General features: G+C 49.8%; 1 protein-coding gene across 1 annotated transcript; it reads right to left on the bottom strand.

The window, feature by feature from the left end:
• Window positions 1-35,309: 35,309 nt before the first annotated feature.
• MAP7D1 (MAP7 domain containing 1) lies at window positions 35,310-63,164 on the bottom strand (the record flags this gene model as incomplete). Its single annotated transcript, XM_080691382.1, has 18 exons — window positions 35,310-35,341; window positions 35,413-35,606; window positions 35,703-35,793; window positions 35,887-35,929; window positions 36,120-36,173; window positions 36,379-36,483; window positions 36,568-36,706; window positions 36,790-36,967; window positions 37,187-37,512; window positions 38,046-38,194; window positions 38,300-38,454; window positions 38,551-38,673; window positions 39,758-39,868; window positions 41,263-41,377; window positions 42,042-42,205; window positions 44,521-44,589; window positions 44,756-45,106; window positions 63,119-63,164. 18 exons carry the CDS (start codon window positions 63,162-63,164, stop codon window positions 35,310-35,312), a joined length of 2,445 nt encoding a protein of 814 aa, XP_080547508.1.
• Window positions 63,165-71,311: the final 8,147 nt, after the last annotated feature.

Genomic DNA, 71,311 nt, shown 5'->3' with positions numbered 1-71,311 from the left:
AAATAAAGAAAAAAGCCGGGCGTGGTGGCACACGCTTGTAATCCCTGCGCTTGGGAGGCAGAGACAGGAGGATTGCGCAGGTTCGAAGCCAGCCGCACGCGCTGGCTTAGGAGACCCTGTTTCCAAGTAAAAATAGGTCTGGGAGTGTAGCCCGGAGCTAGAAGGGCTTCCAGGAAACCCAGTACCACCAAAAAAAAAAAAAAAAAAAAGAAGAAGAAAGAAAAAATAGGGCTGGGGTGCAGCTCAGAGATAGAATGCCCCTGGATTCCATCCCCAGTACCGAAAAAAAAAAAGAATAAGAATGAGGATGTAGCTCAGCGGTGGAATGCCCTGGGTTCAAGCCCCAGTACCACACACACACAAACCACAGTGGCTACTACCTTAATTTTTTTTTTGGGGGGGTGGTACTGGGGCTTGAACCCAAGGGCATGTCTACCTTAGAGCTATAATCCCAGCCTAATTTTATTTATTTATTTTTAATAATTCAGTACTGGGGATTGAACCCAGGGGTATTCTACCTTCAAGCTATGCCTTCAGCCCGATTTTTTATTCTTTTTTTGAAACAGGGTCTAAGTTGTAAAGAACATCACTAAGAAGCTGAGGTTGGCCAAGAACCTGCAATTCTCCTGTCTCAACCTCCCAAGTACAAAATTACAAGCATACACCACCATGCATAGCTCCATTTTATTTTTTTATTTTGAAACAGAGTGTCACAAAATTGCCCAGGCTAGCCTTGAACCTGCAACCTCCTGTCTCAGCCTACCAAGTACTGGGATCACAGGTATGCATCACCATACCTAACCTGGTATCCTTACCATATGTTCAGTAGAACTCCCTAAGGTGTGTTCCTAAACATTATTGAGGACAACAGTCCTCTATAAATAACTGCAGATAATTTATATTGCAACTGAAAATGTTTAAGAACATGTATTTCCCATACCCTCAACAATAGCAATTGCCATTCTTATGATAGAGATTTCAGAGGGAAAAACAGTAAAAACTTTTTGGGAGGCTGAGACCGGAGGATCGCGGTTCTCGGACAGCCTCAGCTACCTAGTGAGTCCCTCTGCAACTCAGTGAGAACCGGTTTCAAAATAAAGAATAAAAAATAAGGCAGGGGGTATAGCTCAGAGGTCAAATGCCCCTGGGTTCCACCCCCAGACCCGCAAAAAAATAAAAAGAATAAAGAATAAAAAACCGGGCGTGGTGGCGCACTCTTGAAATCCCAGCATTCGGGAAGCTGAGACTGGAGGATCGTGGTTCGTGGACAGCCTCAGCTACTTAGTGAGGCCCTCTGCAACTCAGTGAGACCCGGTTTCAAAATAAAGAATAAAAAAAAATAAGGCAGGAACTGTAGCTTGGAGGTTGAATGCCCCTGGGTCCCATCCCCAGTACCAAAAAATAAATAAAAAACTTAATTTCCGCCAGGCGTGGTGACGCACACTAGTAATCCCCACACTTGGGAGGGGGAGACAGGAGGATCACACAGGTTCAAAGCCAGCCTCGCTGGCTTAAGAGACCATGTTTCCAAATAAAAATATAAAAATAGATCTGGGAAGGTAGCCCAGAGGTAGAAGAGTTTCCAGGAACCCCAGTACCACACACACAAAAAAAACCACCTAATTTTCCATTTAAAAAAAAAAACTTATCTCAGGCAGGTTTAGTGGTGCAGACTTGTAATCCTAGTACTTGAGTGCTGAGACAGGAGTATTGAAGTTTTGTGGTCAGCCTTAGCAACTGAGATCCTGTTTCAAAATAAAAAAATTTAAAATAGGGCTAGGGGACCAGGCGTAGCACGCTTATAATCCCTGTATTTGGGAGGCTGAGACAGGAGGATGGAGGTTCATGGACAATCTTGGCTACTAGTGAGGCCCTTTGCAACTCAGTGAGACCCTTTTTCAAAAAATAAAATAAAGAATAAAAAATAGGGTTGGGGTGTAGCTCAAGAGTAGACTGCCCCTGGGTTCCATCCTCAGTACTGGAAAAAAAAAAGGGGGGCTAGGGGTGTAGCTCAAAGGCAGAATGTCCCCCTGGGTTTAATCCCTGGTACCACAAAAGGGAAGGGGGGGAGAAAATCAGAATGAAACTAGAACTCGACACTAGGAGCACTTCCAGAGACTGCCACCTAGGTAGGCATCTATTTATTGTCACATTAACTCATCGTTCTTTCAATTATTTTCCAAGCCTCTTCTTCATGACAGAACATCCTAGGTAGGGGTTCTTAGGGGTTCAATAGTGAACCAAACAAATCCCTGCTTACTCTCTAAAGAGATAAGGGTGGTGCCAGGCGTGGTGTAGCAGATTTGTAATCCCAGCATTCAGGAGGCGGAGACCAGGAGGATTGAGATTCACTGGACAGCCTCAGCTACTTAGCAAGGCCCTTGCAACTCAGTGAGACCCTTTTTCAAAAAATAAAATGACTAAGAAAAAAGGCTGGGGGTGTAGCGAGGTATAATGCCACTGGGTTCCATCTCTGGTACCGCAAAAAAAAATAAAATAAAGAGGTAAGGGTGGAACAGAATTGATTAAAGATTATTATAATGTCCTACAATAACGCAGGGGCAAAGGGGGAAGGAACATTATCACCTAATATGGGAATACTATTACAGAATACTCAAGGCTTCCTTCAGAACATTTTCCAATATGACACACATTGCATACAAAGATACATCAAAACTGCCCAAAAACAACTCATGACAGCCCACATACACCTGTAATGGCAGTACTTGGGAGGCTAAAACAAGAGCATCCTGGATTGTAGACCAGCCTCAGCTAACTTCACAAGATCCTCCACAACCTAATGAGACCCAGTTCAAAAAGGACTGGGTATAGCTCAGAGGTTCAATGTCTCTGGGTTCAATCCCCAATACCACATACACACAGAAAACCCTGCCCAAAGCTCTTGCCTAGGGAAGTAGAAAGCCTTGGGTTCTATCCCCAGAACTACCACCATCACACACACACACAAAAAAGCCAAAGACCAGAAAGTGACATAACCACTCTCTGACAATTAAGCAGTAGAAACAAAGAAAGCCAGGCGTGGTTGTGCACGCTTGTAATCCCAGCATTGGGAGGCTGAGACAGGAGGAATGTGCAGGTTCAAAGCCAGCCTCAGCTACTTAGTGAGGCCCTTTGCAACTCAGTGAGACCCCATTCCAAATAAAGGATAAAAAAATAGGGCTGGGGGTATAGCTTGGAGGTAGAATGCCCCTGGGTTCCATCCCCAGTACCGCCAAAAAATAAATAAAAAACAAACAAACAAAAAGAAATAAAGAACACAGGAAGCCAGGTGTATAATCTCAGTGCTTGGGAGGCTGAAACAGAAGGACTGTAGGTTTGAGGACAGCCTCAGAAAGTAGTGAGACTCCCACTAACCGAGTGAGATCCTGTTTCTAAATAAAAATAAAATAGCCGGGCAAGGTGGCGCACGCTTGTAATCCCCACTGAGACCGGAGGATCGTGGTTCATGGACAGCCTCACCTACTTAGTGAGGCCCTCTGTAACTTAGTGAGACCCTGTTTCAAAATAAAGAATAAAAAATAGGGCAGGGGTAGCATAGCTCAGAAGTCAAACGCCCCTGGGTTCCATCCCCAGACCCGCAAAATATAATAAAAAATAAATAAAAATAAAGTAGGACTGAGGGTATAGCTAGGAGGTAGAATGTCCTTGGATTCAATCCTCAGTAACACACACACACTTTTAGATAAAGCAACAAAATGACTTGGAATGGGGGCTTATAATATATTCAGAAAAGGGACACGACTATGCCTAAAACAAAAAGACAGGTGTGGTGGCTCATACTCGTAATCCCAGTACTTGGCTGAGACAGGAAGATAGCAGGTTCGAGGACAGCCTCACCAAGTAGTGAGATTCTCATCAACCCAGCAAGACCCTGTTTCAAAATAAAATAGGGCTGGGGGTATAGCTCAAAGGTAGACTGTCCCTGGGTTTAATCCCCAATACCAAAATAGTAACAATAATCAAAATGTATATACCAGTAGACACACTGTTTGATGTCTGATATCCCTGTCAGGCTGTGGTGGGGTCTTTGGCAAATTGAGGACATGCTCAAAACAAGAACAGCTTCTGCAAAGCAGAAACACTGATCCATGACTGCCAGATCTTTTTTTTTTTTTTTTTTGGGTAGAGGTACTGAGGATGGAACCAAGGGGTGTTCCACCACTATACTCCCAGACCTATTTTATTCTTTTATTTGGAAACAGGGTCTCACTAAGTAGCGAATAGCCTAAATCACTGAGGCTGGCCACAAAACCATAATTCTCCTGTTTTAGCCTCCAAGAAACTGGGATTACAAGAATGGCATGGTGGCCCACGCTTGTAATCCCAGCATTCGGAAGGCTGAAAACAGAGGATCGTGGTTCGCGGACAGCCTCAGCTACTTAGTGAGGCACTCCGCAACTTAGAGAGACCCTGTTTCAAATTAAACAATAAAAACTAGGGCAGGGGGTGTAGCTTAGAGGTCGAATGCCCTCAGGTTCCATCCCCAGACCCGCCAAAAAAAATGTGCTACCACGCCCAGATCTATCTTTTAAGAGCAGCCTGAATCCAAATTTTTATATGAAATCTCCCTGTGTTTAGATGTCAACATCTAACTTAAATTTACAGCCCTCTGTGAGCCAAACAAAACACATCTGCAGACTGGATTTAGTCCATGAGCCTTCAGTTTTCAAATCTACCATAAAAAGAAAAATTTATGGTTCTTTCAGTGGCAGAACTGTACCTTTGAGCCAGAAAACACAACCTATTATTCCAATAAAACACTATCATCTGAAAACACTCTAAAAAGACATGAATATACATCTAAGACTTCCTAATTGTTGAAGAAAATTACCTTACTCATTCCACTGTAAGGTGTGCCATTTTTCCACTGAATAAGGACCCATAAACAAAACCCAATGACAAAAAACATTAGGAAGTAGGTATTTTGTGAACCTAGATTCTCTAAATTCAGCTTCCTCACTATGAACATAATCACTATCATCCCTATCTTACAGACAAAAAGAATCTAAAAGATGACTTTTTTTTGTGGCATTGTACATTGAACCCAGGGGCATTCTATCTCCAAGCCACATACATCCCCAGCCCTATTTTTAATTTTTTACTTTGAAACAGGATCTGAGTTGCAAAGGGTCTCAGTAAGTAGCTGAGGCTGGCCTGGAACTGCAATCCTCCAGTCTCAGTCTCCAGAATGCTGGGACTATAAGCATGTGCCACCCTGCCTGGCTTCGAGTTTTATTTTTAATTTAAAACAAGATTTGGCCTAGAACCTGCAGTCCTCCTGTCTCAGCCTCCTAAGAACTGAGATTACAGGCATGTGCCACCACGCCCACCACAAATTCATTTTGAAAGTAATCTCTGGAGCTGGGTGTGGTGGAGCATGATTGTAATAGTACTTGGGAGGCTGAGACAGGAGGATCACAGATTTGAAGACAGCCTCAGCAAATAATGAGAATTTCATCAATCTAGTGAAACCCTGCTTCAAAATAAAAATAGGGCTGGGATGTAGCTCAGAGGTAGAATGCCCCTGGGTTCAATCTCCAGTACCATCAAAAAAAAAAAAAAAAAGTATTTCCTAGATTAGCATAGTGCCACACCCCAGTAATTCCAGTACTTGGGAGGCTAAGCAACCAGTCTCAGCAACTTAACAAGACTCTCAGCAACCTAGGGAGATCCTGTTTCAAAACAAATTAATTAGTAAAGGGACTAGGGGTATAGTTCAATGGTAAAAAGTTCAATCCCCAGTGCCACTCCCCCACCCCAAAAAAAAGAAAAAGAAAAAAAAGGGAGAGAGATGGATGGGAGATACACTGGGTATAAACTTCAAAAGGCTTTCTCAAAATCTAATCAAGAAGAACGGGCCCATTACAACTTGTTTTTGATATCTCTAATATATAAACATTAGTTTACAAAATACATGTCCCAACAAACCGAGCCCAGTTTGCTCCACAAGTTTTTCAAGGCAGCAACCACTCTGACTTCTATTGGATAATGTCCACATCAGGCTATCTACACCAGGACTACCAGACAGTATTCTCATAAACAAATTACGAAGGATCATCTGAGAGGGAAGAAAAATGATGGTATGATACATGCCTTTCCAACCTGGACGGACAAGCTAGAAATACTGAACCACCTAGGAGATCCATGCAGAACCCTACATGGCGTTGTTAACTGTGGCTTAAGTAGCCTTTATTTCACTTATTATTCACTGCTTTCTTAGAAATTTAAAAAACGGACATTTGGAAGTGAAGCCTCGACCTAAAAACAACAGCTGGAAAATATGGACCCAAGCAGACTGGCAATAAGATCCTTCAGTTACACCGCTGCCAGAAGCATTACTGTCTGTGTCCTACCAGGCCCTACTATACTCTGAGGTTTTCCCTTCAAGCCAATTAACAACCTCCCCGTAAACACTGCACTACCACTGATGGCTTCCAACTTCTGGGCACCAGTGTTGCTCGCCAGCTTCCGCCGCCACGCTCCACCCCTAAGATTTAGAAGGGCACAAAAAATAGCTGGTTAAAGTTGCTTAGGTGCTAAGCGAAAACCACCGCTTCACATAAGCAGGAAACACGCCAATTACCCCTGGAATGCAAGTCGGCCTCACTTCCAGCTCAGAAAATAAGTGGAAACACTATTTTTTTTTTTTCGGAAGAAAATAAATGTGGATTATACCTCTTTTGGCCACCAGGCAGAACAGAACGAAAGAAGTACGGGCATTTACTGAATGCCAGCCACATGCGCCCTAGAAGCAGACAGAACCAGGCCAATGGAGTCTAGGTGGGGGGAAGGGCAGTCAAGAGTTCCGGGAAAAGGGAAATCCAAATAGTGGGGTTCCTACGGTCGGCGATGTGGGAGAGGGGAGGCCTCCCCTCGCCTCCCGGGAGACTGCAATGCCAAAAGAGAAGTGCAGGAATTGCCCCGCAGAGAAGGCGGCCCGGAGCCTCGGGAGCTAGGCCCAAACGCAGGGAAACCCTGAAGGGCGGGGAGGGGGAGGAGCCGGAGGGAGCGGGCCCGCTCAGAAGAGGCCGGGGTGTAAGCGCGGGGGAGCGGCTCCGCGCCAGGCCTCCCCCGACCCGGACCAGGCCGCCACGGAGAAATCATAAAAGACGCGACGCCGGGGGCTGGTGGAGCCATCCTAACTCTCATCCGAGGCGCTTACTCACCAGGGCCCGCCGCAGCGACCGCAGCTGCAGCCTCGCAACGGCACAACCGGCCCGAACCTCGCCCCCGCCCGACAGCGCGCCCCGCGTCCCCGCTCTCCGACGACGGTGGCGGCGGCGTCGCCCCGCTGCCTGCTGGGAAGTGTAGTCCTAGACCCACCTCCTTCCGCCCACTGAGCGCCCGGCTGAACTACATGTCCCACGAGGCAAAGCGAGCATTGAGCCCGCCGCCTTGCGTCACGCGCCGTCCTGTCGGCGGTCACGTGGGGGCTTCGTTCCGTCCCCTCCCCCCGCCTGGGTGGCCTGGGGAAGAGGTAGGAAGGTGGACGGAAGGGGCGGAGGCGTTGCTGACGCCACTGCCCCCTCCATTTTGGAGCCATCATTCCGGGAGGGCTTGAGTCCCACCCACTTGCTGGCTGGCCAACGTCGTCAAAAAGAGTACAGCTGAGAATTGGGTCGCTTGCTTTTCTTACCCCGCCCGGCCACCTCTTGCTTTGTGACCTTGAACAAATCCTCTCCCCACCCTGAACTCATTACCTCCCCTATAAAATGAAACTCATAATTTATACCCCTCAGAGTTGATGCGAGACTCCGACGAAGTAAGGCACGTGAGCATCCAGTACACCCAAGCGCAATGCAAAATGGAGGGTTCTGTTTTAATTGTAATAGTGTGCCCTCCTTGGGAGACTCTGGTGCCGTGCCAGGATGAGCAAGGCTGTCTTCCGCCTCATCTCCAGCCGCTGCCGCTTTGATAAGAGGAACTCCCAGGGAGGATTTTCCCGAGAGTAGTCCTGGAAAGTTTGTTACAATGGTGCCACTCACCTGTTGGACACCATGTCTCCCGGACAGTGTAGCCCTGACATCTGCGTCTTAAACAGTTTATTTTAGGCACACACGGTGCACACAATAAATGTACACCAGAGAACCACTGCATTCATCTGGGTTTTGCACAAGTTGGTTTCCTCTGCAGTTGCTGCCCTAATAAACTCAGCCCTGCCGAGCATGGTGGCACACGCTTGTAATCCCAGCATTTGGGAGGCTGAAACAGGAGGATTGCGGTTCACGACCGGCCTCAGATACCTAGTGAGGCCCTCTGCAATTCAGTGAGACTCTGTTTCAAAATAAAGAATAAAAAATAGTATGGCCGGGCGTGGTAGCGCACGCTTGTAATCCCCGTGCTTGGGAGGCGGAGATAGGAGAATCGCACAGGTTCGAAGCCAGCCGCACTGGGTTAAGAGACCCTGTTTCTAATTTTTTTTTTTTTAAGTATAAAATAGGTCTGGGAGTGTAGCCCGGAGGTAGAAGGGTTTTCAGGGTTTCCAGGAACCCCAGTACCACAAAAAAAAAAAAAAAAAAAAAAAAGGAGCCGAGTGTGGTGGCACGCGCTTGTAATCCCCGCGCTTGGGAAGTGGAGACAGGAGGATTGCACAGGTTCGAAGCCAGCCTCAGCTACTTAGTGAGGCTCTCAGCAATTAAGTGAGACCCTGTTTCCAAATAAAATATAAAATAGGTCTTGGAGTGTAACCTGGAGGTAGAAAGCCCCTGGGTTCTATCCCCTGTACCCCCCCCCACACACACACACCAAAAAAAAAAAAAAAATAGGGCTGGGGGTGTAGCTCATAGGTTGAAGGCCTCTGGGTTCCATTCTCAGTAACACACACACACACACACACACACACACACACACACACACCCCTCAGACCTGTAGGACTCAGCTCAAATGTCACCTATTTTGAGATGCCTTCCAAGTTGCCTAGCTCCTCCCCATCTCTCCTCCAGCAGTAGGCTTGCACCTTACACTATAATTTTCAGGGCCAGTGTTTTGGTCTTCCCACCAGATTGAGCTCTTTGAGACAAAGGATGCGTTTTGATGGATTTCTGCATCCTCCAGGTCAAAGTAAAGTTCATGTAAAAAAAAAAATTTTTTTTTACTAGAAATTGAATTGAGCATTCTACTTCTGAGACACATACCCAACTCTGTTTTTGTAGTTTTTGTTTGTTTTTGTGGTACTGGGATTGAACCCAGGGGCATTTTATCTCTGAGCTACACACTCAGACCTATCTTATTTTTTTATTTTGAAACAGGGTCTAAGTTGCTGAGGCTGGCCATGAACCTTCCATCGACCTGTCTCAGCCTCCCAATTACTGGGATTACAGGCATACACCACCATGCCCTGCTTTGAGGGTTTTCTTATTTTAAGACAAGCTATAAGTTGCCCAAGCAGGCCTCAAACTGAGGTAGGATAGGAGAAATAAAATGTTAGGTAAAAGATGAACTGGGAAAGAAAAGCAAAATAGGGTTTTAAAAATCTAGAAGCTGGGCATGGTAGCGCACGGTTGTAATCCAAGTATTTGGGAGGCTGAGACAGAAGGATGACGGTTAGAGGACAGCCTCAGCCCCTAGTGAGGCCCTTTGCAACTCAGTGAGACCCTGTTTCAAAATAAAGAATAAGTAGCCGGGCATGGTGGCACACGCTTGTAATCCCCGGGCTTGGGAGGCTGAGACAGGAGGATCGCACAGGTTCGAAGCCAGCCTCAGCTACTTAGTGAGGCTCTCAGCAACTTAGTGAGACCTGTAAGGTGTGAGTCGCCCCCACCTGGCCCACAGGGGGCAGGACCGGAAGCTAGGAGGTGGAGCTCTGCAATTCCGGAGGGGACCAGGCCTCCCGGTCCGGAAGAAGAAGGGAGTGCAGAGTTCAAAGAGGAGCCCGAGAGGGAGGGACGCACGCTCTCCCCTGCCACCGGCCCCGCGGCCACGCGGGGGCTGGAGGCCGCTCTCCCACGAATAAAGATATCCGTAAGACCGATTATAGATCTCGGCGTGTCTCTATGCGACTGGGGACACATACGCACATTCAATCTTACAAGACCCTGTTTCCAAATAAAATATAAAATATGTCTGGGAGTATAGCCTGGAGGTAGAAAGCCTCTGGGTTCCACCTCCAGTACCACCAAAAAAAATACAAAATAAATAAATAAATACAAAATAAAGCCAGGCATGGTGGCGCACACTTGTAATCCCAGCATTTGGGAGGCTGAGACCAGAGGATTGCTGTTCACGGACAGCCTCAGCTACCTAGTGAGGCCCTCTGCAACTCAGTGAGACCCTGTTCCAAAATAAAAAATAAAAAATAGGGCAGGGGGTGTAGCTCGGAGGTAGAATAAAAAATAAAAATCTAAAAACTTTATAATCATTAACTTCACATTACAGAGTCTGCTCTTTCTTAGGCAAAAAATTAAAATGCACTCAATAGGCCACAGTTTTAATTATAATGGCCTATCTTGCCTGTCTTTTTTTCTTAGGCAAAGTCCTCAACAGACCTACGTTGTTTTTTTTGGTTTTGGGTTTTTTTTTTTTTTTTTTTTTCTGGCACTGAAGATGGAACCCAAGGGCATTCGACCTTAAAGCTACACCCCCTGCCCTATTTTTTATTCTTTATTTTGAAACAGGGCCTCACTGAGTTGCGGAAGGCCTAAGTAGCCGAGGCTGTTTGCGAACTGCAATCCTCCTGTCTCAGCCTCCTAAAAGCTGGGATTACAAGCATGTGCCACCATGCCCGGCTATTTTTTTTTTCCTTAGTGTATATGTGTAGAACTGGGGATGGAACCCAGAGGCATTCTACCTGCAAGCTACATCCCCAGCCTGATTTTATTTCTTATTTGGAAATAGGGTCTCGCTAGACTGATAGAGTCTCAGTACTTGCTGAAGTTGTCCTGTGATTCTCCTGTATCAGCCTCCCAAGTACAAGGATTGCAGGCATGTGCCACCATGCCCTGTCGAGGCTACACATTTTTTTCTGTTTTTCTCTTTCTTTCTTTTTGCCTTTCTTTCTTTCTTCTTCTTCTTTTTTTTTTTTTTTTTTTTTTTTTTTTTTTTTTTTTTGTGGTACTGGGGTTCCTGGAAACCCTTCTACCTCTGAGCTACACTCCCAGACCTATTTTTTTTTTTATCCGTTTTTATTTGGAAACAGGGTCTCTTAAATCAGCGCACGCGAGACTGGCTTCGAACCTTCGCGATCCTCCTGTCTCCACCTCCCAAGCACGGGGATTAAAAGCATGTGCCACCAGGCCCAGCTTTTTTTTTTTTTTTTTTTTTTGGGGGGGGCACTGGGAATGAAACCCAGGGGGATTCTACCTCCAACTATATCCCCAGCCCTATTTTTTATTCTTTATTTTGTAACAGGGTCTCACTACGTTGTGGAGGGTCTCACTAAGTAGCTGAGGGTGTCATCAAACCGTGATTCTCCTGTCTCAGCCTCCCAAATGCTGGGATTACAAGCGTGCGCCACCATACCCAGCTAGGCCTGTGTGTGTGTGTGTGTGTGTGTGTGTGTGTGTGTGTGTGTGTGTGTATTACTGGGAGTGAAACCCAAGGGCTTTTCTACCTCCGGGCTATACTCCCAGACCTATTTTATACTTTATTTGGAAACAGGGTCTCACTAAATTGCTAAGAGTCTCACTAACTAGCTGAGGCTGGCTTCGAACCTGTGCGATCCTCCTGTCTGCAGTTTTTAATGGCCTCTCTTCACACCTGAACTTCCTGAAATGCTTGACAAACAAATCCCCAAAGGAAGTCCTTTGCAACTCAGTGAGAGTCTGTTTCAAAATAAAGAATAAGACTAAAAACAACAGGGCTGAGGGTATAGCTGGGAGGTAGAATACCCCTGGGTTCCATCTCCAGTACCACAAAAAAAAAAAAAAAAAAAAAGAATAAGGATTGTAGAGCTGGACATGGTGGCACACGCCTGTAATCCCAGCACTTGGGAGGCTGAAACAGAAGGATCCAGGGTTTTTTTGTTTTGTTTTGTTTTTTGGTGGTACTGGGGTTCCTGGAAACCCTTCTACCTCCGGGCTACACTCCCAGACCTATTTTATATATATTTTTGGAAACCGGGTCTCTTAAACCAGCGAGGCTGGCTTCAAACAAGTGTGATCCTCCTGTCTCCACCTCCCACTCTGCCTCCCAAGCTTGGTGGAGGATGGAGGTTTGAGGCCAGCATCAGCTGATGCTACTAAGTAGCTGATTTGCAAATCAGTAGTGAGACCCTGTTTCAAAATAAAGAATAAGGCGGGGTGTGGTGGGCAAGCTTGTTGGCGGGGTGTGGTGGGCAAGCTTGTAATCCCCGGGCTTGGGAGGCTGAGACAGAAGGATCACACAGGTTCAAAGCCAGCCTCAGCTACTGAGTGAGGCTCTCAGCAACTTAGTGAGACCCTGTTTCCAAATAAAATATAAAATAGGTCTGGGAGTGTAGCCCAGAGGTAGAAGGCCTCTGGGTTCCATCCCCAGTACCATAAAATAAATAAATAAATTAATTAAATTAATAAGTAAATAAATATTTAAAAAAGAATAAAAACTAGGGCTGGTGGTGTAGCTCAGAGGTAGAATGCCCCTGGCTTCCATCCTCCATACCCACCCTCAAAAAAAAAAAAAGGATTGTAAATACCCCAAGGGCTTCAAATGGAACCCGGATCCTCTTATCTCAGCCTCCCAAGTACTGGGATTACAAACCTGAGCCACCACGCTGGGCTCCCATCCACCAACCTTGCATCGGAAGCAGGAGCCTGAGTCTCACTGATCCATTTCCCCCAAACTACTCCAGAACCGGGGACTTATTCCAGCTGGCCCATTTCACTTACTCCTGCTAAGTGAGGATATAGTGTGTGTCTGTCCTTCAAAGGTTCATGTGCTGGAAGCTTGGTCCCAGTGTGGTGAGGTTTACAAGGTGCAGCCTTTAGGGAGTGGGGCTGGTGGGATGTGGTTAGGTCACGCGAAGGTAACATTCTCAGAAGGGATTAATGTAGTTCTTCAGGGACCTCTGTTAGTTCCTGGGAGAGCAAGTCATTATTTTTAAAAAGAATAAGCCTAATCTCTAAATCCCTTTGCACCTAGTTTCACTCTTTTTTTTTTTTTTTTTTTTTTTTTTTTTTTTTTTTGTGGTGCTTGGGATTGAAGCCAGGGGCATTCTCCCTCTGAGGTACACTCCCAGAAGCCTGATTTTTAAAATCTTTTATCCTTTTTTTGTGTGTGTGGCACTGGAGATGGAACCCAGGGGCATTCTACCTCCGAGCTACACCCCCAGCCCTATTTTTATTCTTTATTTTGAAACAGAGTCTCACTGAGTTGCAAAAGGCCTCACAAGTAGTTGAGGCTGTCCAAAATTGCTATCCTCCTGTCTCAGACTCCCAAATGCTGGGATTACACGTGTGGACCACGCCTGGCTTTTTTTTTTTTTTTTTTTGTACTAGGATTGGAAACTGGGGGCATTCTACCTCTGAGCTACACCCCCAGCCCTATTTTTTTATTCTTTATTTTGAAACAGGGAAGGTCTCACTGAGTGCAAAGGGCCTCCCTAAGGAACCAGAATCCACCTGTCTCAGCCTCCCAAATGCTGGGATTACAAGGGTGCATCGCCACACCCAGCCTGATGTCAGATTTTTGTCTTTTATTTTGAAACAGGGTGCACTAACTTACAGAGGGCCTCACTAAGTAGCTGAAGCTGGCCATGAACCCAGATCCTCCTGTCTCAGCCTCTCATATACTAGAATTACAAGCATGTACCACCATGCCCAGCTAAACCTCTTTTCTTATTTTTTTATTTATTTTTTTTTGCGGGTCTGGAGATGGAACCCAGGGGCATTGGACCTCCAAGCTACACCCCTTGCCCAATTTTTTATTCTTTATTTTGAAACAGGGTCTCACTGAGTTGCGGAAGGCCTCACTAAGTAGCTGAGGCTGTCCGCAAACTGTGATCCTCCAGTCTCAGCATCCCAAATGCTGGGATTACAGGCATGCGCCACCACGCCTGGCTTCTCTTTTCTTTATACAATATTCAGCCTCAAGTATTCTATTATAGAATCAAAAAATAGACTAATACATTTCTAAGATCTGCTTTGCTGAAGCATATTTTTGTTTGTGGGTGTTTTTTTTGTTACGTTGTATTCATACATCATATTGGGGTGAAACAACTTGTGTGGACATACACACATATCACCCAGTTAGCCCCTACCCAATCGCCACCCCACTCCCTCCCCACCCCTCCTTCCCATGCAAGGCTTAGTGGTTGACTTCGATATGTTTAAGTACATCGTGTGCCTTAGAGAGCTTCCTTCTTTCCCCCTCCCATCCCCTCAGTCAGGTTGTCTTATTTGCTCCTCTATAGGATTTCTTTTTTCATCTAGAGTTCCTCCTATGACCCATTTCTCCTTAGCTTTTGCATATTAGGGAAAGCATCGTTTTCTTATTTTTTGTGACTAGTCTCACTTAACATAATGTCCTCCAGTTCCATTTATTTCCCTGTAAACGATGTTTTTTGTGTGTTATTTATTTATTTATTTATTTATTTGGTGGTACTGGGGGTGGAAACCAGAGGCTTTCTACCTCTGGGCCATACTCCCAGACCATTTTTATATTTTATTTGGAAACAGGGTCTCACTAAGTTGCTGAGAGCCTCACTAAGTAGCTGAGGCTGGCTTTGAACCTGTGCGATCCTCCTGTCTCAGCCTCCCAAGCGGGGAGATTACAAGCGTGTGCCACCACGCCCAGCTTTTGTGTTTTTTTTTTTATTGCTGAGTAAAATTACACTGTGTGTTGCCAGGTGTGGTGGCGCACGCTTGTAATCCCCGCGCTTGGGAGGCAGAGACAGGAGGATCGCGCAGGTTCGAAGCCAGCCGCACACACGCTGGCTTAGGAGACCCTGTTTCCAAATAAAAATGTAAAAATAGGTCTGGGAGTGTAGTCCGGAGATAGAAGGGCTTCCAGGAACCCCAGTACCACAAAAAAAAAAAAAAAATTACACTGTGTACATATCCTACAGTTTTGTAATCCATTCATCTGTTGTGTGTGGGGTTTTGTTTTTCTTTTTTGGTTGTGGTACTAGGGTTTAAATGCAGGGGTATTCTCAAAGCTACACCGAATCCCCCACATTGTGTGTGTGTATGTGTGTGTATGTTAATGAGGATGGAACCCAGGAGCATTCTACCTCTAAGCTACACTCCCAGCCCTATTTTATTCTTTTTTTTTTTTTTTTTTTTTTTTTTTTTTGGGACAGGGGCATTCTACTTCTGAGCTACACCCTCAGCCCTTTTTATTATATATATATATTTTTTTTTTTCAGGTTTGGAGATGGAACTCAGGGTCATTTGACCTCTGAGCTATACCCCCTGCCCTATTTTTTATTCTCTATTTTGAAACCAAGTCTCACTGAGTTGCAGAGGGCCTCACTAAGTAGCTGAGGCTGTCCGCGAACTGCGATCCTCTGGTCTCAGCCTCCTGAATGCTGGGATTACAAGCGTGTGCCACCACGCCCAGCTCTTATTTTATATTTTGAAACAGGGTCTTACTAGGTTGTGATACTCTCTCTGTTGCCCAGGCAAGCCCCAAAACTGCAATTCTCCTGTCTTAGCTTTCCAATTACCAGAATTACAGGCATGAGCCACCATGCGTAACTATCCTTTTTGGAGTTCTACCTCTGAGCTACACCTCCATCCCTATTTTTTTACTTTATTTATTTATTTATTTATTTTGCAGACTGGGAATGGAACCCAGGGGCATCCTACCTCTGAGTTACACCCCTGGCCCTATTTTATTTATATCTATTTTGAAACAAGGTCTCACTAGTTTGATGAGAGTCTCACTACTTGCTGAGGCTGAACTCAAACCTGCGACCCTCCTGTCTCAGTACTGGAATTACAAGTGTGCACCATCACACCTGGCATTATTTTATTTATTTATTTATTTATTTTTTTGCGGTACTGGGGATGGAACTCAGAGGCATTCTACCTTTAAGCTACACCCCCAGTTCTTTTTTTTTTTTTTTTTTTGCAGGTCTACAGATGGAACCCAGGGGCATTCGGCCTCTGAGCCACACCCCCTGCCCTATTTTTATTCATTATTTATTTATTTATTATTTAAGTTTTTGGTGGTACTGGGGTCCCTGGAAACCCATCTACCTCTGGGCTACACTCCCAGACCTATTTCATATTTTTATTTGGAAACAGGTTCTCTTAAACCAGTGAGGCTGGCTTTGAACCTGCACGATCTTCCTGTCTCCGCCTCCCAAGCACAGGGATTACAAGTGTGCACCACCATGCCCGGCTTATTCTTTTTTTTTAATCTTTTTTATTTTATTTTATTTTATTTTATTTTATTTTTGCAGGTCTGGGGATGGAACCCAGGGGCATTCGACCTCCAAGCTATAACCCCTGCCTTATTTTTTATTCTTTATTTTGAAACCAGGTCTCACTGAGTTGCAGAAGGCCTCACTAAGTAGCTGAGGCTGTCCACGAACCATGATCCTCCAGTCTCAGCCTCTCAAATGCTGGGATTACAAGCATGCGCCACCATGCACGGTTTAGTCTTTATTTTGAAACAGGGTTTTACTAAGTTGTGGAGGGCCTCACTAAGTAGCTGAGGCTGTCCATGAACCACGATCCTCCAGTCTCAGCCTCCCAAATGCTGGGATTACAAATATGTGCCACCATGCCCGGTTACAATTGGCATTTTATTTATTTATTTGTTTATTTGTTTATTTATTTATTTTGCGGGTCTGGGGATGAAACCCAGGGTCATTCAACAGCTTCAATAAGTAGCTGAGGCTGGCTGGCTTCAAACCTGTGCAATCCTCCTGTCTCCACCTCCGAAGCACGGGGATTACAAGCGTGCGCCACCAAAACCCGGCTAAGGCAGTGTTTTTCAACTGGGGGAAATTCTGTCTCCCAGGGGCTATTTGTCAATGTCTAGAGACATTTTTGGTTGTCACCACCACCCCTCTCAGAGGGTGTATTATTAACATCTAGTGGGAGGCAGGGAATCCACTAAACACCACACAATGCACAACATAGACCCTGACAACAGAGAATAATCCTGCTCAAAATACCAGGATTGAAGCCAGGCGTGGTGGCGCACGCTTGTAATCCCAGTACTTGGGAGGCTGAGACAGGAGGATCACACAGGTTTGAAGCCAGCCTCAGCTTTTTTTTTTTTTTTTTTTTTTTTGGTGGTACTGGGGTTCCTGGAAACCCTTCTACCTCCGGGCTACACTCCCCGACCTATTTTTATACTTTTTTAAAATTTGAAAACAGGGTCTCTTAAGCCAGCACGGCTGGCTTCGAACCTGTGCTATCCTCCTGTCTCTGCCTCCCAAGCGCGGGGATTACAAGCGTGCGCCACCACGCCCAGCCAGCCTCAGCTACTTAGTGAGACCCTGTTTCCAAATAAAACATAAAATAAGCCTGGGACTGTAGCCCTGAGGTATAAGGCCCCTAGGTTCTACCCCCAGTACCACAAAAATTTTTTTAAATAAATAAATAAATAAATAAATAAATAAATAAATAAAAGGACTGGGGGTGTAGCTCAAAGACAGAATGCCCCTGGGTTCACTCCCCATTACAAAAGCAAACACACACAAAATATACATTTAAAAAAATGACCATGAATCTACTTAGGGGACAGGGGAGGTCCTGAGCCAGGGATGATCCCTTCCCAGGGCACACTGGTAACACCTGTAGGCTGTTTTGGTTGTCAGGGTAGCGAGAAGGTGGAACATGGAGAGGTACCCTATTTGCATCTGGTAGGAAGAGGCCAAGGATACAGCTGTACATCCTACAGTGCGCAGGGCAGCCCCTCCACATCCAAGAATTATCTTGCCCAAAATGTCAGTGGTGCTGAGTGGAAAACCCTCGGGACAGGGACACTGGAGAGAAACACGGACAGGCCAGGGCCTGGGGAGAGATAAAGCAGAAGGCTATTCACCGCGGCTGCTGCGCTCTCCTCCCCAGCAACACCCGCCTCTCTCCAGGGCCCTTAGCCTCTCCTTCTGGTCCTCTCTGGTGTTTCCCTGCTGGCCTCTCTGCTTATCGCTCCCTGCCCTGCCATCGCTCTGGCAGGAGCCTCGTGTTCTGAGACATGAGACATGCCTCTGGCATGCTGACTCCTCGCCCACACGCATCACTCCCTCGGGCTGGGAGCAGGGCCAGAAGGCAGGCAGAGGGCCACTGCAAAGACAGGGCCCATCAGCCTCCTGATCTCCCGCCTCCCACCTGGCCTTAGCTACCTACCGAGTCCTCCTGTCTGCCTCTAGAGGCCCAGAGCTCCAGCCACGTCTGTCCTCCAAGCCAGCCTTCCCCGTGGCCCTTTCTCTCCACCCAATACCTAGCTCCTTAAATTCCTCCTCCGGGCCAGTCCAACAGCTGTTACCAAACAACTGGGGACTGGGCAGCCCTTCAACCCTGCCCTGATGGGGCAGCAAGTGGCACCAGGCTCTTGAGGGCCCCTGAGCCCAGTCCCCACGGCCCAGAGACCAGGAGCCTGTGGCCTCGGCCTGCCCACAGTGCAAGGCCCAGAGCCAGGACATGCTTCCAAGTTTCAGAACCCAGCACTCAGTGTCCAGATTAATTGCCAGTGCCTGTATATAGCCTGGGGCCCAGCCCTCAGGGCTGCCTGGCCTGTCCCTCCACACACTGTACCTGGAAGCCACCAGTGTGCCAGGCCAGTGTGGTCACTGGAGAAAAGTCTACTGGCAATTTGTTTTCATGGTGCTGGGGACTGAACCCAGTACCTCTGAAGTATACCCCCCAGCCCTTTTTATTTTTTGTTTTGAAACGGGATCTCACCAGGTTGCTGAGGCTGTCCTCAAAGCAAGATCCTGAGATCTCCTCTCAGGAGATTCTCTTATCTCAGCCTTCTAAGTACTAGGATTACAGGTATATTCCACCATGCTTGGCCCAGTCCTGTTTTATTTATTTGTTTGTTTATTTGTTTTTGTGGTGCTGAGGATTGAACCCAGGGGCATTATACCTCTGAGCTACACCCCAGCACTATTTTTTATTTGATTCTTTTTTTTCAGTACCAAAAATTGAACCCAGAGGCATTCTACCTCTGAGGTACACCCCAGCCCTGTTTTTTATTCTTTTTTCTTTTTTTTTTTTTTTTTGGTGGTACTGGGGTTCCTGGAAGCCCTTCTACCTCTGGGCCACACTCCCAGACCTATTTTATATTTTTTGAAACAGGGTCTCTTAAACCAGCCGGCTGGCTACGAACCTGCGCGATCCTCCTGTCTCTGCCTCCCAAGCATGGGGATTACAAGTGTGCGCCACCATGCCTGGCTTTATTCTTTATTTTGAAACAGGGACACACCAGATTGCTGAGAGTCTCATGTTGCTGAGGCTGTTCTTGAACCTGAGATCCTTTTGTCCCAGCCTCCCAAGAACTGGAATTACAGGTGTGTGCCACCATGCCTGGCCCCAGTACTATTTTATTATTATTATTATTATTATTATTTTTTTTTTTTTTTTTTTGTGATGCTGGGGATTTAACCCAAGGGCACCTCCGAGCTACACTCCCAGTTCTATTTTTTTATTCTTTTTTTTTTTTTTTTTTTTTTTTTGTGTGTGTGTGTGTGGCAGTACTAGGGGTTGAACCCAGGGGCATTCTACCTCTGAGCTACACCCAGGCCTATTTTTTAGTCTTTTCTTGAAACAGGGTTTCACTCAGTTGCAGAGGGCCTCACTAAGTAGCTGAGGTTAGCTACAAACCTGTGATTCTCCTCTCAGCCTCCCAAATGCTGGGATTACAAGTGTGTGCCACCACGCCCAGTTATGGCTTTATTTATTTATTTATTTATTTATTTATTTATTTTTGTGGTACTGGGGATGGAACCCAGGGGCATTCTACCTCTGAGCTACACTCCCAGCCCTATTTTTTATCTTTTAATTATTATTATTATTATTAATTTTTGGTGGTACTGGGGTTCCTGGAAGCCCTTCTACCTCCGGGCTACACTCCCAGACCTATTTTATATTTTTTTATTTGGAAACAGGGTCTCTTAAGCCAGCGAGGCTGGCTCCGAACCAGCGCGATCCTCCTGTCTCTGCCTCCCAAGTTCGGGGATTCCAAGCGTGCGCCACCACGCCCGGCGGTTTATTCTTTATTTTGAAACAGGGTCTCACTAAGTTGCAAAGAGCCTCATTAAGTAGCTGAGGCTGTCTAAGTACCGCGATCCTCTGGTCGCAGGCTCCTGAAAGCTGGGATTACAAGAGTGCACCACCACGCCTGGCTCTGTCATATTTATCTGTTTTATGTATTTATGCATTTATTTATGTATATTATTTATTTACTTTGTAGTACAAGGGATTGAACCCAGAAATAGTCTACCTTCATGCTCTACCTCCTCAGCTCGATTTTATTTCTTATTTGAAACAGGGTCTTGCTAGTTTGATGAGAGTCTCACTACTTGGCTGCGGTTGTCCTTGAACCTGCCGTTCTCCTGTCTTAGCCTCCCAAGTACTGGGATTACAGGCATGTGCAACTTTGCCTGTCTTTCTTACATTAAAAAAAAAAATTTTTTTAATGGGCGTGGTTGAGGCTGGGTGTGGTGCCGCACAGTTGTAATCCCAGCATTCGGGAGGTGGAGAGCAGAGTATCACAGTTAATGGACAGCCTCAAAGATGGCCTTAGCAACTTAGAGATGCCCTTAGCAACTCAGTGAGACATTGCTTCAAAAATAAAAAGACTAAAATATAGGGCTGGGGGTGTAGATTGGAGGTACAATGCGCCTGGGTTCCATCCCAGGTACTACACACACACACACACACACACACACACACACACACACACAGATTGGTGTGGTGGCCCATGCTTATAATCTCAGTATTTGGGAGGGTGAGACAGGAGGATCACAGGTTTGAGGACAGTCTCAGCAAGCAGTGAGACTCTCATCAACCCAGTGAGATCCTGTTTCCAAACAAAAATAAAATAAGGCTGGGTGTAGCTCAGAGGAAGAAAGTCTTGGGTTCAATCCCCAGTTCCATAAAAAAAAAAAAAAATGTTTTCAAGACAGAAGCAGTAGCACATGCCTGTAATCTCAGTACTTGGGAGGCTGAGATAGGGAGGATCTCCGTTTTGAGGCCAGTCTCAACAATTTAGTGAGATCCCGGTTCAAAGTAAAAAAAAAATAAAAAGATCTGGGAGGCAGGCGTGGTGGTGCATTCCTGTTATCTCAGTTTGGGGAGGCTGAGACAGAAAGATGATGGATTTGAAGCCACTTCAGCAGCTGAGTGAGGCTGTTTGCAATTTAGCAAGACCTTGCTTCAAAGTTAAAAAGCAATAGGGCTGGGCGTGGTGGCGCACGTTTGTAATCCCAGCATTCAGGAGGCTGAGACTGGAGGATCGCGTTTCGCGGACAGCCTCAGCTACTTAGTGAGGCCCTCTGCAACTCAGTGAGACCTGGTTTCAAAATAAAGAATAACAAATAGGGCAGGGGGTGTAGCTCGGAGGTAGAATGCCCTTGGATTCCACCCCCAGACCCGCAAAAAAAAAAAAAAAAAAAAAGCAACAGGGCTGGGGGTCCAGCTCAGAGGTAGAATACATCTGGGTTCAATCCCCAGCACCACAAAAAGAAAGGAGAGGGGGGGGGGTATAGCTCAGAGATAGAATATAATGCTCCTTGGCTCAATCCCAGTACAAAAAAAAAAAAAAAAAAGTAGAAGTGTTTTCAAGGATATGGAGAAATTGGACCCTTGTGCATTGATGGTGGGACTGTAAAATGGAACAGCTGCTACGGAGTATGGCAGTTCCCCAATAAATTAAAAATAGAATTACCATATGATCCGGTAATTTGTTTGGATGAATGCCCAAAAGAACTGAAGCAAGGACTCGAACAGAACAGGTCTTTGCACATAGTAGCATTATTATTATTATTATTTTTCTTTTGCGGTACTAGGGATGGAACCCAGCAGCACTGTACCTCCGAGCTACACCCAAGCCCTATTTTTAGTCTTTTTTATTTTTATATTTGTTTATTTTTGCGGTACTGGGGGTGGAACCCAGGGAGGGACATTCTACCTTCGAACTACACCCTCAGCCCGATTTTTTAGTCTTTTTTTTCTTTCTTTTTCTTTTTTTTTTTTTTTAGTACTGAGGATTGAACCCAGATGCATTCTATCTCCAAGCCACACCCCCAACCCTATTTTTTATTCTTTATTTTGAAACAGGGTCTTACTGAGTTGCAAAGAGCCTCACTAAATAGTAGCTGAGGCTGTCCTGCAACTGTAATCCTCCTGTCTCAGCCTCCCAAATGCTGGGATTACAAGCGTGAGTCACCATGCCTGGCTCTTTTATTTTTGAAACCCTGTCTCACTGAGTTGTGAAGACCCTTGCTAAGTAGCTGAATTTGTCTGCAAACTGCGATCCTCGGATCTCAGCCTCCCAAATGCTGGGATTACAAGTGTGTGCCACCAAACCTGGCCTAGTCTTTTTTATTTTTGAAATAGGGTCTCACTGAGTTGTGAAGGGCCTCCCTAAGTAGCTGAGGCAGTCTGCGAATTGTGATTCTCTGGTCTCAGCCTCCTGAATGCTGGGATAATAATCCCAGCATTATTCACAGTAGCCAAAAGGTAAAAACAAAGCTGGGTACAGTGGCACACACCTGTAATCCTAGTATTTAGGAGGCTGAGATAGGAGAATTACAGACCCTGTTTCAAAATAAAAGCCAACCTTGGTGGCACATGCTGGTAATCCTAGTACTTGGGAGGTTAAGACAGGAGGATTACGGTTCATGGCCAGCCTCAGCTACTTAATAAGGCCCTCTGTAACTTAGTGAGATCCTGTTTCAAAAATAAAAAATAAGCCGGGTGTGGTGGCACATGCTTGTAACCCCAGCATTTGGGAGGCTGAGACAGGAGGATCGCAGTTTGCGGATAGCCTCAGCTACTTAGTGAGGCTCTTTGCAACTCAACGAGACCCTGTTTCAAAATAAAGAATAAAAAACAGGACCGGGGGGTGTATCTCGGAGGTAAAATGCCCCTGGGTTTCATCCCCACTACTGCAAAAGAAATAATAATAAAAATAAAAAATAAAAAACAGAGCTTGAGGTATAGCTTAGAGGTAGAAGGCCCCCGGGCACAATTCCTAGTATCACAAAATAAAATCTTTTAAATTAAAAAAAATTTTTTGGTGGTCCTGAGGATGGAACCCAGAGGCATTCTACCTCCAAGCTACATCCGCAGCCCTATATAAATTTTTTTATTCTTTATTTTGAAACAGGGTCTCACTGAGTTGCAGAGGACCTCACTAAATAGCTGAGGCTGGCCTGGAACTGCGATCCTCTTGTCTCAGCCTCCCAAATGCTGGGATTACAAGCATGCGCCACCATGCCCAACTTCCAACCCTTAATTCAAAGGATTGTCTCAAAGCTGGATGTGGTGGCACATACTTGTAATCCCAAGACTTGGAAGGCTGAGACAGGAGGATTTGGGTTTGTGGCCAGCCTCAGTTACTTAATGAGGCCCTCTGCAACTTAGTGACACCCTGTTTCAAAATAAAAAATAAAAAATAGGGCTGGGGAGCTGGGTCTGGTGGCGCACGTTTGTAATCCCAGAATTTGGGAGGCTGAGAGAGGAGGATCGTGGTCTGCGGACAGCTTCAGCTACTTACTGAGGCCCTTTGCAACTTAGTGAGACCCTGTTTCAAAATAAAGAATAAAAAGTAGGGTTGGGGGTTCAGCCTGGAGGTAGAATGTCCCTGGGTTTCACTCCCAGTACTGCAAAAAATAAATAATAATAATAATAATAACAACAACAACGATAATAATAATAGGGTTAGGGGTATAGCTCAGAGGTAGAATAGCCCTGGGTTCCATCCCAGGCACCACAAAAAACAAAAAACAAAACAAACAAAAAACAAAACAAAGGATTGTCTCAGGTCTTACCTCTTACAGAAAACCTCCTTGACTTTCTCTTCCCCTTAAATCTGGATCAAATATTTCTCCTTTACAATCTCAGAGCACCCTGTGCCTAGTTCTGCCACTGACCACTCAGATTCCATTATAATTATCTTTCTTTCCTTCCTTCTTTCTTATCTTTCTTTCTTTCTTTTATTTTGTGGTACTGGGGGTGGAATCCAGGGGCTGTTCTACCTCCGGTCTATACTCCCAGACCTATTTTGGAAACAGGGTCTCACTAAGTTACCGAGAGCCTCACTAAGTAGCTGAGGCTGGCTTCGAACCTGTGCGGTCCTCCTGTCTCAGCCTCCCAAGCGCTGAGATTACAAACGTGGGCCACCACACCCGGCTAATTATGTCTCTTTCCACTTGTAGACGGGGCACTCTGAAGGCAAAGACTTGGTACTGTTGACTAACACTGGTGCCCAACATTCTGGCCACATCAGAACATTTCTAATATGTCTTCCCCAAAGTGGAATGGTGTGGGAAAGGGCATAGTAGCACAAGATGGTGTTGTGGAACTGCCCCAGGATGTCATGGCTGCTCAGGGTGGGGAGGGGCTTTGCAAATGACTAATAAGACTCACCGTTTTTTATTATTTACTTTTTTGGTGCTGGGGATGGAACTTAGAGGCATTTTACATCCAAGTTATACCCTCAATCCAATTTTATTTCTTATTTTGAAATGGTCTCACTATGTTACGGAAAGCTTCGCTTAGTTGCCGAGGCTGGCTTAGAACCAGCAATCCTCCAGTCTCAGCCTTCCAAGTGCTGGGATTTCAAGCGTGTACCACCACATCCAGCTATCTTTTTTATTTTTTAATTCTATGTGTTCAAGGAATACTTTACCCCTATCACGAGCACTAATTTTCCAGTGAGGAAATTGAAGCGCACACAAGTCAGGGGAACTGTCCACAGCTATAGGGTGAGTCATTAGCCAGGCCAGGCCAGGCCAGGCCAAGTTTCCTGCAGCTCCCTTCTCTTCCATCTTGACAATGCTGTCCTTTCACCATCAGGGGGCGCCAGATGCCCGTTCAAGGGGAGGATGGGCACAGGCTCCGGGTTTGGAAAGAATGTTCCTTAAGAGGGGCCCACTGGGACTGGGGCAGAGGGGCAAACACCAGTAGAACTGGGAAGGGGGAGGGTTCCTGGTGCAGAAAGGGTGTGTGCGTGGGTTGTGTGTCGGAAGAGAGCCCGAGTCCCGGAGCGTTGGCGGCCGGGATGGAGGAAGGAGGAGCCAAGGGTATTTTGTAGCCTGGGCTGGCCGCCTTGGGGAAAGGGCAGCGCCTGGGGAAAGGGAAGGCTCTGCAGAGAGGCGGTCCCCTGTCTCCACCTCCGTTCTCTTCTCGCTTAGGGCCAAGAACAGACCGGACATTCCTAAGTCTCCGGCAAGGAAACCAGGAAATCAGAGCTGGAGGCCAGCCACCCTGCAGCCTGGGCCGGCTCTTCAAAGCCAGCTGCGCCCCGGGACTTCCCGGAAGGGGCCTGCTGTGCCAGGGAGCTTGCTGCAGTCTCCCGAGAGCCGCTCCCTCCAGGAACTCTACCCCGCTCTCTACCCTCCCAGGCCTCAGAATTAGTCAGACCCACCCCCCAGCACCTGACCTGTACTAGAAATGGTTCTAACCTTTCTAGCCTGTCCCCTTAAATGGCTCCCTTCCAAAGTCCCCCTCCCCGTGAATGACACCAATACCCATCTGGTTGATTGACCTGGAAGCTTGGATCATCCTTCAAAACACCCTCTATTTCATTCTCTGTGTCCAATGCACTTTTTTTTCTTTTTCTTTTCTGGTGCTGGGGATCAAACCTAGGGGCATTCTACCTCTGAGCTATACCTCCATCCCTATTTTATTTTTTATTTGAAAAAGGGTCTCACTAAGCCGGGCGTGGTGACGCAGGTTCGAAGCCAGCCACGCTGGTTTAAGAGACCCTGTTTCCAAAAATAAAATAAGTCTGGGAGTGTAGCCCGGAGGTAGAAGGGCTTCCAGGAACCCCAGTACCACCAGAAAAAAAAGAAAAAGAAAAAAAAGGGTCTCACTAGGCTGTGGATAACCTCACTAAATTGCTGAAACTGGCTTTGAACCTGCAATCCTATTTCAGCCTCCGAAGTACTGGGATTACAGGTGTGTGCCACCAGGCCCAGCACACTTTGTGTGTGTGTGTGTGTGTGTGTGTGTGTGTGTGTGTGTAACTGGGGATCGAACCCAAGGGTGGTCTACCTCCAAGCTACACTCCCAGTCTTATTTTTATTTTATGATGATGATGATGAGTGGGGGGTACTGGGGATTCAACCCAGGGCCATTAAACCTCCGAACTACATCCCCAGCCCTATTTTTTATTCTTTACTTTGAAACAGGGTCTCACTGAGTTGCAGAGGGCCTCACTAAGTAGCTGAGGCTGTCCGCGAACCGTGATCCTCCAGTTCTCAGCCTCCCAAATGCTGGGATTACAAGCATGCACCACCACACCCGGGTCCCAGCCATTTTTATTTTATTATTTGGAAACGAGGTCTTGTTATGTTACTGATAGCCTCACTAAATTGCTGAGGCTGGCTTTGAACCTGCGGTCCTCCTGTCTCAGCCTCCCAAGTACTGGGATTACAAGTGTGCACCACCACGGCCTGGCTCTATTTTTTATTTTTTTGAAACAGGGTCTTGCTAAGTTGCTGATAGCCTCACTAAATTGCTGAGGCTGGCTTTGAACCTGCGGTCCTCCTGTCTCAGCCTCCTAAGTACTGGGATTACAAGTGTGTGCCACCATGCCTGGCTCTATTTTTTATTTTATTTTATTTTTTACTTTTTTTTTGGGGGGGGTGGTACTGGGCGTGGAACCCAGGGGCTTTCTACCTCCAGGCTATACTCCAGGACCTATTTTATATTTTATGTGGAAACAGGGTCCCACTAAGTTGCTGAGAGCCTCACTAAGTATCTGAGGCTGGCTCCGAAGCTGTGCGATCCTCCTGTCTCAGCCTCCCAAGCGCAGGGATTATAAGCGTGCGCCACCATGCCCGACTATTCTTTATTTTTTTGAAACAGGGTTTCACTAAGTTGCAGAGGGCCTCACTAAGTAGCTGAGGTGGGCCAAGAACCTGCAATTCTCTTATCTCAGCCTCCCAAGTACTGGAACTCCAAGTGTGTTTCATCGTGCCGGACTCCAGCACACCCCTTTTATTTTTTGTTTGAAGCAGGGTCTCGCTAGGTTGCTGAGACTCTCACTAGGTGCTGAGGCCGGCCTTGAGCCCCTGCTCCTCCGATCTCAACCTCCTAAGTACTAGGATTACAGGCATGTGCCAACACGCCTGGCTCCTAATCCTCTTTTCACCTCTTCTGTCCACCTCTTGGTTTCCATCCTTCCCTGGACCAATTACCCATCATCTCTCACCAATTCTGCTGCTTCTGTTTTGATCTCCATTGTCATTCTTCATTCTCTTTCTTTCTTTACTTTCTTTTATTTTATTTTTTGGTACTGAGGGTTGAACCCAGAGGCATTCTATCTCCAAGCTACACTCCAGCCTGATTTTTTTAGTCTTTACTTTGAAACAGGGTCTCACTGAGTTGCAAAGGGCCTCACTAAGTAGCTGAGGCTGTCCTCAAACCGCGATCCTCCTGTCTCAGCCTCCCAAATGCTGGGATTACAAGCGTGTGCCATCACGTACAGCTCTAGCAATTTAATGATACCCTGTTTAAAAAAATTTTTTTAAAGGACTGGGGGTGTAGCTCAGAAGTAAATGTGTTCAGTTCTTAGTATCAAAACCCAACCAAACAAACAAATGGCCAAGCTCAGGTGGCCCCCAGCTCCGCATGATCTGGTCCTTCCTGCCTTTCTGGCAAGATGCTCCCTCACTCTCTAGGTTCCAGCTCCACAGGACATGTCATCACAGGACCTTTGCACATGCTTTTTCCTCTGTCTGGAATCCCCCCTCCTGCTCTGCCGCTCCTTCAGATCAGATGGTGGCTCTAGCGTGGCTTTCTTCCTCAGGGACACCCTCCTTAACCTCCCTGGCTAGGTCAGATTCCTTATTACCTTCTCATTCGCTTTCCTAACGCCGCATACCTTTTCACTAGTTATGATTTGTCATAGTTGTAACTGTACTTTTTTCTTTTAAGCTGGCTTTGGGTTTTGGTGAGAATTGATCTAGGTCTTGTGCTTTCTAGGCAAGCACTGTACCACTGGGCTTCACCTTCAGGCCTGCATATTTTCCTTCCTTCTTCCTTCCCTTTCTTCTTTCTTTTCTTCCTTTCTTTCTTCCCTCCCTCCCTTCCTCCCTCCTTCCATTTGTGGTGCTGAGGATTGAACCCAGGAGTGCTCTGCCTCTGAGCTACATCCCTAGCCCTATTTATTTATTTATTTATTTATTTATTTATTTATTTATTTTTGCAGGTCTGGGGATGGAACCCAGGGGCATTTGACCTCCAAGCTACACCCCAGCCCTATTTTTTTTTTTTAATTCTTTATTTTGAAACAGGGCCTCACTGAGTTGCAGAGGGCCTCACTAAGTAGCTGAGGCTGTCTGCGAACCATGATCCTCCGGCCTCAGCCTCCCAAATGCTGGGATTACAAGCGTGCACCACCATGCCCGGCTCCTTTTTATTCTTTATTTTGAAACAAGGTCTCACTAAGGCTTTGTAGAAAGCCTCACTAAGTTGCTAAGTCTGGCTGCTAACCTGCAATCCTATCTCAGACTCCCAAGTACGGGGATTACAGGTGTATACCACCAGACCTGACTTTTTTTTTTCTTTTTTTTTTTTTGCAGGTCTGGGGATGGAACTTAGGGGCATTCGACCTCCGAGCTACACCCGCTGCCCTATTTTATTATTCTTTATTTTGAAACTGGGTCTCACTGAGTTGCAGAGGGCCTCACTAAGTAGCTGAGGCTGTCTGAGAACCGTGATCCTCCAGTCTCAGCCTCCCGAATGCTGGGATTACAAGCGTGCGCCACCACGCCCGGACCTTTTTTTTTTTTTTTTTTTTTTTTTTTAACAAGACCTTGCTAAATGACTGAGGCTGGCCCACACTTGAGATTCTTTTGCTTCAGACTCCAGGATCACTGGGATTAAACGTTTGTGCCAGCACACCCCCAGCTGTACTTTTTTTTTTTTGGAACCCAGGGGCATTCTACCTCTGAGCTACACCCCCAGCCAGATTTTTTATTCTTTGTTTTTTTGTTTTGTTTTTTGTGTTTGTTTTTGGTGGTACTGGGGTTCCTGGAAGCCCTTCTACCTCCGGGCTACACTCCCAGACCTATTTTTTATATTTTTATTTGGAAACAGGGTCTCTTAAGCCAGCGCGGCTGGCTTCGAACCTGCAGGATCCTCCTGTCTCCGCCTCCAAGCTCGGGGATTACAAGCCTGCGCCACCACGCCCGGCTTAGTCTTTATTTTGAAACAGGGTCTCACCAAGTTGCAAAGGGCCTCACTAAGTAGCTGAGGTTGTCCACAAACCATGATCCTCCTGTCTCAGCCTCCCAAATGCTGAGATTACAAGCGTACACCACCATGCCAAGCTTCCAGCTGTACATTTGATTTTTGTTGTTGTTTTGTTGGTGGTAGTTTTATTTTTTTATTTTTTTTTTAGGTAGTGGGGATCAAACCCAGAGACTTTCTACCTCTGAACTACACCCCTAGCCCTTTTTATTTTTATTTTATTTATTTATTTTATTTTATTTTTTGGGGGGTCTGGGGATGGAACCCAGGGGCATTTGACCTCTGAGCTACACCCCCTGCCCTATTTTTTAAATTCTTTATTTTGAAACAGGGTCTCACTGAGTTGCAAAGGGCCTCACTAAATAGCTGAGGCTGTCCACGAACCGCGATCCTATCTCAGTCTCCCAAATGTACAGCCTGGCTTCCAGCTGTACATTTGATTTTTGTTGTTGTTTTGTTGGTGGTGGTTTTTGTTTGTTTGTTTGTTTTAGGTAGTGGAGATCAAGCCCAGAGACTTTCTACCTCTGAGCTACACCCTTGCCCTTTTTATTTTAAGACAGGTTCTCATTAAGTTCCTGAGGGTCTCATCAAGTTGCTGAGGCTGGCCTCAAACCTACGACCCTCTTGTTTCAGCCTCCCAAGTACTGGAATTACTGGTGTGTGTCACCATGCCCGGCTTTCTCTCTTTTTAAATTTTTTTTCTTTGTGGCACTAGGGATTGAACCCAGGACTTCAAACACACTAGGCAAGTCCTCTACCACTGAACTCAATAAATACTTTTTGAATGACTAAGTAAATTTGTTACATACTTCTCTCCATTTTTATCTCCCAAGGCTAAGCCTCTATCGTGTCTTTTTTGGAGCTTAGCAATCACTTATTTTCTCTCAATTTATAATCAAGTCCCTATCAACAAGTTTCCCACTGAGAAGGAAGAGTGTTCTAAAAAAGACTGCCAGCTGGGTGTGGTGGTGCACACTTGTAATCCCAGCTGTTGGGAGGCTGAGACCGGAGGATCGTGGTTCTCTGACAGCCTCAGCTACCTAGTGAGGCTCTCCGTAACTTTAGTGAGACCCTGTTTCAAAATAGAGAATAAAAAAAATAGGGCAGGAGGTGTAGCTCATTGGTCAAATACCCCTCGCTTCCATCCCCAGACCCGCGCAGGGGTGGGGGATTGCCAATCTGTACCTGGGCTTGGTGGTACCAGCCTGTAATTCCAGTATTTGGGAGACTGAGACAGGAGGATTGCAGGTTTGAGACCAGCCTTAGCTACTTAGGAAGCCCCTGTTTCCAAATAAAATATAAAATAGAGTTGAGAGTGTAGCTCAGACGTAGAATGCCCCTGGTTCAATCCGCAGCAACGTGCACACACACACACACACACACACACACACACACACACATACACACACACACACGAGTCATTCTGACCATATCTCCCTTCCTGCCCAGTTTAGTAGCCCTCGGCAGTGTCCCACAGCTTAGGGGATGAAACCTTGACTCCTGACTACAGATTCCTTACACGGTTTGCCTGGTCTTGCTTACCCGTGGCCAAGCTCCACCTTAAGGGACCTTTTCTTTTTTTCAGTGCTGATGATCTGGATCACAGCTGGTCGAGCTCTCTACCACTGAGTCACATTCCCAAACCCTTCCGGGACCCTTCGATAAATACTGTGTACCTGTTGTACCAGGCAGGCCCCAGGAACCCAGTGGGGAGTAGAAACAGACCTGAGAGCTGCTCACAGCCATGGGCGATGCTTGGCTCCCTGGCTCCTCCCACATAGCACTTTCCCTGTCTGGAAAGTGCTGCTGTTTCTCCTTTCTCTACCTTCCTGACCTGCTCATCCATCGTGCCTCCGCCCGAACAAACCACCTTTACTCGGGGATCCCCTGTCCTTATCCAACCCCCGCTGGGTGCCCCTCCACCCCAGCCTTGTGCTCTCATTCCTGCCTGCATCCTGCCTTTGTAACACTTACCACATTTTCTATTTTCACATTTGTTTGTGTGGTTATTTGATGAATAGCATCTTCCCCATCAGAAAGCTCCGCGGCTCTGGGTCTGGTTTGTTTTTACCCTCATGTCCCTCTGGTGCTTAGCAGGTGCTCCACAGGCAATTAATTGATTGAATAAACGAGTAAATGATTCCCCAAGAGTACTGGGGGAGGGCTTGCCCTTCAGGACAATTGCAGCACCTCAGCCTCAGTATGAACAGGAGCTGGGGGCTGGGAGGGGTGTGCAAAGGAGCTCCCACCAGAGGTCCAGAGTGCCTCATCCCCTGGGACCCGGCCCTCGCCCACCTCTGCAGCCCTGTCCCAAAGCCCCAAGACCCCTGCTCAGGGTCGCGCCTTGGGGCCTCCCACATGCTGATCCCACCTGCGACTCTCTCCCTGCTTTTCTTTGCTGTGGTACTGAGAATCACACCCAGGGGCACCCTACCACTGACCTACACCCCCAGCCATTTTTATTTTTAAGTGTAAACAGGGTCTTTTGCTAAGTTGCTGAGGTTGGCTGCGAATCTGCAATCCTCCTGTCTCAGTCCCCCAGGTACTGAGATTAAAGGCATGTACCACCACACTTGATTATTTATTTGTTGTGCTGGGGTGTGAACTCAGGGTATTCTACCTCTGAGATACACCCCTAGCCCTAATTTTTTTTTTAATATTTTCTGTGGAAACAAGATCTCACTAGGTTGATGAGTATCACTACTTGCTGAGGTTTGCTGAGGCTGTCCTTGAACCTGAGATGCTCCTGTCTCAACCACCCAAGTACTGAGATTGCAGGCATGCACCACGACACCTGGTTCTTTTTATTTTTTGAGGCAGGGCCTCCCTAAATTGCCAAGGCTGGCCTGGACACTGCGATCCTCTCCTTCCAGCTTCCCAAGCCCCAGGCCCACAGGCATGTGCCATCATCCCTGGTGAGATGTTGCTTCTTTTTTTTATTTTTATTTTATTTATTTGGTGGTACTGGGGTTCCTGGAAGCCCTTCTTCCTCTGGGCTACACTCCCAGTCCTATTTTATATTTTTGAAACAGGGTCTCTTACGCCAGCACGGCTGGCTTCGAACCTGCGTGATCCTCCTGTCTCCGCCTCCCAAGCGCGGGGATTACAAGCGTGCGCCACCACGCCCGGCGAGATGTTGCTTCTTTATAGGACACTTCCTCAGTGTACGTCTCCCCATTATTGCTCATCCTTTCACGGAAGATGTATCTCACAAAAGAAATACATTTATGTATTTATTATCTGTGTCCCTGTATGAGTTAGAGGCTTCGAGCCAAACAGAACTGAAAATCCACACTAGCCTGAGCAGTAGGGAAAGAGTAGCAGTCTACAGACAGGCCTGTTTTACAGCTGGTTAATTCAGGGACATTGTCAAGGACCTAGCTCTCCTCGCTTCTCTGCATCTTTGGTGCTGGCCTTGCCCCTGGGAGGGCTAGCAGGATGGATGCAGCAATTCCAGGCATCACCAGAGCCTCATAGACACGCAGGGTTTTCCCCTCAGCATTTTTTTTTTTTTTTTTTTGTACTGGGATGGAACCCAGGGGCATTCTCTGAGCTACACCCCAAGCCATATTTTATTTTTTATTTTGAAACAGGGTCTCACTAAGTTGCAGAGGGTCATGCTATGTTGCTGAGGCTGGCCACAAACCTGTGATTCCTTCTGTCTCAGCCTCCCAAGTACTGGGATTACAAGTGTGGCCACATGCCAGGCTGACCATGTGTATTAACTGTCACAGTGTAACAAAGCATCACTTTGAAATGATGCTTTTTGAAGTGAAAAGCTGTTGAAAATGTTATTTTGAAGTTTCTAAGAGTCCCAAGACGGTTCGGCAGGTTAGTTCTGTCCAGGGTCTCTCATGAGGTGACAGTCAACTGTCAGCCAGGACTTAGGTCACCCGCTGTACGGCCTGGGACTGAGGTATGTGCTTCCACGCTTATTCACATGGTACCGGGGTGAGGCTACAGCTCCTCCATAGGTGGCCTCTCTCTAAAGCCATGCGTGATACAATACAGCAGCTGCCTTCCTCAGGCCCACCCTGGTACAACATAGGAAAGTACTACTCCAGGGGGGGGCAGAAGGGGACACTGGGAGGTCACCTTAGATATTGGCCACTTCATTGTATTTCTTTTTGTGTGTGTATATGGTACTGAGGATCAAATCCCAGGCATTTAGCCTCTGAGCTACACCCTAAGCCCTATTTTATTATTTATTAATTTTGCGGTACTGGGAATGAAACTCAGGGGGCATTCTACCTCTGAGCCATACCCCCAGCCCTATTTTTTATTTTTTATTTTTATTTATTTATTTACTTATTTATTTATTGGTGGTACTGGGGTTACTGGAAACCTTCTACCTCCGGGCTACACTCCCAGTCCTATTTTTATTTGGAAACAGGGTCTCTCACACAAGTGAGCCTGGCTTCGAACCTGTGCGATCTTCCTGTCTCCGCCTCCCAAACGCAGGGATTACAAGCGTGTGCCACCATGCCCAGCTATTTTTATTTTTTATTTTTGTGGTACTGGGGATGGAACCTAGGGGCCTTCTACCTCTGAGCTACACTCCCAGACCTATCTTACATTTTATTTGGAAACAGGGTCTCCTTAAGTTGCTGAGAGCCTCACTAAGTAGCTGAGGCTGTCTTAGAATCTGTGTGAGCCTCCTGTCTCAGCCTCCCAAGTACTGGGATTATAAACGTGCGCCACCACGCCCGGTGTTATTTATTTGAAACAGGGTCTCGATGTGTTACTAAGAGTCTCATTATATTGCTAAGGCTGGTCTTGAACCTGTCATCCTCCTGTCTCAGCCTCCCAAGTAGGAAAGCCTTTCCCAGCAGGCCCCAGGTGGCTTCTCTCCATGCCTGTTGGTCAGGACTGTGCCGCATGGTCTTGTGGGATTTGAGACCATCATTTTTGGCTCAACACATTTCTGATTTGCCCCCAGGCTAGGATCCACCTCTGCTGAAGCACAGGGTGGTCTCTAAGAGGAAGAAAACTTAACAGAGCAAATCAGGATTCTGTCTGCAGTGAAGGGGGGGCGATGGGGATGACGGGGAGCGGGCAGCCCACGGTGTCTATGATGCTTAACGTTAGACTGTAAGCCATGTGGACAGAGGCTACACTTCTTCCTGCTCCTGCACCCTCAGTGTGTAGCCCAGTGCCTGATAGAAGGTAGATGCAACAGCATTTGTTGAATGAATAAATGAAAGAATTTGTGACTAAACTAGAAGACCGTGGGGCAGGGGGCCCAGGACTGGTACCACCAGGTAGGGGTCGACATCCCCAGGTCCCAGAGGCCACCTGCTCCCACCCTCGCCACCAGCCCCAAGGATTGACGGGTTTGGCAGAATTACTCTCACTTTATTTCTGGAAGTTTGATCAGATGCAATAACACTGATTCCAGGCAAGGGCAGGGAGCACGGGTACCCCTGAAGCAACCAGTATCCTGTGGCCCTAGGTGCCCCCCACTCCCAGGCCTGGGTTCCCCCTCAGTTACAGTTAAATAGAGAGGGGAAGGTCTCCCCAGGGAGCCTGGGGAGGAGGTTCCGCCTCCTGCACCCGCCCCCTCCACAAAGAGGCATCTGAGCACAAGCTATTTACAGTATTCACATCCACTGTACCCCACCAAACCAAGGCAAATACTACAGGCGGCCTTTCCCCAGTGGGGAGGCCAGAGAGGCTGTGAGTGTGTGTGTGGGGGGGAGGGGTGTCCGCGTGTGACCACATGAATGCACTGGAGGCCGGGTCTGGCTCCAGCCAAAGAGACATCAGTCTATAAGGTGCAAATTACAAACAACGGAGGACCCACCCCCAGGGGCCCGGGCCACGTCCGTCTTCCTTCTGTCTCTTTCTCCTCCAGGCATCCTGGAAGATGATGTAGAGGAGCCCTCATAGCCGTGCCTGGATCCGAGGCACCCCTTAAAGGACTTCTAGAGAAAACAGGGAGGGGAAACAGTCAGGGCAAAGCTCATCTCCAAGCCCAGACCTTGGGGCTCTTCAGGACGGAGCAGGAGAGGCTTCTGGGGAAGCTGCAGGAAAAGAGGCAGGGCAGGGGGAGAGCAGGAAGGCTGCTGGGAAGGGAGCTGGCCAGGGTCCTTACCTGTGACCTGCGGGGGCTGCACCACAGCTTTCTTGAGGAAGGCTTCTGCCTCTGCAAAGGGCAGGAGTGCCTCTGGTGTTCGGCCCAGACTCTTGTCCCCAGAGGGTCCCTTGGGGGAGAATCCGTTCTCCTGGTGTGCAGGGAGAGGCTGCAGGCCATTCACCAGGGACCCCGGCAGCTCCTTGCTTGGCAGGCTGTGGATGCAGGGGGCACAGTTAGCCTCCACCTGCCAGTGAAGCCCTGCCCGCCCCTCAGCCGGGACTCAGAGTCCCTGGACCTGGAGCGCGTACCTCCACTGAGGCTCCTGGGGGGCTGGTTCCTCTTTCTGCACAGCCTCCTTCTGCAGCCCTGAGGGCCGAGGCTCCACAGCTTTCATGGGGTCTAGGGCAAGGGAGGAATCATCCATCAGCTAGAGGCTAGGGAGGGGACAGGTGGAGGACAGGGTGGCAAAGGGGCAGAGATGAGGGGCTTTACCTGGGTCAGAATTGTTGGCCTTTTCCTCCTTTCTGTCCTGTTTCTGCTTCGAAGAGGAAGGGCTGTCAGGCTCCAGGGTGATCTAGAGCCACCTGGACGGTCTTGCAACTCTTCCCTCTTGCACTTTCAGCCCAGCCTCTCACCCCTGGCCCCAGGCTCCTTCCTTCTCTTGATACCTTTCCTCAGCCTCCTCCCCTAACCCTGCCTCCCACTCCCAACCCAGGACTCCTGACCTTGGTTTCAACACCTTCAGACTTCCGAGTCCTCTTCATTATCTCCTCCAGACGCTGTTTGGAGACCCCACGGCAGTGAGACCAAGCCTGGGCCTAATCCTAAACCTCCCCCTAGCCAGCCAGGGTCCTGGAGCTCAGTGCCCTGCCAGCCCACAGCAGGCCAGGAACCAGAACCTGCCGCAGGTCCCTGTCCCGCCCTCTATATGCTCCAGGCTGGGTCCGCGGGCCCCGCCCAACCGCCGTGCCCCTCCCTGCACACCTTCCGGCGTTCCTGCCGCTCCTGCTCCTCCCGCTGGAAGTGCTTCTCCCGCTCCAGGCGCTGGCGCTCTGTTTCTTCCCGGGACCGGGCTTCAGCCTCCTCCTTCTGTGAAAGACCCCTGTGAGCTCTGGCTCTGGCTCTGGCCTTCCCTCTGGACCGGGGCACCCACCCCCAGCCCTAGCCAGGCACCTGCTTCTGCAGCCGCTCCTGCTCCTCTTGCTCCGCCTGCGCCTTCTCTTGGGCCTCCTGCTCCTCCCTCTTCCGGGCCTGGGCCTCCCGCTCCGCTCGAGCCTCGGCCTCCCGTGCCAGCTGCTCCTCCTGCATTCGCCTGGAGGACAGGGAAACCGAGGCTCAGTCTGCCTCTTCCCTGGGCCCCATGGGGTCCCCTCCACCCCCCGAGGGCACACTCACTTGTCCCTTTCTGCCTGGAGCCTCCGCTCTTGTTCTTCACGCTCGCGCTGCTCCCGGGCTTGGCGCCGTTTCTCGGCCAGGAGTCGAGTGGCCTCTTCTCGGTCTGTGGTGCCAGCCATCGGCTTGCTAGGGGTCACTGGAGGCGCAGGGGCTGGGGACGAGGTCGGGACAGCAGCATCTAGAGTGGGACCAGCACCAGGAGTCAGCGCACACCTGCACAGGCCTGCACACCCGTCACCCCTGCATGCCCCTGTGCTCCCTGGACCTGCTGTGGACAAGGGCCCCCTCTTCCTCTCGCCCACCCAGTCCCCAGACATCTCTGGTGACCCACACCCCAGACCACGCCCCACACGAGCAAAGCTAGCTTCTCTGCCTTCTGCTGGCTCTCCATGCCCACCTGCAGGGATCTTGGCTGCCTGTGGCTCCTTCTGGGGCTGGGCTGGGGTGGGCGAGGGCACGGGCGAGGGTGCTGGTGAGGCAGGGGCTGGCTCCTTCTCCTCACTGGCCCTGCCTCTGGCTTGGTTCTTGTCCTCAGGCCCTGCTGCGCGGGGGCTCTCCTTCGCCTCCTCCTTCCTCCGGACCCGCACCTTGGGTGATGCAGTGGTGCCTCTGGGCGATGGTGGTTTTGGAGGCAGAGTGTGGCCTGGCCCTGGGCTGGGGCAGGGGGAGGCGGGCCGGTGCCAGGATGTGGAGGGAGAGGAGGGCCGGGTCTTGGACCTGGGGCTGAGAGAGGAGGTACAGGTTAGAACTGGAGGGTACAGGGCCCAGAAGCATGCACACACTCGTAAGCATGTTGAGCGTGTCACTGCTTTAGCGAGGTATCTCTTCCCCCAGGCTGGGTCAGCACCCTCCGCCTATTCCCCCTCCAAAGCCCAAATCATTCCATCTTGTGAGATTCTTTGGTTGCCTGACTCCTCAAGAAGCGGCATACTTAATAAGAGCAAAAGCTGGGCCTGGTCTGGCTCACCCAGAACACACCTGGCGGCTCATCACTTCATCTAACAGTGCACAAGGAGGGCTTGCCAGGTACCATGCACTATTTTAGGTGTTGGGGCAGCAATCAAATCATGAAAGAGAGGAAGGAGAAAAAAATAGGAAGAGAGGAGACAGAAAAAGGGCTAGAGATGGGGGTTGGGCAGAAAAAGAAAAGCCTGCCCTCAAGGAGCTGTCATTCCTTTCAGTCTAGAGCGCCCAGCCCACAGGTGCGAATGAGCGAGGAGTGGCCAGGGGACAGGCCCGCCCACCGCCCCGCCCACCTGAGTCCCGAGGAGGCGGCCCCTGCGGGGACGCGAGGGCGAGTGGACGCGGGCAGCGACTGGCGCTTTTTGAGGCTACGCTCCCGGGCCAGGGCACTCTTTTCTTTCTCGTTTTCCCGCTCCTTGTCCTTCTTCTCCTTTTTCTGCACCTGGCCGAGAGGCAGGGAAGGATGGAAGGAGGGGAGCAGAGATCAGTGGCGCCCGCACTCTGGAGCCAGAACCCGGCTGCCAGTCCCCACCGTGTGGCCACTCACCGGTGAGGCCTCGGGCCGGCGGCGAGCCAGAGCCGGGCTGCCCCCAGCGCTGGGCTTGCGCCGCTCCCCGGCAGGGGCGCAGCGGTGCACGCTCCGGGGGGCGCTGCATGGCGTCAGGGGGCTGGCAGAGGCCGAGCGCGGGCACACGGGCACGGCTGCGGAAGGATGAGTGCGGTCGGGATGCGGCCCAGGCGTGAGGCTGGCACTTGCCCGGCCCCTCGCGGGGCGTCTCCCAGGGCCGCCGCCCCTACCCTGGTCGCGGCCGTTGCGGGGCAGTGTGACCGCGCTGCGACTCCGAGCCAGGAAGGAGAGGGTGGGCGTCATCAGACGATCCACAATGCTGCTCTCCCATGCGCTCAGCTGCAGGCTGCGATCTGGGGGAAGAACAGCAGGCGAAGCCCGTCACCGCAGGCAGAGGCATGGGGGAGAGCAGGTATTGTCCCCGCCCCCACTAGTCACGAGGGGCCACACTTGGACCTCCCAGCCACAAAGCTTCTGGGGCAAGATCTTGCATCCCCTCAGGGTCTAAGCCTACCCATCTCCCCAGGTGAAAGGGCTCAGAACTGTGAGCACATGTTGGCACCACACGGGATTGGAGGAGGACCCAGTTGCCTCTCCTAAGTCCCTCTGTTGGGCCATGCCTCTTCCGCTTTCAGAGCGCTGGCCTGGGGGAGGCATGCTGCATGGATCTGGCACACTGAGGGTCCTTGCACTCCTCTGTCCCTGTGCTGGGGAGAGGCTGCTAGGAGGCCTGGCTGCCCTAGGCCACCCTGCTCCATCTCAGCTGCCTGGTTATTTTTAAGCCTCAGTCAGGTGGGGTTGGTGCAGCAGCTGATTTGGTTGCTAGGCAACAGAGCAACCAAACAAAAGCTGGAGAAAATTATAAATAACTCCTACCATGGCTCTTTCATATGTAAGCACCAGGGCATGGTGGGAACGCAGGGACTGTGTCACCCTGGATGGCCACAATTCTGGAACCACCCAAGGCCTGGGCTGGGGCTCCAAAAGCAGAGAGGGCAGGGTTGCATGGCCTCCAGGGTGGAGTCAGAATAACCCCAACCCTCAGTGCACAGCACCCAGGCCAGTCTGACACATGGGGCAAGGCCACCTGTCTAAGGTTGGCCCAGGCCAGCTGGCTGTGGTTAGAGATAAGGATGCCTGCCCATCCCCTCCCCCAGCCACTACCCCCCAACTTGCTCTTGAGGCCCCTGCCAGGCTCTCTGTCCTCTGGGCCATTGTCCTTTGTCTCTGTTCTCCTTTCTTGCAGGGCACGACTCTGTCCTCAGGGTCCAGACCCAAATGCCGGCTCCCCCAAAGGGCACAGAGCCCGGGTCGGGTAGAATGGGACGGGGACCTGGAGTATGTGAGGGCTCCAGGACTGGTGCTCCTGCCGAGCTCTGGAGGAGGCTTGGTGGGCTACAAGGGGCTCTAGAGGGCGAAGGCCGGGCCTTCTCTTACTTCTACTGGGGGAGTTCCAGAGCGTGGCAGAGGACTTTGAGAGCCGCTTGTTGATTATAGAGTCCACGTGTTTGGGCAGGTTTACTGCCGACACGGAGCACCTGCTCCCACCTGGAGGGGAAAAGACACGGCATTAGGGCCGGGCCAGACAAGAGCCAGGGGGGGCACTGAGGCCTTCCATGCAGGATGCTCCGAGGGAAGGGTGGGAGAGGGAGGAGTGGGCAGTCCAGGATGGGGAGGAGGAGGTGAACTTGGCCCTGGGAGGAGGGGAGGTAGGTGATCAGAGACCACTTGAGTTGGGGGAGCCGACGGAGAAGGAGCAGAGGGAGGAGATGGTGTGAATCTAGAGGAACTACAGCCTTCCTGGCCAGAGCAATGGAAGCCATTCCCTAGCTGGGGCTGCAGCCTCTCCCCACGACTACTCAGCATGGCCACTTGCCGGCACTGTCCAGCCAAGGCACTATGAACACAACGCCCACGAGTGGGGACAATGCACGGGCATTCCTAAATAGAAGAGCCCACACAGCCACCGTCACTTGCACAAACCCACATATTCATCGAGACACACAAAGACAAAGACATGCAGACACAGACACGGGGTGGGAGGTACTTATGCATGCACAAGCATGCGCAGACGTGCAGAGAAACACAGCGAGCAGATAAGGTGTCAGGCCCAGATGCACACAAGGCGCAAACACATCGAAGCCATCTAACCAAAATAACTTATAACGGCTCACATATGTTGGTGCTTACCATGTGCCAGGCACTGTGCTGGGCACCATACACACACTACCTCACTTGGTCCTCCAAACATCTACCTACAACCTCGGAGGCAAGTCGCACCGTCATCCCCATTTCATGGTGAAGAAAGTGAGACTTCGAGAGGTTAAAGGTCACACCGCAAGTGCCTGAGCTGGAACCCACGTCTGTCTGACTTAGGAGCCCTCGCTGAGGGACACAGGCAGCAAACACACCATTGCAAACATATCAAGCGACACGACACAGACTCACGAGCACATACACCAGGAGGCTTAGAGCTAGAACTATTGCATAAAGACAGCTAGACCCAGTGGTACATACATGCCAGCAAAGAATCAGACTAAAGTCCATGAAGAGTCTACATGAAGAAAACTCAGAGACAAAAGAATCTACCTTCCAAGACAGGGGGTACAGTTTTCTTTAAATATCCAGTGTCTGCAGGGTATTAAAGTCCTCTTTTATGTACCACCAACTAATGTAAATGACAGGAGCAAAGAAGGCTACTCCTAAAATGACAGAGGTTTGAAGAGCAAACCAAATGGAGAGAATCGATCTCTGATTTGATAATGGAAATCCTTGGGAAGGGACGATTTGGTTTACAGACCACTTCAGAAGACACAAGTCACATGAAGCAAGACACACCTGCTCTAGGAAGCAGCTGGCTGCTTGTACAGAAGTTGCTCCTTTCCCCCACCTTGCCAGGCTCGTCTCACCCACTCACCCACCTGCCCTTCCAGCCCACTCACTGGTCTTACGTCCTGGGGAGCTGTGGTGCAGGGCCCCTGCCCAGGACCAGCGCTGCTGCCGGATCTCGGCCCACGTCTTCTTCACAGACCGCTGGATGGCTGCTTCATAACGCTCCTGGGAGCAGGTGGGGAGAGGAGAAAGGTCTGGGCTCAGCATCATCCATCATACCTAGTAGCCTTCTCCCTCCTGTGACAATTCCACTCCCCGCCCTACCCCCAAGCATCTCCTGATGGTTGCAGGTAACTAAGGTTACTTGATCCTGGCTGCGATTAAGGACCATGTGCAACAGATCCCTTCAGACTCCTTGGAGAGCTTGTCTCTGTGCTTGAGTCATTTCTGGGGTGTGAATTGCTTCTCTGAGGATGGGGTGAGACTCTCCCTGTCCAGGGCTCCTGGACAAGGTGTGTACCCCTGGCGCTGAGGGTTCTGACCTCGGGACTACATTTCTCCTTTAGCCTATGGCCATCAGGCAGGGCCAGCCCGCCATTTCCTTCACTGCCTTAACATGGCTTAAGCCAGGGCTCTCTCCATGTGGCGGAGCTGGGCACATGCCCGCAGACACCTGTGTGCACACACATGAACAGATGCATGGGCATGGTCACGGCATGTGTTGGAGCAGATGGGGCATAGTGCAGGGAGGCTCGCGGTAGTAGATGTGAACCCAGAGGGGACCGTGAGGAGGCAGCAACACTGATGCACACACGCCTCCAGTACAGGGACACGTGGGCCGTGTGTGCACAGATCTGTGCAGATCCAGTCAGAACCAGCACCAGCATACCTTGTTCTTCTCCAGCTTCTGCCGCTGCCGCTCCTCCAGCACCGCCCGGCGTTGCTCGGCTTTGAGCCGCTGCTCCTCCAGCCGCCGCCGGCGCTCCTGGAGCTGCTTTTCCCGCAGCGCCTTGGCCTTCTCCTCTTTCTCTAGCCACACTGCCTTCTTGGCCGCTGCAGGAAAAGGAGCCCGATGGGTGAGGGGTTGGCCAACGTGGGACAGGCCTGGGTCAAGCTCATATCCCTGCCTGCCACCTCAGCCCTGAGCAGTCTCTCCTGCCCACCTAGGTGGGGCTTCCACTCTTGGACACCCTCGTCCATCCAAGGGCTTCCCCAAGACAGGGCCCAGGGCAGGCATTCATCCTGCATGGGCCTCATGTTCTCAGAGGGCTAAAGGAAAAGTAGATTTTTTTTTTTGGTATTGAGGATCAATCCCATGCCCATATTAACTCTAAGCCACACCCCAGCTCTTTCTTTTTCTTTCTCTCTTCCCCCCCCCCCCCGCCAGTACTAGGGATGAACCTACGGGCAATTTACCTCTAAACTATATCCCCAGCCCTATTTATTTATTTATTTATTTATTTATTTAATTTATTTATTTATTTATTTTTTTGGTGGTAATGGGGTTCCTGGAAGCCCTTCTACCTCCGGGCTACATTCCCAGACCTATTTTTACATTTTTATTTGGAAACAGGGTCTCCTAAGCCAGCACGTGTGGCTGGCTTTGAACCTGCGTGATCCTCCTGTCTCCGCCTCCCAAGCGCAGGTATTACAAGTGTGCGCCACCATGCCCGGCTTTTTTATTTATTTTTATTTTTAAAAATTTTTGCAGTACTGGGGATGGAAACCAGGGGCATTCTACTATGAGCTACACTCCCAGCCTATTTTTAGTCATTTTATTTACTATTTATTTATTTATTTATTATTATTTTTTGGCGACTCTGGGGATGGAACCTAGGGGCATTCTACCTCTGAGTTACACCCTCTGCCCTATTTTTTTTTTTTTTTTTTTAGTGGTACTGGGATTCCTGGAAACCCTTCTACCTCTGGGCTACATTCCCAGACCTATTATATATATTTTTTTGGAAACAGGGTCTCTTAAGCCAGCATGGCTGGCTTCAAACCTGCTTGATCCTCCTGTCTCCGCCTCCCAAGCGCGGGGATTACAAGCGTGCGCCACCACATCCGGCTTGTCCTATTTTTTATTGTTCTTTTTTTATTAATTTTTTTTTTCGGGTCTGGGGATGGAACCCAGAGGCATTTGACCTCCAAGCTATACCCCCTGCCCAATTTTTTATTCTTTATTTTGAAACAGGGTCTCACTAAGTTGCAGAGGGCCTCACTAAGTAGCTGAGGCTATCAGCGAACCACAATCCTCTGGTCTCAGCTTCCCAAATGCTGGGATTACAAGTGTGCGCCACCATGGCCAGCTTTATTCTTTATTTTGAAACAGGGTCTCACTGAGTTGCAGAGGGCCTCACTAAGTAGCTGAGGCAGTCTGCGAACCGTGATCCTCCGGTCTCAGCCTCCCAAATGCTGGGATTACAAGCGTGCGCCACCACGCCCGGCTTTTTTATTTTTGACACAGCATCTCACGAAATTGCAAAGGGCCTCACTAAGTATCTAAGGCTGTCTGCGAACTGCAATCCTCCAGTCTCAGCCTTCCGAATGCTGGGATTACAAGCGTGCACCACCACGCTGGCTATTTTTTACTTTAAAAAAAGGTCTTGCTAAGTTACTGAGAGTCTCATTAAATTAAGATGCAGAGGCTAGCCTCAACTCTGTGATCTTCCTTTCTCAGCATCCCAAGTACTGGGATTACAGGTATGGTGAGACCTGGCAAGAAATGAGGTTTTCTGTGTTGTTTTGTTTTTTGGTCCTGGGGATTGAACCCAGAGGCATTCTACCTCTGAGCTACTTGGAAACAGGGTCTCACTAGGTTGTTGAAAGCCTTGCTAAGTTGCACCACTATGCTTGGCTAAAAAATGGGTTTTTGGTGTGAGAGCCCCAACTAACGTGGGGGCTTACTGGACAGACTTCCATATGGTAAGAACATGAATTTAAGGTGGAATGAGTCGCAGTCTGAATTTCAGCTATACCACAGTTTTGTGGCCTGTTTCTTCTAAAAAATGGGTGGAGAGCTGGGCGTGGTGGCACTCACTTGTAATCCCAGTACTTGGGGAGGCTGAGACAGGAGGATCGCAGGTTCACGGCCAGCCTTGACTACTTAGTGAGTGAGGCCCTCCACAACTGAGTGAGACTCTGTTTCAAAATAAAGACTACAAAATAGGGCTGGGGTGTAGCTCAGAGGTAGAATGCCCCTGAGTTCAGTCCCTAGTACCACAAGGAAAAAATAAATGGGTGGAGAAGATTAAGAAAATGCATGTGATATTCTTCACACAGAGCACTGCAGCAGCCTCAGCGTTACTCATAGGATGCTGAGGGTGGTGATGCCCATGAAGGTGATGACGATGCTTCCCAGCACTCACCCAGGTACTTGGCCCGCTCTTCTCGCCGCTCCTTTGCCAACTTATGTCTCTCTCCTGCCTTCTTTCCATCTGAAGCAGAGGAAACAAGAACAGACAGGTCAAGGATCTCCCGGAGAAGCAGTCAGCCTCAGGCCTCCCCTCCAGGCCTCACCCCTCTATCCGTCCCCATCTCTATGGAAGTCCCTAGAAGGGCACCACCTGGCTCTAGGGTGAGCCAAGGGGACGTCGCACATACCTTGCTTGGCGGGAGGGCTGTCGGAGGTTGGCACTGCAGTGGGGGATGGCTGGCTGCTCCTTCGAGAAGGCTTGGCATCCCGTGGGCCTGTGGCTGGCGGGGTGGGTCCCCTGCTCTTTGCTTCTGAGGAAGGGGATTCTTCCTTTAAGGGTGCTGGCCTAGCGTCTACCTGCCCTGGGGGGCTCTCTGGTCCTACTGGGAGCTGCTTAGGGCCAGTGGCGTTCTTCATGGCAGGAGGGGTGTCTGGAGGAGTGTCAGGGACCAGAGCTGACATTGGTGGTGGCGGTGGCGGCGGGGAAGGGTCACCTTCTGGAGAAGGTCTTGGCTCTGGGGGGATCCTAGCCGCCACAGCTGAAAGATCAATACAGGAGAAAAGACAGTGTCAGGCTGTGCATCTATGCCCTTGGTTCAGCACGCAGCTATCCCCTTGCCCAACAGAATTAACTCATTGCTCACACATGTTCTTTCCATGTGCCAGGCCCAATGTGTTCCAGACACTAATGATATCATGGTGAGGAAATGGCTGGGATTCCTCGCTTGTATGTGGAGCTCTTCCCCCAGCAGGGCAGGCACAGTCGAGAGCAAGTGCCAGCCCTCGGGCAGCACAGCGGAGACAGTGAACCCGCACCTGTGGTCTTCCTGAGGAAATGTCAGCCACACTGAGACCTGAAGGACGAGCTGGAGGTGGTAGAGCAAGGAGGGCATGTGCAAAGGGGCGCACCAAATGGTAATGACCGTCTCCGAGCGCCCAACTCTGCCTGGCTCCAGAGGGTGCCAGTCTGGGTTACATGGGGCTGACTATGAGGGGACATAAGCACCAGCACGAGCGGAATGCAAGGATAGCTAGTCTTCTCAGCACAGTGGGCCCCAGCCATGTGCACAACTACTCCTGCTTCTTCCTTTTTTTTTTTTTTTTTGGTGTATGTGGTACTGGGATTGAACTCAGCATGCTAGGCAAGCACTCTACCACTGAGCTACACCCCAGTCCAGATTTCTTCTTTTAAAACATGAGTATTGCCGGGCATGGTGGCGCACACTTGTAATCCCCGCGCTTGGGAGGCTGAGACAGGAGGATCGCATGGGTTCGAAGCCAGCCTCAGTTACTTAGTGAGGCTCTCAGCAACTTAGTGAGTCCCTGTTTCCAAATAAAAATAGAAAATAGGTCTGGGCGTATAGCCTGGAGGTAGAAAGCCCCTGGGTTCCACCCCCAGTACCCCCAAAAAACAAAAACAAAAACATGAGTATTAGCCAGGTGTGGTGGCCCATGCTTGTAATTCCAGCATTCAGGAGGCTGAGACCAGAGGATTGCACAGGTTCGAAGCCAGCCTCAGCCACTTAGGCCCCCTTCAACTCAGTGAGACTCTGTTTCAAACTAAAGAATAAAAAAAATAGGGCTGGAGGTTTAGCTCAGAGGTAGAAAGAATGCCTCTGGGTTCCATCCCCAGTACTGCCAAAAAAAAAAAAAAAGAGTATTAGATATCTAAACATGCCAGGTGTGGTGGTGCACACTTGTAATCCCAGTACTTGGGAGGCTGAGACAGGAGGATTGCATGTTCGTGACCAGCCTCAGCAATGTGGTGAAGCCATCTGCAACTTAGTGAGACCCTGTTTTGAAATAAAAAGAAAAGCCGGGCATGGTGGCGCATGCTTGTAATCCCAGCGCTTGGGAGGCTGAGACAGGAGGATCACACAGATTCAAACCCGGGCTCAGCTACTTAGTGGGGCTCTCAGCAACTTAGTGAGACCCTGTTTCCAAATATGTCTGGGAGTATAGCCTGGAGGTAAAAAAGTCCCTGGGTTCCACACCCAGTACCACAAAAAAAAAAATCAAATTAAAAAAAAAGAATAGAGCCGGGTGTGGTAATGCACGCTTGTAATCCCAGCATTTGGGAGGCTGAGACTGGAGGATTGCAGTTCACAGACAGCCTCAGCTACTTAGTGAGGCCTTCCACAACTTAGTGAGACCCTGTTTCAAAATAAAGAATAAAAAATAGGGCAGGGGGTGTGGCTCAGAGGTTGAATACCCCTGGGTCCATCTCCAGACCCACAAATAAATAAATAAATGGAATAAAATAGGACTGGAGGTGTAGCTGGGAGGTAGAATGACCCTAGGTTCCATCTCTAGTGCCATGAAAAATAAATACAATAAATAAATATAAAAATAATTAAAAATTAAAATAAAATAGAATGGGCTGGGGGTTAGCCCAGAGGTAGAATGCCCTAGATTCAATGCTCAGTACCAAAAAACACCCCCCAAAAATCAAATGCAAAATAAAAATAAAAAAGGGCTGGGGATGTAGTTCAGTTATTAGAGAAGCCTTGAATTCAAACCCTAATACCACACACACAAAATAATAATACTCCAGGAACCCTATATAAGATAACATTTAAAATGCAAAGCAAGGAAGACACACAATTTGGCAAACACACATGCATGCGTGTGCACATATGTGAGTACATGCCAGCCACAGGTGGTTCAAGACAGGCTTCAGAGTCAGTCAGCTGAGAGCCCAATTCTGATTTCACCATCTAAAACTGAAGGAGGGCTCCCTTCCCCAACAGGTAACCTTGAGCAGCCATTCAACCTCTCTCAGCCTCAGCTTTCATGTCTTTAAAATGGGTTCAAAGAGCCAAGCATGATGGTGCATGCTTGTGATCCCAGCACTTGGGAGGCTGAGACAGGAGGATCGTGGATCTTGGTCAGCCCCAGCTATGTAGTAAGGCCCTTTGCAACTCAATGAGACCCTATTTCAAAATAAAGAATAAAGCCGGGCGTGGTGGCACACACTTGTAATCCCAGCAATCGGGAGGCTGAGACTAGAGGATCACAGTTTGCAGACAGCCTCAGCTACTTAGTGAGGTGCTTTGCAATTCAGTGAAGACCTGTTTCAGTGAAGACCTATTTCAAAATAAAGAATAAGCCAGGCGTGGTGGCGCACGCTTGTAACCCCCACGCTTGGGAGGCTGAGACAGAAGGATTGCGAAGGTTCGAAGCCAGCCTCTGCTGGCTTAAGAGACCCTGTTTCCAAATAAAAAATATAAAATAGGCCAGGCGTGCTGGTGCACGCTTGTAATCCCCGCGCTTGGGAGGCAGAGACAGGAGGATCATGCTGGTTCAAAGCCAGCCCTGCTGGCTTAAGAGACTCTGTTTCCAAATAAAAATATAAAATAGGCTGGGAGTATAGCCCGGAGGTAGAAGGGCTTCCAGGAACCCCAGTACCACTAAATATATATATATATATATATATATATATATATATATATATATATATATAATAGGTCTAGGAGTGTAGCCAGAGGTAGAAGGCCCCTGGGTTCCACCCCCAGTACCACCAAAAAATATATATAATAATAAAGAATAAAAAATAGGGCTGGGGACGTAGCTAGGGGGTAGAATGCTCCTGGGTTCCATCTCTAGTACTGCAAAAAAAAAAAAAAAAAGAATATAAATAGGGCTGAGGGTATAGCTTCGAGGTAGAATGTCCCTGGGTTCCATCCCCAGTACCACCAAAAAATAAATAAAATAAAATAAAAAGGTCTAGCTGGGCATGGTGGCACACTTGTAATCCCAGTGCTTGGGAGGCTGAGATAGGAGGATTGCACAGATTCGAAGCCAGGCTCAGCTAGCTACTCAGTGAGGCTTTCGGCAACGTAGACCCTGTTTCCAAATGAAGTATAAAATAGGTTTGGGAATATAGCCTGGAGGTAGAAAACCCCCTGGGTTCTACCCTCAGTACCCCCCCCCCAAAAAAAAAAAGGGGCTCAAGGAGCCCAGCCTGGTAGGAATGTCAGTAAGGTGGGTAGCATAACTCATGCTCCAGCAACAACACATTACTCTCTTTCCTTGTGGAGTAGAATGCCCCTGGGTTCAATCCCCAATATCACAAAAACAAATAAAAAATAAAGTAGGGTTGAGGGTGCAGCCCAGAAGTAGAATGATCTTGGGTGGTTCAATCCCAAGCAAACACACACACACACACACACACACACCACTACACATACATACATACATACATATACATATATAAATTCTGGTTTCCCCCACTAACTGTGTGACCGACACTGGGCCACTCACACACCCTCTCTGTGCAACAGCTCCTGTCTATAAGGTTCAGCTCCTACCTACCTTCGTACTATGTTGAATGTAAGTTATAACACAGCTATTAACTTTTGTTTTTGGAACCAGGGATTGAACCTGAGGGGATTCTACCTCTGAGCTATATCCCCAGCCCTCTTAAAAATTATTTTATTTATTATTTATTTATTGTAGTACTGGGAATTGAACCCAGGGGCATTTTTTTTTTTTTTTTTTGAAACTGGGGATCAAACCCAGGGCAGTGCACTTGCAAGGCAAGTGTTTTGCCACTGAGCTATATCACAGCCCAACCCAGGGGCAGTCCACCTCTGAGCTACATCCCAGTCCAATTTTTTTTTTTGGGGGGTGGTACTGGGGTTCCTGGAAGCCCTTCTACCTCCGGGCTACACTCCCAGACCTATTTTTTATATTTTTATTTGGAAACAGGGTCTCTTAAGCCAGCGCGGCTGGCTTTGAACCTGCGCGATCCTCCTGTCTCTGCCTCCCAAGCGCGGGGATTACAAGCATGTGCCACCACTCCCAGCGTGCAGTCCAATTTTTTATTCTTTATCTTGTAACAGGATCTCACTAAGTTGCAGAGGGCCTCACTAAATAGCTGAGGCTTGCGGCAAACCTGTGATCCTCTAGTCTCAGCCTCCCAAATACCGGTATTACAGGCATGCGCCACCATTCCCGCCTGACTTTATTTTTTATTTCAAAACAGCGTCCCACTAAATTGTAGAGGGCCTCACAAATTGAGGCTGGCTGCAAACCTGGGATCTCCCCGCTTCAGCCTCCCAAGTTTTGGGTTTATAGGCATGTACCACCATGCCTGGCTTGTTTTTTAATTTATATTTTGAAACAGGTTCTTGCTAGGTTGACAAGAATCTCACTACTTGCTGAGGCTGTCCTTGAACCTGTAATCCTCCTTCTGTTTCAGCCTCCTACATACTGGGATTACAGATGTGTGCCAGTATTCCCAGCTCAGAAAGTTTTCTTTTGAAACAGGGTCTCACTAGGTTGCTGAGGTTGGTCTTGCAACTTCAGTCCTCCTGTCTCTGCCTCACAAGCACCGGGATTACAGGCGTGCCATCAACACCTGTATGTTTATTGAGAGCTTTCTATGCCTGTGCAAAGCATTTTACACTTACTTGTCTTAATCCTGGGCTAACAATATTTATGGAGAGGCGATAAACATCTCTTTCATACAGAAGAAGAAAGTAAAGCACAAAGAGGCCAGGTAATTGAGGCCACTCAGCGGGTAAATGAAGGAGCCTATATCACCAGGACACCCCTGCGTGTGTTTAGGGCAGGATGAGGTAAGAGGTGTTAGACAAAGACACTACTGAGGCTCACACTACTTCCCATCATCCTTCTCTCCCATCTTTCTGGGCCCCCCCAGCCAGACCTTGTCTCCCCAGTGCACCCTCCACCTCTACCAGCCCATGAAGGCTGCCAGCTTTCCAGCTGGAGATGAGTACCTCTTCACTATTTTTTCCCCAGCCAGCTGCAGATTCCTTAACTGCAAAGCACAGAGAACCCAGTGGGAGCACAGGCGCTCACCCATTACGCAGACGCGGGGAGATTTGCCCAGGGCCACAAAGCCAGGATGTGGCAGAGTGCAGACTTGAACCCAGGACTGTCTGGGCCAAAGCCTGGGTGGGGAAGATTATAAGCTTTAAGGCAGAGGGCGAGGCCTGTGTATTGCCGGTCTCCAAGACTGGTCTCCAAGCACCTGTGCGTGTTGCAGGTGTTGCAAGGAAAACTGTAGGCGGGTATTTGTCTACACCTAGGCAAATCACGCCCACGAGGCAGGGCGGGCCAGCCTCAGGAAGGGAGGGGGCAGGCAGTGAGGGTGCCCAGAAGGGGCCTGCGTTGAGCGTCACATACAGCAGCATCCGAAGATCTAGGCTGCACACTACAGCGTGCGGTGCAGGATCCGCACTCTGTAAGAGACCCTGGGCAAACTGAGCCCATTTGCACCTCGGTTTCCTTACCGAGCTGTTGGGACAGACAGTGAGTGGAGACGTCGTCTCCGGCCCCCGGCAGGGACTCGTCAAGCAACAACTGCGAGAAGAATCTGTCCCCTTCTCCTGACTTCTGCCAAAGAGCTCCACCACCCTGCTCTCCTCAGGTCACCAGTGGCCTCCAGGCTGCCAAAGCCGGAAGCCTGGCTCCCATCCTTGGCTTGACTTCTCCAAGGCACTGGACACGGCTGGCCCTTCCTTGCTTCTAGAAACGCCCACCTGGCTTGCCCTTGCTTCTTCTGCCTTGCTGGCGGTGACTTCTGTCCTCTCTCCCTAACTTCCTAACCCCCTGCTGCCTGGCCCAGGGTTCGGTGGCACAGTGGGGGAGCTTCTCTTCCCTGTCCCCAGGCTGTCTCCTGGTGAGCTCATCGAGACTCAAGACTTTAAATACCATCCCTCTGCTGATGACACCAAATTTGTCTCTCCAGCCCAGGCCTCTCCCTGGAGGACCAGTTTCGATCACACAGCTCCCTATTTGACACTCCTGATGTCTCACAGATGCCCCAGTGTAACACAGCCAAGCCCGGGCTGCTGATTCCCCAAGCCCTCCTCCTCCAGTTCTCCCCAGCTCGGGAGAGGCAACCCCAGCCCTCCAGCTTCTCAGGCCTCGGAGCCACTTCAGACTCTGCTTTTCCTTCCCTTTTTCTTTATGGAACTGGGGGTTGAATCCAAGGGCATTCTATCTCCGAGCTACACCCTCGGCTCTTTTTACTTTTTGTTTTGAAACAGGGTCTTGCTAAGTTTGTGGAGATTCGTCTTGAACCTGCGATCCTCTTGTCTCAGCCTCCCAAGTACGGGGGTCGGGGCATGGGCCATCACTTCCGGCCCCTTTCAGACTCGTATTTTACATCCCATATCAAATCTCCCAGCAAACCCTTTTGGCTTTTCTCTTCACACCCGATCGCTTTTCATGATCTGCCCTCCTATCAACTTTAGGATCCACCTTCACTATTACCATCCCTTACAAGGCTCCCTGCTCCCATTCTTTGTTCCCCTTCAGTCTTTTCACAACACATCAGCTCTGTTTAAAAATAAGTGAGATCGTGTCACCCTCTGACAAAATCCTCCAAAGAAAGCCCAAAGTCATCATGGTGGCCTGCCAGGCTCTATGGTATCCAACCTGCCTCCAGGCCCTGGCCTCCTGGCCTCTTCCCGCCCTCCCCTGCCTCCCTGTCCGCTTGGGGCAGGCTTTGCACTTGCTGTCCTCAGGTCTTCATATCAGTGTCTCCTCCCCCTCTTCCTCTTCTTCCTCTTCCTCCTCTTCTCTTTCATTGCTACTTCTCAATGAATCCTTCCCTGGGCACCTTATTTAAAACCTCAAACAAGCTGACACACGCTTGTAATCCCAATACTTGGGAGGCCGAGACAGGAGGATCGTGCAGGTTCCAGTGAGGCTCTCAGAAACTTAGTGAGACCCTGCTTCCAAATAAAATAGAAAATAGGTCTGGGATTGTAGCCTGGAGGTAGAAAGCCCTTGGGTTCTATCCCCAGGACCACAGCGCGCGCGCGCGCGCGCGCGCGCACACACACACACACACACACAAACTCAAGCCGGCGCATGCTTGTAATCTGTAGTGAGGCTGTCAGAAACCTAGTGAGACTCTGTTTCCAAATAAAGAAATCAAATCGGGCTGGGGACACAGTTTGGAGGTAGAATGCCTCTAGGTTCAATTCCCAGTACTAAAATAAACAAAATCTCAAACAAGCCGGACGCAGTGGCGCATGCCTATAATCCCAGTCCTTAGGAGACTGAGACAGAAGGATCCCAGGTTCGAGGGCAAGTAGTGAGATTCTCATCAACTTAGTGAGACCCTGTTTAAAAATAAAAATAAAAAGTTGGGCTGGGGCATAACTCGGAGGTAGAATGCCCTTGGGTTCAATCCCCAGACACACACCCCAAAACAACAACAAAATGGATATCTCCATTTCCTTTCCACTTGTACATTTTTTCTTTTTCTTTCCTATTCCATTTTTTCTCTATAAAAATCGACCTCCCTCCCTCTTTTTTGGTTTGTAGTGTGTGTGTGTGTGGGGGGGTACTGGGGTGGAACCCAGGAGCTTTCTACCTCTGGGCTATATTCCCAGACCTATTTTATACTTTATTTGGAAACAGGGTCTCACTAAGTTGCTGAGAGCCTCACTCAGTAGCTGAGGCTGGCTTCGAACCTGTGCGATCTTCCTGTCTCAGCCTCCCAAGAGCTGGGATTACAAGTGTGCGCCACCATGCCTGGCTGTTTGTATTATTTTTTAGAGATGGGGTCTTGCTTTGTTGCCCAGGCTGGTCTCAAACTTCTGGGCTCAGGCAACCTTCCCGCCTCATCTTCCTGCGTAGCGGGGAGTACAGGTGTGTGACATCATGTCCGGCTCATTACCCCATTTTACCAGTCTCCCACTGCTAGACTATAGGCAGGAGGGCACAAATTTTTATCTATTTTGTTACTTGTTCTGTCTCTAGGGCCAACAGAGCCGGGCACACAGACACTCCATGAATAACCGGGAAATGAAGAAATGAATGAACTCCACCCTGGCAGATGGCACCGTCACACCTGGATGACCGCCGGGTGCCACGCTACCGCACCCGTTCCCGCTCTGCTTTCCACTGAGCTCCTACTGTGCAACCTTTTCGAAATGCAGATCCCATCACGATGTTCTTCACCCCCTGAAGCCTCCCAGTGGTGTCCCACCGCTCTGAAGATGAAGGCAGAATGCTTGGACCCAAGCTACAAGGGTCCGGCATAGTATGAAGTTCCTGCCCCTTCCTCCAGCAACTGAAACCTCTTCTGCCCTGCTTCCCACTTGCTCTCTGAACTCCACCTACACTGACCTTTTTTTAAATTTGGATAATCATTCAAGCTCCTTCCTGCCACAGGGCCTTTGTACATGTTCTTTCCCGTCTTAGTTAACTCCTACTCATGCTTCAGATCTTAGTTTAGTCATCATTTCCCTAGGGAGGCCTTCTGGGCCACATTTTTTTTTTGTATTGGCGATTGAACCCAGGGATATTCTACCTCCGAGCTAAACCCCCAGCGCACTCGCTATCAATCTATCAATCTATCTATCATGGTACTGGGGATTAAACCCAAGGGTGTTTTACCTCTGTGCTATACCCCCAGCCCTATTTTATTTACTTATTTGTACCGGGGATTGAACCCAGGGGCATTCTACCAATGAGCTATACCCTCATCCCTATTTTATTTTTCTTTCGAAACAAGGTCTCACCAGGTTGATGAGTTTCTCACTAGTTGTCCAGGCTGTCCTCGAACCTGTGCTTCTGTCTCAGTCTTCCAAGTCCTGGGATCACAGACATATGCCACCACTCCCAGGGCCTGGCTTCTCTTATGAGAATAAATTCCTTCATTGTTACATAACTGCAGCCTCATGAGCTTTTGTTGGGAGTACATCACTGTTGCATGTGTGTGTGTGTGTGTGTGTGTGTGTGTGTGTGTGTGTGCGCGCGCTTGCGCTTGCCTGTGTGCATGCTACTGGGGCCTGAACCCAGCCAGGGGCATTCTACCTCTGAGCTACCCAGCCTATTTTATTTTTTATTTTGAAACAGGGTCTCAATAACTTGCAGGTGGCCTCACTGAGTTGCTGAAGCTGGCTTCAAACTTATGATCCTCCTGCCCTCATCCTCAAGCCCCGCTCAGTGTTACCACTTTAATCTTCTCTGTGGGGTTCTTTCTGTATTGCCAGCCTCCTCCCACGCAGTAAAGGAGCCCTTGCAAGGGCCGGTCCACCTCTGCTTTGCTCACCGCTGTATCACAGCAGCCACCGTGGTGCCAAGAGCACGGAGACAGTCAAAAAACCAGTCAAAAAACGCTGGCGAGTGAGAGCGAAGCGGTGTGGGCGGGGCCGCCCTGGCCTAGAGCAGGTGCTCTCGGTCTCCATAGAGAGCCGTGCCGCGGTTTATTGCAAAGAAACCAACACTTGAAGTTCAGGGGAGCAAAACAGCTCCATCTCAAGAGTCTGGGTGGCTTCCTGGACTAAGGCACTCAGGTAGAAGTCAAAAACAATACTGAGTGTTTACTCCAGCGGCTAAACAAGAAAAACTTCTCGGGAGGCAAACAGGACATTTGGAACTCCTCTTGTGACCTGGCAGACTATCGACCCTGAATACAAATATTTCTTCAGAATGTTGCCAACCCTGACAAAATGTCATTGAGACCGTGTTACAGGGAACAAACTGTATTAAGCCAAATTAATTACTTGGTTAATTATCGGTAAGGTACTTTTGAGCCCTTTTTAATAACTTCCACTTTCTTTTTTTCTTTTATTATTATTATTATTATTATTTTTTTTTTTTTTTTTTTTGGTGGTGGTACTGGGGTTCCTGGAAACCCTTCTACCTCCAGGCTACGCTCCTAGACCTATTTTTATACTTTTTTATTTGGAAACAGGGTCTCTTAAGCCAACGTGGCTGGCTTTGAACCTGTGCAATCCTCCTGTCTCTGCCTCCCAAGCGTGGGGATTACAAGCGTGCACCACCATGCCCAGCCCCTTTATTTATTTTGAGACAGGGTCTCACTAAGTTGCCCAGGCTGGCCTCCAACTTGTGGTCCTCCTGCTACAACCTCCAAGTTGCTGAGATTAAAGGCATGTGCCACCACCCCTTAATTATTCTCATTTTCAGTCATCAAATGTGATACTTTGCTTACTTAATTTTGGGGAGGAGGAGTACTGGGAGTTGAACAAAGGGCATTCTATCTCCAGGCTAACACTCCCGGCCTTTTCGTTGTTGTTGTTGTTGTTGTTGTTGTTGTTGTTACTGGGGATGGAACCCAGGGGCATTCTACCTCCGAGCTACATTCCCAGCCGTAATTTTTATTCTTTATTTTGAAACAGGGTCTTACTAAGTTGTGGAGGGTCTCACTAAGTAACTGAGACTATCCAAGAACTGCGATCTTCCCAAATGATGGGATTACAAGCCTGCGCCACCATGCCCAGCTCCTTTTTATTATTTCCTTTTTTTGTTGTTTGTTTTTGGCAGTACTGGGGATTGAACCCAGAGGCATTCTACCTCTGAGCTATACCCCCAGCCCTATTTTTTATTCTGTATTTTGAAACAGGGTTTCACTAAGTTGTGGAGAGCCTCACTAAATAGTTGAGGCTGGCCACAAACCTGCAATCCTCCTGTCTAAGCCTCCCAAATACTGGGTTTACAAGTGTGCACCACCACGCTCAGCTTTTATTATTTACTTTGAAACAGAGTCTTGCCAAGTTGCTAAGGGTACCACCAAATTGCTGAGACTGGCTTCAAAACTGTACTCCCAAGTACTTGGAAGACTGGGGTTTCAGGTGTGCACCACCACACTCAGCTTTAGCTGCTTAATATTATCTTATTTTTGGTCCACACCCCATTGTGAGGTTTTAGCCATTATCAGTTTTATTTTGCTATGCTGATATCCACTACAAGTATTTGCTAAGAACTGGATAAGAGACAGATAGTTTGTATTTATTTCTTGGCAAAAAAGCATTAGCAGGACAAAGATGCAGGAGCTGGTTGCATTGCAGGGTCAAAAAGTCCTGTCTTCCCAGAACCGCGAGCGGGACTATTCCTAGGGTCTGGAGAAAGACTGGGGCCAAGTCCTCACTGGGCTTGTCACATGTCTTTGCCCGGTAAGTCCCCAATTCACCCTCTGGAGCTGGCAGTCTCTCCCTCCTCCCACCCCAGGATCCTGCTGGGCCAAACAGTGACAAGACTGTGTGGCCCAATGATAACTCAGTCTCTCTCTTCCTGTCCTCTAGGGTGAGGGCTCAACCAGAGGACAGGCTGGGTCTTTTTGCAGCCCTAGAGCCTCTTACAGGCCCTGCCTGGCACACATGAGGAGTCCTGTGACTATCTAGTGGATACCTGGACAAATGGATGGGTGGATGGACTATGGAAAGTTACACAGACAGGGCAGTCAGACCCCCAAGGTTCTTCAAGATCTATCTCTCTAAACCCTACACATGATCCTATCTGCATCCTGTGTGTCCCATGTCAGGGAAAAACAAGCAAACAAAAAACTAACTTACTTAAGTCCTATCACACACCAGGCACTTTCCCTCCCTCCCCCCTCTCTTTTTCAGTACTGGGATTGAACCCAAGGGCTTTACTACCTCTGAGCTACACCCCCAGCCCTATTTTTTTTTTTTTTTTTTTGCGGGTCAGGGAATGGAACCCAGGGGCATTCTACCTCTAAGCTACACCCCCAGCCCTATTTTTTTATTCTTTATTTTGAAACAGGGTCTCACTAAGTTGCAGAAGGCCTCACAAGTTGCTGAGGCTATCCGCCTCAGCCTCCAAATGCTGGGATTACAAGTGTGCGCCACCACGCCCGGCTCATTCAATTCTTATGACCTAGCTAAAGGGAAACTACGGCCGATGCCCCCATTTCCTAGGTGAGAACTGTTACTCAGGTGAAGAGGAGTATTCATGTCTGTGTCAGACATGAATACCTGAACCCAGCACTGTCTAAGGACAAAACCCCTGTCATCCTGTTTCTGGTAGGCAGTCACATCACCGTTTCCGGAGGCTCCTGCCTGCTCCCTAAAGAAGGAAGTGATTCGGTGACTCCCCCAGGGAGGTTTCCCCCACAAAAGTGAAGGTGCAGGTGGGGCAGGCAGGCACTGAGCTCAGAGCACAGGAATGTGAGGAAGGCAGGCTCCTGCCTGGGCCGGCCAACAGGAGCAGGAAGTGAGGTGCCTGGGCAGGAGCAGGGGGGGCACAGCAGAGCAAGGAAGCGCCCAGGTGATAGCTGGGGGTAGCGGCAGCAGGTAGGAGGGGAGGCAGAGGCAGGTGCGCAGCGAGGAGGCAGGACGGACGAGAAGCACCACTAGCAAGAGCCTTCCTGGCTTTCACGGCAGCTCCTGGAGACAAGACCAGACCAGACCAAGGAAAACAGGAAAGCAGGCATAGGGACAAAGACACGGGGAGACAGACATGGACACACGTCAGAGGGAGAGACACACAGAAGGCAGACAGGGCCTGTGTGATGGGAAATAGATGCCTTCTTCTGTGTCTGGTTCCCTCTCACACACACACAGCAAACAGACTGCTGGGATCCAGAATACCAGATACACAGACACACACAGATCCACGGGTGTGTGCGCCCCCCCTACCCGAGCCAGGTGAAGCCTCAGAGACATACACAGATACCCAGTTTCTTTTTGTTTGTTTTTTGTGGTTTTTTTTTTTTTTGTACTAGGAATTAAACCCAAGAGCATTCTACCTCCAAGTTATGCCCCTAGCCCTTTTTTATTTTGAAGGAGGGTCTTACTAAGTTGCCGAGGTTGGCTTTGAACTTGGGATCTTCCTGTCTTAACCTCCCAAGTACTAGAGTTACAGGCGTGTGCCACCACGTGTGGCTTTAGGACACTTCTCTACCTGGGCTCAGGGAAAGTCCGATTAACAACAGCGACAGCTAAGGCTTATGTCAGGCCCAGCTAAATGCAAACTCGCCGGGTGTGGTGGCGCACGCTTGTAATCCCCGCGCTTAGGAGGCGGAGACAGGAGGATCGCGCAGGTTTGAAGCCAGCCGCGCTGGCGTAAGAGACCCTGTTTCAAAAATATAAAATAGGTCTGGGAGTGTAGCCCAGAGGTAGAAGGGCTTCCGGGAACCCCAGTACCACCAAAAATAAATAAATAAATAAATAAAAATAAATAAATAAATAAATGCAAACTCATTGTGCTTTCAATCTTCTCCAAAATTCTATATGATACATAACAGTACTGCCTTTACAAGTCAGGAAACAGATTCAGAGAGAATAAGACACTTGCTCAAGCCACACAGCTGGTGAGTAGGAAAGGCGGGGTTTGGAATAGATTCAGGATGACAGCCTACTCTTAAGTCTGCCACTCAGTGGGGCAACCTCCTGGGTTTCCCCTCCTGAAAGATCTGGGCTGGAGAATAGAGATGGGTAGGATGATGCCTGACCGTGGGGTTGGGACAGGGAGACTGTTAGGGGCAGCACTACTCCTGGACTAGAAGGAGCCAGCAGCTGAGAGGGGCTGCCTGGGAGGGAGCAGCCAGCCCCAGCAGTTCGGCTTGGGCCCTGGCTCTGTAGAACCAGGAGTCCTACTGAGACTCCACATCTGAAGGAGTTCTGTGGCCAGGCCAGCAGCCATTGTTCCCAGCCTCCAATCAGGAGCACCCACTTCCTGTTATTTTAGGCGGCAGGAAATTACCCCATCCAGCAGCCAGGGCTCCACCATGTCCCTCCCTCGGCCCCACCAGGGCAGCTGGAGCCAGAGCCCAGATCTGGAGGGCAGAGGCCCAGGCCCAGGACCAGGCCTGAGGATGTCTACTCCCTTGACTGCCACCACCACCTGGGTCTGAACCACCTCCTGATCCAACTTGCCTGGGACTAGGACCTGGTAGACGCCACAGGCTGTGCTGCTGGCTGCTTCTGCCTGCCAGAGAGGAGGCCAGGGGTCCCCTAGACCACGATGCCCACGTGTAGTGAAGTAGTGGGTAGTGAAGACCAGTTATGGAAGAGAAGTCGGCCGTTGTAATTTAATATAGAGTTTTGGTGCACAGGCTTTAGAGTCAGACCCGAGTGAAATCCTGCCTCTCCCAGTTTCTAGCTGTGTGGCTTTACCTCTCTGCGCCTCATCTGTAAAATGGGGATAATACTAGTTTGCTACTCATGGGACTGTCATGAGGAACAATGAGGAACAAATGAGACAGTGCACGTGGTATGCTGAGCGCTGTGCCCGGCGCAGCCAAGGCCCTTAACAGATAGGAGTGGGAGACAGCAAGTGGGCTAACCCGGTTTCCCAGGGAGTCTGCGCCTCTTACAGCTGGTGAGGGGCACTAATGGGGGCAGCAAGACTGTGTTCCCTACTGCCTGCCAGGCTGTCTGCCTCGCTCTGGGCAGAGCTGCAGCTGAGAGGTGAGGAAACACTGGAGGCTGTGCCCTGGGTGCCAGGCAGAGCTACCGCCGGCCAACAAAGCTGCATTATCTGAGCCTGGCTCCTCGGCTCCCTCCCTGGCCCCTGAGGTCCAGTGGGGACCCAAGGACATGGCTTCCAGCTGTCTGCCACCTCACTTCCAGGCTTGGTGAGGCCTGAGACCTGCCCTGACAGCCCTCCAGTGCTCTCACTCCAGTCTGAGCCCTGCCTGCAGCCGCCCTTCCCTCACCCCTGCCCCACCAACAGCAGGTGCCCATCCAGGGGAGGAGGGGATGAGGCTGGCCTCACGCCCCTTCCTCATTTGCATATGCATGGCTGCACATTAGGGGCTCATTAGAGGCCTCTAATTACTGGGCCCAGCAGCCCAAGGAGGAACAGGGGAGGGGGAAGCTGTCAGTGGGAGGGGCCAGCCAGGCTCCAGCCCTATGTGGAGTTGCAGCCCACTGTCCCCGGGCTCACCAACTTCTACTCATCATTTCAGGCCCCCTGTAAATGCCTCCTCCTCCGTGAAGCCCTCCACAGGCACGGCCCACCGTCCACCTATCACCACTACACCTGGCTTCCCTCCAAGCGAACATCCCTGCGTGAACACACATCTGCCTTCCCTCATCAAGCTAGGAGCTCCACCCGGAGTAGGGACTCCATTCTCTACCAGTCAGCCCAGCCAGCACTGAGCTGGCACCAGCAGCGTGCAGGGTGGCTGTTGCACCATCTCTTGAGGCTTCTCTCCTACTCCGGCTGCCCCGTGAAAGCTGCAGGGGCCCCTGTTTCCCAGACATACTCTGGCTCGTGGCTGTCTAGAACTCCCTCCCCCAGCCCTCTGTCCTATTTAACCTCCTGAAGTTCTAACTCATCAGGCCCCTGAAGGAATTAGAAATAACACCAACAAAAACCAGAGCGATAGCATTTATTGAGCACTAACTAACTCTGTGCCCAGGCCCAGGCTAGGCGTTGTACATGTTCATCGTATTTAATGATCCTAAAGGCTCGGTGAGGTCATTTCGAGTATTATTCTCATTTTACAGATGGGAAAGCTCAAGATGTGTTAAGCGACTTGCTTGAGGTCACACGGTACTGTTAAGAATTGAGACCTACACTGCTTGACTCCAGAGTCTGCCCTCTTGAACGAACTGTCTTCCAGTTCCCACCCCCACCTTGCCCCGTATTTCATACTTACCTGCTGGCACCGATTCCAAAGAGCCTAACCACAATAATGGTAATAACACTTTATTATGGGTGTCTGGTGTTTGTGTGCCAGGTTCCTTTAGGCTCATCATCTCTAACTCTTACAAAACCCCAAGAAGGGCGATAGCATCCCCCATTTCCCGGGGCAGAGACTGGCTCCAGGAGGCCATCACTTGCAGGAGGTCCAGCAGCCAGTAGGTGGCTAACTGGGATGGCCATCCAGGACTTCAGTGGCTGCCATACTTCCCTACCCCACGCGGCCTGCTGTCAGTGCTCAGTGTACAAGTGCATGACGGAAACTCAAGGGGCGCAGGGGCGATGGCCCCTGTACTCACAGCCTCAGACTCTCCTAGAACACATGCTGTATGCGTGACGTTGACTCCCAGGAAGCCCTGGCCTCACTGGGGAGTCCTGTCGCTTTCAATTTCTGTGTAGGGCCTAGCCACCATCCTGACCCAGGTTCCTGTGTATCTCCATCTAGACCCCTGCGCAAAGAAAAGTCTTCTCAGCCCAGGACCTGGAGGCAGCTCCCCACCCTCCCCTCTGCCCCCCACCTCGGTTCAGCCAATAATCCCACCCACACCCTCATACTCAGTCCAGTCTCTCACTCAAGCTCCCTAATTATAAACAAGCCACCTCTCGGGCCTTCTACAGCACCACCCCCAAACAGGGCACCATGTACACACCAGTGTCAGGGACCCGCAGGTGCACAGGGCCAGTTAGCAGATGGATGAGCCAGGCTGGGCCTCTCAGGGTGTCCCCTCTCAGGGTCAGCAGAGCCAAGACAGGCCCAGACGCCTTTGTTTCCAGCACAGCCTACAAGCCTCCTGAAATCCACCAGTCTGACAGTAGCCACCCCTCATAGCTCCCACACCCACAAGAGCCCTGCAAGCACCCATGCTGCTATGGGGAGGAGCCCACTCACAGACAAGCGGCCCCACCTTCTCCTGGGCTCTCAGCACCCACAGACAATGTTTCATCCTGAGTCTAGGCCCCAGGGGCCAGGGAGGTGACAGGGATTAGGATTCACACTCCACGGGTGTGGGGATGGGACCAACTCCCCCCTGAGTCAGTGGGAACAAAACTTGGGCCCTCAGTAATCATGCTCTTCCCTCCCCTTCCAGGAAGAAAGAAAAAGAGCCCTCCCTCCAACACTAGGCCCAACCAGAAACCCGTCCCCACCCCCTCATCAGCTGCTCCCACATCGAATGGGATTTGCAGAAGTCCTGGGCACTGGTGGTTGGTGGGGTGAGGGGTGGGGAGGGGAGCTTTGGTGGTCTGGTTCCTGGAGACAGTGTGTGTGTGTGTGTGTGTGTGTGTGTGTGTGTGTGTGTGTGTGTGTGTGATTCAAAGTCCCAGGCTGGGGAATGATGTGGCAGGTCCGGGGAAGTGCGGGCTTGAAGCCCGAACTTCATTCTGCGGTGTGAGACTTGGACCCCGAGAGGCTGGGAAGGACCGGCAGATTGACTTCGGTTCCCCTTCCCTCTAAAGCGGGCTGGGTGGGCTCCGTAGAAGGCCTGGCTGCCGGGGAGGCGGCCCACTCCCCAGCTCCCGCCCTCGCCCCAAACAATGCCGCCTCCCCCTCCCCCTCGCCTTTATCCGGCCGGTTACTTGGCAGCCGCCGCTAGAGACCTCTCCCTCCTCTCCCTCCCCTCGCCGGCCGGCCGGCTGCAGCAACAGGCCCTTTGCGCGGCAGCTGGACGGATGGGGTGGGGGCGAGGTCTGGGCCTGGGCGTGGGGACATCAGGACCCAGGTTTCGGTATGCAAGGCGCCAGGCCTGAGACGCTGGACCCCCAACATGCATATTCAGGCTAGGGCCACACGTGCCCACGCGGGATGGGGAGGGCTCTCAGAAGCCGGCTCAGAGAGTATATCCTCAGCGCCGGGAAGGCTCGGCCGGGGTGGGGGCGGGGAACCGCGGAGACGCCGGGCTGCGGCGGAAGGGTCACCCACAGCGCCGACCGGTCCCCGCGGATCCCGCCGCCCGGGGCGTCCGGGCGCCGGGGTGGGGGAGGGGGCAGCTGTCAGAAGATGCGTCGGTGGCCCGGAGCCGCGGCCGCCGCCGCAGCCTTTATTTTTAAACTTCCAAGTGGCCAGCGGGCGCGGCGGGGGAGGGGTCCCCGCCCGGCCTCCCGCCGCCCCGACTCGCTCCCGCCTGGCCTCCGCGCGGCCCCCGGCGTACCTGGGGCTGCGCCCGGCCGCGGCTCGGCGTGCGGGCCGCTCTCCATGGCGGCGGCGTCCCGGGGGTCTGGGGTCTCAGCGGCGGCGGCGGCGGCGGCCCGCGGCCAGGACCCGGGTCCCGCGGCGCATCACGCCCGGCCCGCCTGGCGGGCAGCGGCTGGGAGGCGGCGGGCTCGGGAGGGTCGAGGCTGGCGGCGTCCGAGGCTCGGGACCGCCGGCCGCCCGGCGTCGCTCCGCTCCGGCCGCGATCCTGCTCGCCGCCCGGCGCCAGCCCCGTCCCGGCCGCGGCCCAGCCCTATTGTACCGCCCGGGCTGGGCCTGGCCTCTCCGCCGGCGCGTACCAAGTGCTCGCGGGGAGGGCCGCCCCGCCCGCCCCGGAGCGCGCCGCCCCCCCCGCCCGCCCCGCCGGGGGCGCCCGCCCCGCCCCCACGCCCCTCCGCCCCGCCGCCGCCGCGGGGGCGCCGCAGCTCCGGGAGGGCGCGGGCCGCCGCCTCCCCCCGCCGCCCGCGTTGGTACGCGCCGCCGCGGGAGAGGACTGAGTAGGGAGCGCTGGGTGACTCACCCGCCGCTGGGACCCCGGAGCGGGACGCGGGCCGGGAGTCCCCAGTCCCACCCTGGAATCTGGGGGCTCTGGCTTGGGGCTGAAAGGCCAGCTTCAAATCTCAAGTCTCCCCAAACCCATCTCATACAAAATGGGCCGGGGAGACTTGGGTAGGCATGAAGGAGGGTCGCAAAGGGACTCCTCAAGGCCTGCGCTTTCTCTCCCCCGATGGTGGCTGGGATGCGGAGAGATCTGGGCGCCTTGCTGCTGCCCTTCCTCCAGCATCCTTGGGTTGGTTGCTCCCGGTTCCTCGGGGGTAATTACAGCCCTGCATGGCTGCTTTATCCAGGTCTCTAATCTGCTGGGTCCCTCCTGGCTCCAAACTGGGTGGTCCTAGCCCCGAATCTCCCCCTCTTCGCCAGAAGACCGTCTTTTTTCTCTCTTTTCCTTTTGGCCTACTGATGGGGCGGTGAGCCCCTCTCGACGCCCCTGCCCAAGGTAGCCCTGCCTCCCAGCCCTCTGGAGTGGGATCCCCTAGTCTGTGCCTGCTGGAGTGAGGAGCTCAAGCCAAGTCAGGCCCAGCCTGGGGCAGAGGGGGGAGCTTGCAGAGGAGGATCGATGCTGTTGTCGCTGCAGAGTTAACCTAAGGGAGGACGGAGGAGGGGCAGCGGCCTCCGCACACCCCAGCCCTGCCCTTTTCCTGACCTGCGGAAGGTCAGTTCTCTAGCTCTTCATTGTCCAGAGCTAAGCCCATTGAGATGCTGTCCCTCTGCCCCCCTTTCCCGCCAGAGCCCTTTCCTTTGAGCAGCTCCGGAGAGCAGCCCTTGGAAGGAGAGGATGGGGAACAAAAGGGCCGGGGGCTCAGGAAACCTGGGAGCAGTCTGTCCTGGGACTTGTGAGTAGCTGGGGGTGGAGCACTCATGGGAGGGGGTGGAGCACTCATTGGGGTTGGAGTGGCATTAGAAAAGGATGTGGATAAACCGAGCCTTGTGATGCACACTTGTAATCCCCGCGCTTGGGAGGCTGAGACAGGAGGATCACACAGGTTGGAAGTCAGCCTCAACTACTTAGTGAGGCTCTCAGCAACTTAGTGAGACCCTGTTTCCAAATAAAGTATAAAGTAGGTCTGGGAGTATAGCCCGGAGGTAGAAAGCCTCAGGGTTCCACCCCCAGTACCACCACCACCAACAATAAAAAAAAAAAGAGAGAGAAAGAAAGAAGAGAATGTGGATAAAAGGCAACAGGAGTTGGGAGCCTTAAGTTAGTGACAACTTTTGGGAAACCTTGATTTCCTATATCAGAAAAATAATAGTGTCATGAAGTATCATGGAGTGGTTGTAAAAGTTTAATAAGGCAATGCAGATGAAGTACTCAGCACAGAACCTGGCATGAAGGAAGTGCTCAGACAATAAATATGATGCAGGACCACAAGTTTGAGGCCAGCCTGGTCAATTTAGCAAGACCTTGTCTCAATTGTGTATAGGTGTGTGTGGGGTATTGGGGACGGAACTCAGAGGCATTCTGTCTATGAGCTGTAACCCCAGCTCCATTTATTTACTTATTTATTTATTCATGCATTCATTTTGTGGCTCTGGGATTGAACCCAGAGGCATCCTATCTTTAAGTTACACCTCCAACCTCACTTTACTTCATATTTGGAAACAGTCTCACTAAATTGATGAGAGTCTCCCTACTTGGGAGACTGTCCTTGAACCTGTCCTTGAACCTTCTCCCATCTCAGCCTTCCAAGTACTTGGATTACAAGTGTGTACCATCACACCCAGCTCATTTTATTTTTTATTTTGAAACAGGGTCTCACTAAATTGTGGAGGGCCTTGCTAAGTTGCTGAGTCTGCCTGCAGATGTGTACGCTGTGTCTAGCTCCCTGTTTCAGTTTTTTAAATTTTTTTGTACTGGGGATTGAACCCAGAGGCATTCTACCTCTAAGCTACACCCCTAGCCACCCCCTTTTTAAAATCTTGAAGCAGTATCACTAAACTGTGGATTGCTTGGGTATAAATTACTGAGGCTAGCTTCAAATCTGTAATCTCCCAGATACTGGGATTATTATAGATGTGTGCCACCATTCCCAGCCTCTCTTCTCTGTCTCAAATTTTTTTTTAAAAAAGGGGAGGGGGCTGGGTGTGGTGGCACACGCTTGGAATCCCGGCGCTTGGGAGGCTGAGACAGGAGGATGGCGCAGATCCAAAGCCAGCCTCAGCAACTTAGTGAGACCCTATTTCCAAATAAAGTATTAAAAAATTAGGTCTAGGAGTATAGCCTGGAGGTAGAAAAGCCCCTGGGTTCCACCCCTAGTACTACAAAAAAAAAAAATTAAAAATAAATAAATAAATAAGGGGCTGGAGGTATAGTTCAGTGGTCGAGCACCCCTGGGTTTAACCCCCAGTAACACACACACACACACACACACACACACACACACACACACACACACACACTATGATGAAGCCAATGTGCTCAGATGATAAGTATGTATCCTTCCAAATACCTGTAACTGCAGTATTATGGAGGCTGTAGCAGGATGATCACAGGTTGGAAACCAACCTCAATAATTTAGTGAGGCTGGGCATGGTGGCACACGCTTGTAATCTCAGCATTTGGGAGGCTGAGACAGAAGGATTGAGGTTCGCAGACAGCCTCAGTTACCTAGTGAGGCCCCTTGCAACTCAGTGAGACCCTATTTCAAACAATAAATAAGCCAGGCATGGTGGCACACGCTTGTAATCCCCGTGCTTGGGAGGCAGAGACAGAAGGATCATGCTGGTTCAGAGCCAGCCTCGCTGGCTTAGAGACCCTGTTTCCAAATAAAAAAAATATAAAAAATAGGCCTGGGAGTGTACCCCAGAGGTAGAAGGGCTTCCAGGAACCCCAGTACCACCAAAAAAATAAAAATAAAGAATAAAGCTGGCATGGGGGCACATGCTTATAATCCTAACATTTGGGGGACTGAGATTGGAGGATCATGGTTCGTGGCCAGCCTCAGCTACTTAGTGAGGCCCTCCGCAGCTTAGTGAGACCCTGTTTCAAAATAAAGAATAAAAAATAGGGCAGGGGGTGTAGCTCAGAGGTAGAATGCCCCTGGGTTCAGTGGTTCAGTTCCTAGCACCACACACACACACACACAATAATAATAATAATAATAATAATAATAATAATAATAATAATAATTTAGTGAGACCCTGTTTCAAAATGAAAAATAAAAAGAGTTGAGCCAGGCATGGTAGAGCATGCTTGTAATCCCAGTACTTGAGAGGCTGAAACAGGAGGATCCGGGTCTGTAGACAGCCTCAGCTTCTTAGCAAGGCCTTTTGCAACTCAGCAAGACCCTGTTTCAAAATAAAGAATAAAAAATAGAGCTGGGGGTGGAGCTCAGAGGTAGAATGCCCCTGGGTTCCATCCCCAGTACCACACACACACACACACACACACACACAAATGTTGATGATGGCTTTGGTGATGAGGGAGCTTGGAAGGTAAAAGGAGATTAGGATGGGAAGCACTGTCCCCCATCTTTTTTTTTTTTTTTTTTCTTTTGTGGTACTGGGGATGGAACCCAGGGCCATTCTACCTCCGAGCTACACCCCCAACCCAATTTTTTATTCTTTATTTTGAAACAGGGTCTCACTGAGTTGCAAAGAGCCTCACTAGGTAGCTGAGGGTGTCCACAAATCACAATCCTCCTGTCTCAGCCTCCTAAATGCTGGGATTACAAGCTTGCGCCACCACGCCCCAGATTCCCCATCTATGTTGCTAGCCCTGCCATCTGCAGGGTGAGGGGACCTTGTAGATGACAGAATCCATGATTGCACATTGTGAGGTCAGAGGCCTCAGGCCCTGCATCTTCCAGAGCTGGGCAGGCCCACCCTGAGCCCGGCAGTGACTGGAATCTGGAGAATCCAGGAAAAGAACCCAAGTGGGATGCCCTCTGAGATGGTTTTTGTTTTGTTGCGGTACTGAGGATGGAACCCAGGGGCATTCTACCTCTGAGCTATATCTCCAGCCCTATTTTTTATTCTTTATGTTGAAACAGGGTCTCACTGAGTTGTAAAGGGCCTCACTAAGTAGCTGAGGGTGTCCACACCCTGTGATCCTCCTATCTCAGCCTCCCGAATGCTGGGATTACAAGCGTGCGCCACCATGCCTGGCCCCTAGTTTTTATTTATTTATTTATTTATTTATTTATTTATTTATTTATTTATTTATTTTTGCAGTACTGGAATTGGAACCCATGGGGATTCTACCTCCAAACTACACTCCCAGTCCTATTTTTTTTTTTTTTTTTTCGGGCCTGGGGATGGATCCCAGGGGCATTTGACCTCCCAGCTACACCCTCTGCCCTATTTTTTATTCTTTATTTTGAAACAGGGTCTCATTAAGTTGCAGAGGGCCTCACTAAGTAGCTGAGGCTGTCCACGAACCACAATCCTTCTGTCTCAGTCTCCCAAATGCTGGGATTACAAGCATGCCCGGTTTCCCAGCCCTATTTTTTATTCTTTACTTTGAAACAGAGTCTCACTGAGTTTCAAGTGACTTCAATAAGTAGCTAAGGCTGTCTGTGAACCTTGATGCTCCTGTCTCAGCCTCCCAAATGCTGAGATTACAAGTGTGTACCACCACACCCATTTTTTTATTTTTTATTTTTGTTTTATTATTATTATTTTATTGGTCTGGGGATAGAACGTAGGGGCATTCAACCTCTGAGCTACACCCCCTGCCCTATTTTTTATTCTTTATTTTGAAACAGGGTCTCACTAAGTTGTGAAGGGCCTCACTAAGTAGCTGAGGCTGTCCGTGAACTACGATCCTCCAGTCTCAGCTTCCCGAATGCTGGGATTACAAGAGTGCACCACCATGCCCAGCTTTTTTTTTTTTTTCTTTTTTTTTTTTTCAGTACCCAGGGGCCTTCTACCTCTGGGCTACACTCCCATACCTATTTTATATTTTATTTGGAAACAGGGTCTCTTAAGCCAGCTGAGGCTGGCTTCGAACCTGCGCGATCCTCCTGTCTCAGCCTCCCAAGTACGGGGATTACAAGTGTGTGCTACCACGCCCGGCTTTATTCTTTATTTTGAAACAGGGTCTCACTAAATTGTGGAGAGCCTCATTAAGTCGCTGAGCCTAGCAGCAAACCTGCCATCCTCCTGTCTCAGTTTTTTAATTCCAGTATTTGTAATAGCGTACCACTACGCCGGACTTGGGATAGTTCTTTCCCTCCCTCCCACCCCTGGCCTTGAGGTTTCTGCAAGGATAAAAATGAATGGGTAATAATGGTGTGACATCCAAACTGGCTAGAGCTTAAAATAGTAGGGAGGGAGCTGGGCGTGGTGGCACACGCTTGTAATCCAGCATTTGGGAGGCTGAGACAGGAGGATCCGGGTTTGTGGACAGCCTCAACTATTTAGTGAGGCCCTTTGCAACTCAGGGAGACCCTGTCTCAAAGAATAAAAATAGGGCTAGGGGTATAGCTTGGAGGTAGAATGCCACTAGGTTCCATCCCCAGTATCCCCCCACACACACACACACACTAATAATAGTAGTAGCTCTAGAGGAAAAGATTGGCCAGGGGTGATCTATATAGATCTTAGGGGCCGACTGACTTGGGAATGTAGATCCTGGGGAGTTGTTGAAGACCAAGAGGTTCTTCAGTAGGGGAAGGGCGAGCAGGCTTGGGAACCAGAAACCTCCCTTGGATAATTGTCTGGGATTAACTTTGGGGAACTCACTGAAAAAGAGGAGTGTGAGCCATTGGCCCACATCAAGGGTATGTTGGTGCTTCTGGCATCCAGTGAGCAGGAGTCAGTAAAGCTGCTTAACACCCTGCAGTGCACAGGCCCGCCCCTCACAAGGAAGACAAGAGGAGGGACGCTGCAAGAGCACGTACCAGCCTGGCGTGGTGATGCACGCTTGTAATCCCAGTGCTTCCCAGGCTGAAACAGGAGGATCATAGGTTCGAGGCTAGCCTCAGCTATGTAGTGAGGCTCTCCGCAACTTAGTGAGACCCAGTTTAAAAATAAAGAATAAACCCAGCATTTGGAAGGCTGAGACAGGAGGATCGCGGTTCAAGGACAGCCTCAGCTACTTAGTGAGGCCCTTTGCAACTCAGTGAGACCCTGTTTCAAAATAAAGAATAAAAAATAGGGCTGGGGGTATAGCTCAGAGGTAGAATGCCTCTGGGTTCCATCCCCAGTACCGCAAAAAATAATAATAAAATAAAACAAAAAAAGGCCGGGCGTGGTGGCGCACGATTGTAATCCCCGCGCTTGGGAGGCGGAGACAGGAGGATCGCGCAGGTTCGAAGCCAGCCGCGCGCGCTGGCTTAGGAGACCCTGTTTCCAAATATAAAATGTAAAAAGAGGTCTGGGAGTGTAGCCCAGAGGTAGAAGGGCTTCCAGGAACCCCAGTACCACCAAAACAAAACAAAACAAAACAAAAAACAATAAAGAGAGCTGGGCATGGTGGCTCATGCTTGTAATCTCACCATTTAAGAGGCTGAGACAGGAGGATCACGGTTCAAGGACAGCCTCAGCTACTTAGTGAGGTCCTTTGGAACTCAGTGAGACCCTGTTTCAAAATAAAGAATAAAAAATAGGGCTGGGAGTGTAGCTCGAAGTAGAATGCCCCTGGGTTCCATCTCCAGTACTGCAAAAAAAAAAAAAAAAAAAAAAAAAGAATAAAGAATAATGCTGGGGCTGTAGCTCAGTGGTAGAATGCCCCTGGGTTCCATCCCTAGTACTGCAAAAAACAAAATGAAGAATAAAAAATAGGGCTGAGGGGGTAGCTCAGAGGTAGAATGCCCCTGGGTTCCATCCCCAGTATAAAAAAAAAAAAAGCACATAAAACCTCTCAGGTTTGGTGGGGACGGGCCCAGGATGAACGTGGAGAGGTGAAGGAAATCACAGGGTGATTTGACTCAGAGATAAGAATCTCAGGCCGCCTCCACACCCACAAAGTAGGAAGTGGGCGGGGCATCCTGGGTGCCGCGAAAGAACTGACACCAGATTCTCAGTCCCACCCCCCAGGCGGGGCAGGAAGACGGGGTCTCTCACCCAAATTGGCTCTCCTGGGGCCTGTAGCCTGCAGGTCACATTGCCTGGGGCTGTGGCTGGGCTGTGGAATGCCCTCCAGGGGCGTGCTGACCCGTGCCTCCTCCCTCCAGTCTCTGGAGAAGGGGAGGTGGAGGCCTGGAGTGGGAGGAACTAGGTTCAGGACTTACTGTGGAGCAGCTGACGGCCCTGGAAGCTGACTCTGCTAGGTTCTTTTCCAGGGAGAAGGAACTGGAGGACGGAGAGGAGACCCTGGTGTTCCTAACGCCCTGGTACTAAGAAGTGGTGGTGTGGGGTCAATCCAGGGGTGTTCTACCTCTTAGCGACACCCCCAGCCCTTTTTTTAATCTTTTTTTAAAATCTTTTTTTGTGTGTGTGGTACTGGGGATGGAACTCAGGGGCATTCTACCTCTAAGCTACACCCCCAGGTATATATATATATATATATATATATATATATATATATATATATATATAGTGTGTGTGTGTGTGTGTGTGTGTGTGTGTGTGTGTGTGTGTGTGGTACTAGGGATGGAACCAAGGGGCATTGTTCCTCCCAGCTATACCCTCAGCTTTATTTTTTAGTCTT

This window comes from Muscardinus avellanarius (assembly GCF_963383645.1).
Source record: "Muscardinus avellanarius genome assembly, chromosome: 3".
Lineage (NCBI taxonomy): Eukaryota > Metazoa > Chordata > Mammalia > Rodentia > Gliridae > Muscardinus > Muscardinus avellanarius.
Note: the sequence above shows the minus strand (reverse complement) of the source record. Positions and strands in the feature narration are given on the sequence as shown.